This window comes from Martes martes (genome assembly GCF_963455335.1).
Source record: "Martes martes genome assembly, contig: SUPER_18_unloc_1, whole genome shotgun sequence".
NCBI lineage: Eukaryota > Metazoa > Chordata > Mammalia > Carnivora > Mustelidae > Martes > Martes martes.
Genome location: NW_027666704.1, coordinates 1 through 52,475, shown reverse-complemented (window position 1 = coordinate 52,475; position 52,475 = coordinate 1). Strand labels below are relative to the sequence as shown.

The 52,475-nt window shown below is 49.7% G+C and overlaps 1 protein-coding gene and 1 long non-coding RNA gene across 4 annotated transcripts; both read left to right on the top strand.

Annotated features, from left to right (window-relative positions):
• The first annotated feature begins 21,110 nt into the window (after positions 1 to 21,110).
• Positions 21,111 to 34,039, top strand: LOC308359848 (katanin-interacting protein-like). Of its 3 annotated transcripts, XR_013968464.1 has the most exons (7): positions 21,111 to 21,207; positions 21,925 to 22,102; positions 26,438 to 26,603; positions 29,350 to 29,507; positions 30,818 to 30,882; positions 32,145 to 32,255; positions 33,942 to 34,039. XR_013968464.1 is itself a non-coding variant. In XM_080831700.1 (4 exons), the coding sequence occupies exons 1-3, from the start codon at positions 21,136 to 21,138 to the stop codon at positions 26,481 to 26,483; spliced, it is 315 nt and encodes a 104-aa protein (XP_080687826.1). In that variant the 5' UTR covers positions 21,130 to 21,135; the 3' UTR covers positions 26,484 to 26,603; positions 29,350 to 29,879. The 3 variants fall into 3 exon arrangements, 1 of the variants encoding a protein (XP_080687826.1); XR_013968465.1 differs by having other exon boundaries at positions 30,818 to 32,255; XM_080831700.1 differs by lacking the exons at positions 30,818 to 30,882; positions 32,145 to 32,255; positions 33,942 to 34,039 and having other exon boundaries at positions 21,130 to 21,226; positions 29,350 to 29,879.
• A 4,445-nt stretch (positions 34,040 to 38,484) lies between these two features.
• LOC308359849 lies at positions 38,485 to 41,365 on the top strand. The gene is made up of 3 exons (XR_013968466.1): positions 38,485 to 38,611; positions 40,426 to 40,597; positions 41,084 to 41,365. It is a non-coding gene; the product is annotated as an uncharacterized lncRNA (long non-coding RNA).
• Positions 41,366 to 52,475: the final 11,110 nt, after the last annotated feature.

Genomic DNA, 52,475 nt, shown 5'->3' with positions numbered 1-52,475 from the left:
TGGCTCCTTGTCCACTGGTGTGGGGAACCCAATGCACTGAGAGGATGAGAGTGGCACCTAGGAGGTGTTGAATTCAATAGTACATAGCCTGTTGTTTAAGGGACTTGGAGGTGGAGTGTCTGCAGCAGTGACCTAGAAAGACAGAGAATGCCTCCCCCAGAGCACAGCACCCTCCAGGCCTCGGGCACACTTGTTACAGAGTTTTGCCCAGGGCAAAAGGTGGGGGTGGGGGAGGGCAGGGAAAGGCTCAGGTCCACTCCCCCAAGGGCGATGCTCTGCAGGGCCCACAGGATGGGCTTGAGTTGGGGGGTGGGGGAAACACCTGGGGCATCCCAGGAGGATGAACCATCCCGCTGCTCTCCTGGGGCTCAGGCCCAGGCCTGGGGGTTCTGGGGGAAAGGTTGAGGGGACAAGCAGGCACAGCTTCATCGTTTCCAACCTAGGCGGCAGCTTTTGGCCTGCGCCCCACCCTCACAGGGTCCCTTCCAGTGCTTCCACCCACCCCTCTCCTGGGGCCATGCGGGGTCAGGCTGCTCAATGAGCTCCAGGCCTGGGACCTGGTCCATGGTTGGGCCTCTGCCGCCCGAACCCTGGGGCTGTCCTGTGCAGAGCGGGGAGGCCCCAGACCCAGCACCGCTATCACAGCTGCAGCCCCCTGCCCAGGCTAGGCTGCACACTGGCGGTAGGCAGGGGGCGCGCAGGGTGCATATGGCGGGCAACGGGTGAACTGCGAAACCCAGCATAGGAGGTGCTTTCCCTGCAGGTCTGATGAGCAGGGAGGGGACAGGGCAGGCTGGAACCTCTGGAGGCTAGAAATGTCCAGTGTCTCCTTAAGCGCTGTCCTCTGCGCTAGTGGAGACATTTGTCAGATGCACCTAGAATTTGCTCTCTTGGATGGATGTGTGTGACTGTACATTTCACCTCAGTTTAAAACAATATTGGTACATGGAAACCACAAGTGACAGGACTTCGTGTACTGTGATACCACTTAGGGGAAAGTGGAGGGCCAGCTGCATTTTCTGTCAGCAGGCAGGCATGTGGGCAGGCAGGAGCATGCACTCAGTGCCCACTGGGGACAGCCACCAAAGCAGGGGGAGAATGGGAAGGGGCCCAGGCCTGGCGTGGGAAGTCATGGGGATGAGCGGTTGGGACCAGGACCAATGGCTGGAGCCAGGCTTCCAAAGGCTTGAGGGTTTGGCCTTTCCCCACAGCCTAAGCCGCCATTCCTGGGGCAGCTGGGCTTCAGCTGGGGTTGCCTACAAACTCCTATTGTGTTGTTTTTTTGTTTTGTTTTTTTTTTTTTTTAACTCCTATTGTCTTCTGATTCTTAGCCTCCCCCTGGGCAGCAGTTCTGGGGACACTTGGTGAGATAGTCCAACTGCACTGGATTCATTCCCATAGCGAACCAGGTCAGTTCCAGGACCCGCAGAGATGTTGTCTTGGGCTTGTGGCCTGGGCTCTGCCTGAGCCACTGCGTGGGTGGAGTGGATGGCAGTGAGACTTCCTTCACAGGCCACATCTTCAATTTCAGCAGAGATGTGCTGAGGAGGGGAATTTTCCATGGTGATGACATGGGCGTTGCTGATGTCATCTCGGCACAGCAAGAAATCAACAGACTCTCAGATGAAATATTAACGCTGGAGGCTAAAGTCAGACATTGGAAGCATTTGTCCCAATCTTCCTCCCAGGGAGCAAATAGCTTAGAGCCAAATGAAATCGGCAAAGGGCAGAGTACCATCAAGGAACTTGAACAAAATCGAATGAGGGAAATTGATGGCCATCAATTTGCAGTGGCGGTATTACAGAGTGTCCACGAACAGGAAACGGCAGAAATTACTCACAGGCACCAAAAAAATGAAATGGCTGTGAAAAAAAGATTAAAGAACTGCAAAACCTGTTACAGAACGATGGTTCTGGAATCAGAGTCACTCGTAACTCTACAATTCAGGATCTGCCCCAAACCGTTAAGTTCCACAAGTGAAAAAGCAGAGTCCACCACGAAAACTGAAGAACTCGAGGACAGCGTTTAACACCTAAAAGACAAACTTTTGTAGACGTCTTGAGGAGAGAATAGGCGTTAACATGGGCGCCCCGCCCCGCCCCGCCCCGCCCCGCCCCGCCCCGGAGTGAGAAAGCTCCCGGGCGTGTGGGCGGGGCTAAAAGGGCTCCAATGAATCCTTCCGCAGGCCGAGGTGGCGGGGAAATTGTCCAATCAGCGACTGGGCAGACGCGCCAATGAGCGGGAAGGTTGTTGGCGCAGCCGACGGGAGCCGTGTCACTGAGCCGTAGTCTCAGAGGCTGGCGCTTCCCCTCAGCACCTGTGGACCCCGCTTCCATCTCTCCGCGGGGCACTGCATCCCGGAATCCCCGCGCCCAAGGACGGCGGCCTGAGGACGCCCTCTTTCACCTCCTGCTTTTCCTCCTCGACACAGAGGACGAGGGAGTGCGCGGCGCTTGTGAAGATGCTTCTATGCGCAGAGGTACCTGCGGGGCGCGGGCTCAGGGGCCGGCGTGCCCGGGGGGCTGGGGCCTCGGTGGGAGGCGGGCCTGTGTCTCAGGGATACGCTCGTTCGCCAAAAGGTAGCCGTCACCTCGTGCGCCCCTTCTTTCGCAGCCGTGAAGAGCCCGGAGCGGGGCTTCGTTTATGCGGCGGCTAATTATCTCGCCTGTGCTGTGCGCCGGGCCTGGGGATAGCGGGCCTGGGGATGCGGCCCGAACCAGGCAGACGGGGTGTTGGCTTTCTTGGTGCTAAAGTCCTGCTGGAAGACTAACGTGAACCGAGTAAGTGTCGTGTTGACGGGGGAGAAGTTCGGGTTCTCCCTCTTGAATAGGTTACATCCAGAGCTTTTGCGTGGAGGCCACCGGAGTCTACATTCTCAGGGGTGTAGTGGGGGCAGCGTTGCGAGCACAGATGTGTGTCGCATATTGGCAAGCACGAGGCTGGAGTGTAGTTCGTTCAGCAGAAATTGTTGAGAGTGTACTTTGTGGTGGGCCCTTCCTTTTGGGTGGGTGGTGGGTGGTGATTGGGAACACATGATAAATAGGTCTGACAGGTATCTGAGGTACTCACCACCTGTTTGGACAAGACAGGAAGCAAATAATTACCCGTGAGATACATAATTACAGTTTTTCCTTGAGTGCTGAGAAATACAGGGTGCATTAGAGTTTGTAATTAAGTTGAGACCAGAAGGCTAAGAAATCAAGGCTGATGTGGGAGGGTGTTCCGTTAGAGCAGGGAAGGAGTGTGAACTGTTGAAGGAATTGAGAGAATGTCCTTGAAGCTGGGGCCACATGGGGGCCACTATAGGGTCGGGAAAACCAAGGTTTGGGGTTAAGACTTGCGCTTTCTGTAGGTTCTTGGAGACTAAGCATAGTGATGTAAAACATGGAGTCCAGATCCAAGCTGATCCCTAGCTCTGCCTCTTATGAGCCACGTTCCTAATCCATTGTATGTCTCAGTTTCCTGATGTGAGAAATGGGGATGATAATAATCCCACTTCATAGATGATATTTAACATTAATGAAACACTTAGTGCCATGTCTGTCATGTAGTAGGTGTTAGTGGTTGTTGATTCAATGAGTAGATAAATACAGAAGTTTTGAAGACTTGGAGGCAGTCTGTGGTGACATTTGTGAACGTAAATGGACTCCACCCAACTTCATTTGTTCTCCAGCTTTCAGGTGCTGCTGACCACATGTGTGGCACTGTTGAATTAGAAATAATTTTTCTCATATGAACTGCTATTTGCTAAGAGACTCTGAAGTGCCACTGAAACTATCGGAGAGAAAGGAAATAGTTTTTAGTAGCACATTACGATTTCGTTTACTTAAAATTGTTGTTGGTATTGATTTATTTAATATTCGTTGGTAACAGTTTGTGCAAACCTGCTTACTTAAAAAAAATAAATTAACTATAGAGTAACGCAGATACAACAAAAGGACAGAGAACTAGTATAACTAGAGCTTCCCTTTGCGTGACTCTCTATTGGATAGTTTTTATGATTCTCTGTTCTTCTCTGCCTGAGTTTCCACTACCCCGCTGTGTCTGCAGCCATCTCAACATCGTAGGGGAAGTTTGGGTTTGGAATTGCGGAGACTCGAAGGCCGTTGTACCGAGCCCAAAGAGCACATCAGCAGAGCCTATGGGGCTTTTAAAACACAGCACAGATGCTCACATCCTCCTCTAGACTCACTGAGTCAGAATCTTCTGGGATAGGTTCTGGGCTATAGAGACCAGGTATGTTTGCCATGTGGACGCATTTCATGACAGCTTTTTTTGCGCTGGACTTTCCTTCATCTGAACAACATGCAAAAGGATTAGGAAAATCCATAGGTTAATGTTTGGAGATATTTTACAGGGCTCTGTCCTTCAAGTTCTGTGATATCATGATCGGCCACTTCACTGTGGTGTGTTAAACCCTTAAATCTTGTCAGAAAGTCATGTTGTTAATACCATAGGGATTCCTTGTATGAATCATGGTCAAATCCCTTTCTGCCCCAGTCCTCTCTTTGGAATGGGGATAAGAATGGGAACCGGCCTTTGGGATGTAAGGATTAAATGAGAAATAGATCCAAGGCAGTCAGCACAGGATCTAGCCCAGAGGGAAGCCTTCCACAAGTTATTATTACTGCTTTTGATTTCCTTCCATTCTTTTTTTAAAATTCATTTTACTCATTTTTATTCATTTATTTTACAGTGTGTGCACACCACTGGAGCAGGGGAGGGGAGAGAGGAGGAGGAGGGAAAGGGGGGGGGTGAAGAATCTCAAGCAGAATCCACAGTGTGTGTGGAGCCTGATGTGAGATTGGATCTCACGACCCTCAGAATATGACCTGAGCCAAATCAAAGAGTCCGATGCTTAACCGACTGGGCCACCCATGTGCCCCATGATTTCCCTCCCTCTGAATATTATTTGGTTGAAGTTACTGACTGTGTCCTAGCTGTGGGTCAGACTGGTTCCTGCTGCCTTAGGTTACAGTCATAAAGCCCCAAAATCCATTAAGAAAGCCAGTTGGCCTCCCAGGAGTCCTAGGATTTTGCTGTTTTGGTATGTTCCCTCCTTCAGGGCGGAGCCCTCATGGAGCTAGCCATGCAAAGAATTGTCTGAGAGGACTGCTGGAAGGACTAGATATGGAGTGTTCCCCCCCAGTGCCGGGCACACAGCAGGTGTTCAAGACTGGTAGTTCGTGTCAGCACCATGTCACCATCATCAGTGTCCTGACCTTCATCATGGACTGGTGTTCTCACTCCTACCATCCTACAGTTAGAACTCTTCTATGGGACATATCGGGCTTATATGTTGTTATATTCTAATAATTGCGTTTGGTTCGATAGGAATCTTTCGAGCACGTACCATGACCACTAACTCTCGTGATTTCTGATCCCTCTCCTTATCTTCCCATTCTGCTGTTCCCCTAAGGCAGTTCCCTCTTTTTTTTTTTTTTTTTTTTTAAGCTTGTAACCGCCATCCCTATCCCCTCCCCACGAATGACCTGGGAAATTTGGTGTCCATAATCGCCAGCCTCCTCTCTTTCCTCAGCCTCTCCTTAGCCATTACCTCCCTCTTTTTGCTTTGACCCTGTCCCATCTGGCATAAGGCGGGGGGACATCTGTTCCTTAAGCCCCCAAAGGAGCCACCTGTGTTCTCATACCCTGCATTATTCAGGATCTGGGGATTCAAGGTTGGTGTCCTCCCTCTTCTTTGCCCCCATGCCAGGTCTTTGTGATCCATGGTCCCCAGGTGGAGCACGCTGGCCTCCACGTCATTACTGTTTTCTCCCTGTCCCCTGTGGCTATTCACCTGATTTGTGGAAGACTTGGGTGCCGGACCCACAGCCTTCCTCTCTGTCTCGACTCTTGACATTGGCCTGGTGGCCTCAGTGTGCACATGGAGGACCCAGCTTCCACACAGGGCACTCATTTTCTCAAACTCATTTTCTTGAATGCCTCCTCTGCAGTGATCACCTCTGTCACCACTCCCAGCGTGGTGCTCTGGATTTCCACCCTGGTGCTGCACCACCTCGCACGTGAGCAGTGCGGCTCCTTTCACCCCCGATCTCTTCTTTCCCATGTGTTCCATCTGTCATTTCTGCTCTGCTGGTAGTGTGCTCTTCCCGAGGACCTCCTTGGATTTTTCTGTCCTTTATTCTCCCTCGAGGCTCTCATCTCTCAGCTGAGCTTAGAGTTCCCAGCCCATGATTCAGTGGTTGTCCTGGCAATGCTTCTAGCACCCTTGCCTTTCGTCTGAGTAAACCCCAAACCCTGGGTGAAACAAAGCATCCATGTTCGCCTTGAATCCTGGTGGTGGGAATCACACAGCAGGGCAGCTCGGAACGACTGTGAGTTCTTGCCAACCAGCCTCCCCTGTGTCCTCATGGAGCTCCCCCATTCTGTGGTTCTCTGGGAAGCTCCCTTTCCCACTCTCCAGAATCCTTCCAGCAGACTTTTCCCACTCTCCTCAACCCTGTGATTGATGCCGCCCTCCTCCTTCATTGTCTGCGTAACATGGGTGATGGGATGGGTCCTGCTTCACAGAGAAGTTGGGAACCTTCCGACTGGAACTCCATGAATGTCCCTCGAAGAAAGGGAACCGTCCTTTCCTCCCATGACAGTGGTCAGTGTCCTCCCCAGAGGCCACTGGGAGCACACCTGTCCTTAAACACAGTGGCTTCCTTACACATCATGCGGTGAGCTGTGAGGCTGATCAGTAAGAAAGAGGCTGTTAGAAAGAACTTACAGGATTTGGGATTTGAGCGGATGTTTTTGGGAGTGTTCAAGGAAGCAGGGGTGTGCTCTGGACTGGGTGCTGACAGGAAGTGAGACAGTTCTGGGACTGGGTACCTCAGTCTTTTCTAGAAGGAGGTGTGAGTAGTGAGATGAATGGTGTCATTCAGAAGGAAGGCACTCGCTTGATTGAGCCGGGAGGGAAGATGATTGGTATCTTGTGGTGGGCACGACAACCTGGCTTTGTGATTTGGACAAGAGAGGAAGTGGGCCTATTTTGTCTCCCTTTGTCACCGCGGCCAGGTCGCCTTGTGCTGCCATTCTGCGAGATCATTTGTGTCTGATAGGGGAACCACATGCCTCTGTGTGCACCAGGCCCCCTTCTACCAGCCGTGCAGCCTTGCTCATGGTGCCAGGCCGCCTCCTCGATGTCAGCACTGCTCTTCCTTCTTGCCCAGTGGAGGAGGGAAGTCTTCAAAAGACAGGTGTTTGCCAGACAGGGGAAACTAGCCTGGACACTGAAGCTCAGGGCTGTGTCAGTGGCACCCGATGTTGTGTCGGGGAGTGGGTAGCAAGAGAGCATTCTGGAGAGGCTGTTAAAGAGTGAAATGCAGGAGGACCAAGGGGTTTCATGTCGGGGAGGTGACGTGCTCTGCGTTTTCGACCATCCCCAAGAGCCGTGTGGGAGCTGCATTGGTGACAAAGGGCAAGTCTGTTCCCTTTTCCTTCTCTGTGGCCAGACCCCCTGGCTCAGGTCCCTTCTCCTGCCTGCTCTGTTGCAACTCGTCCTCCTCGTCCTACCTGCTTCTCGTCCAGCTCCCTCTCCCAACCACGTGCTCCTGCCCTGGCCAGGGTGGTCTTTTTGGAATCCCACATCTTCTCCTGTTAGCATGTTACTGGAACCTTTTGACTCCCCATGAGCACAAGGTGAGAATCTGTACTGCGTGGTGTGACTCCCTTTGCTTTTTGTGATCCTTGCACAGTACCCTGGGTCTCCTGCTGCCAACTGGAAATCTGCATTTGGATGTCTCAGAGTTATCTCAAATCCAGTCTTTCCAAAACTGTGCTCAAGATCCCCTTCCTGTAATTTCCTTCTTGCCAGCCCCACACCCTGAGCTCCATGAATGGGACCACTGTGTCCTTCAGCTCCCCTGTGCAAAAGGGAGGAGTCATCTTGGAACTCTGCTTTGACTTTCTTCCCCCTTCTGCAATCACTCACCCAGACCTGTGATTTAATCTGCTAAATATTTCTGGAATCTACCAAGTTTTCTCTACGTTGGCTTCTGCCCTCGCAGTCTGAGTTATGATCATTTGTCTTTTGAGCCATGGCTAGTCTGCTCAGTTAGCTTCCAGGCTCTCCTACATCCCCCAGATCCCCGTGTCCCCCCAGGGCCACAGGTGTGTAGAAGGCCCATTCTATCATGTCACTGACCAGCTTCATGGCTTCTTGTTGCTGTTGGAGATGAACCCAAATGTTCCTTCTGTGTCTGCATGGCTGCTCCATCCTCATTTTCCAGTCTTGCTTCTGGCTCACCTTCCCTGCCCTATAGGATCCAGTCAGTCCTTCCAAGTGCCCTGTGCCCGCTGGCCTTGGGGCAGCTCGGCCGCTCCCTCTGCCCGAGGTGCTCTCTCCCCGAACCCCCTCACCTCATGAGCTCTCATCTCCCCTCAGATGAATGCAGTCACTCCACATTTTTTGTCGAATGCCTACTCAGTTGCTTGGTTCTCCTTCGGTTCCAGATGTGACCCAAACAGACTGGGGTGGAGCACTTAACGAGCCTTTCTTCCAGTGAGAGAAGCAGCTGGGAAACAGAGAGGCAAGGAATCCGGTGTGTCAGCTGGATGGTGTAGGAGGGTTGGGAGGGGCTGTCATCTGAGCTGGGATGGCCAGGGAAGGCCCCCTGAGGACAACGGTGGGGAGAACCTTGCAAGAGGTGAGGGAGTGAGCCCTGTGCTTGTCTGTGGGCACAGTGTCCCTGGCAGAGAGAGAGGGAGTAGGAAGGCCTCTGTGGAGAGAGCTGGGCTGACTTGTTCAGGAATGACAAGGCCAGAGTGAGGGAGAAGGGGGTGTTAGGGACCTGGGGTGGGAGCCACTGACAGGGGGGATTTTGAAGCAAAGAATGAGGTGACCTGACTTGTTTTTTTTTTTTTTAAGATTTTTATTTATTTATTTGACAGACAGAGATCACAAGTAGGCAGAGAGGCAGGCAGAGGGAGAGGAAGGGAAGCAGGCTTCCCGCTGAGCAGAGGCTTTAACCCACTGAGCCACCCAGGTGCCCCCTGACTTGGGTTTTAATGGGATCACTTCAGCTTCTCTGTTGAGAACAGTGTGTGTGGAAGCAGGGAGAGCACTTAGGAGGCTACTGGAATATTCCAAGAGAAGAGATGGTACCGGCTTGGATCAGGGTGGTAGGGGTGGAAGTGCTGCTAATCGACCCGAGTCTGGCTACATGTTGAAGGAGGAGCTGATGGGATGTACTGACAGATTGGATGTGGGTGAGGCCCATGAGGCAAGAAGGTGCCCAGCCTCTGGCTCTTCCAGCTCATGTCAGATGCGGCTCCCTGCGGAGGCCCCTGACACCTGCAGGCAAGGTCTAGCCCACTATCTCTTCTCTGTGCATGTCCTTTATGGCAGTCATTCCCGTTGCAACACAGACATCTTGTTTAATAACTATCTACCCCATGGGAATAATGGTGCCCAGAGGGACCATGTGTGTCTCAGTGCCTCGTGCCCTGTAGACCCCAGTAAGTACTTCTCAGCCAGCAGAGTGAGAGGAACTGAATGTAGATGCTCAAGGTTCTATTCCCTGACGAGGTCTCCAAATTGCCATGTTCTATTTCACTGGTTTTTAGTGGTCTGTGTGTTTTAGAAAGCAGGCCAGGGGCTGTAAGACTTCTGAAATTCTACTGTGAGAATTCCCATTAATGTGATTTCAACCTCATTAAAAAATGTCCTCCTGGACATGCAAATAGGTCACAGGATCATCTCTTGGGATAGGCAGCATTTTCTGGACAGCTTGGGCCTTCCCAGCACAGTGTTGGCATCTAGACAGCTCAGCCCAGAGAGCAGGGTTGAGATTTTGATCTGAGATATTCTGAAGGTGGGGGCGGCTGTTTTCCCTCCCCAGAGAAGATACGTCACTTGAGAATGAGGATACTCTCATTCTATGGAGGATAAATCAGCTGCCAAACTTGCCCATCAAAAAAGTTGAATAAATCATGGCTTTTCTGGGGCGCCTGGGTGGCTCAGTGGGTTAAAGCCTCTGCCTTCGGCTCAGGTCATGATCCCAGGGTCCTGGGATCGAGCCCCGCATAGGTCTCTCTGCTCAGCAGGGAGCCTGTTTCCTCCTCTCTCTCTCTCTCTCTCTGCCTGCCTCTCTGCCTACTTGTGATCTCTGTCTGTCAAATAAATAAATAAAATCTTAAAAAAAAAATCATGGCTTTTCTGGATTTTCGCCACCCCCCCTCACCCCCACATTTTTTCCAAAAGGGAACAAATTAAACTTTGGAAAATATTTATGGAAAATGGGGCTTCTGGGTGGCTCAGTGGGTTAAAACCTCTGCCGTCGGCTCAGGTCATGATCCCAGGGTCCTGGGATTGAGCCCCACATCGGGCTCTCTGCTCCGTGGAGAGCCTGCTTCCTCCTCTCTGCCTGCCTCCCTGCCTACTTGTGATCTCGCTCTCTCTGTCAAATAAATAAATAAAATCCTTAAAAAAATATTTATGGAAAACAATGGTCTCAGATCTAGAATGCTAATTCTTTTTCTTTTACACTTAATTTTAATTTTTAAGATTTTATTTTCAGAGAATCTGTGTCCCTAACTTGGGGATGGATTCATAACCGCCAGATCAAGAATCCCCTGTTCTTCCAACTAGCCAGCAAGGTGCCCCTTTAGGATGAACTTTTTAAATGACAAAAGTGAATACATTTCCCCCACCCAGTATCCTAATTTAAATTAAGTGGGCATAAAAGTTCTTGTCTCCTTTTTTTCTTTTTTTTTTTTTTTTTTAGTTGGCTGAATGGTATTCCACAGTGCGGTTGTACTTATGTGACGATACTTCTGTTCATCATTTGGGTGACTATTAGGGCTGTGATGAACATTTTTGCATGTGTGTTTGAATTTCCCAGTGAGATGGATTTCAGGGGAGAAGCTTCTATGAAATGGTCCTCAAAAGAGGTTATGTCAATTTCTGTTCTCACCCATGGTAAATGAGATGTTCTCACAGAATAGTCTCAGTCTCTTAAACTGTCAGCTGGCAGGCAGAAAAAAGATTTCCTTGTATTTTGAGAGAAAGAGAGAGAGAATGGGGAAGGGGCAAAAGGAGAGGGAGAGAGAGAATCTGAAGCATGTTTCCCTCTGAGTGCAGAGCCTGAGTGGGGCCGGATCCCACAACCCTGAGACCATGACCTGGGCCAAAATTAAGAGTCAGATGCTCAACCCATCGAGCCACCCAAGTGCCCCTAAGTTTATATGTTTATAATCAGTAGGAAGACTGAGTATTTTTAGTTTGGCACTGTCACTGATAGTTTTTTGCCTGAACCGTTTCTCCTTTTCATTTCCTACTGGGTTGTCTCTTTGGTTATTTATGTTTTTATTATTGATTTTTTTTTATTTTGGGGTTTTTATTTCCTTAAGATACTATTTATTTATTTGACAGAAAGAGCACAGAAGCACAGGCAAGGGGAGCAACAGAGAGAGAGAGAGAGAACACAAGTAGGCAGAGTGACAGGCAGAGGGAGAGGGAGAAGCAGACAGAGGAGGGAGCCCGAGGCAAAGCTGGATCCCAGGACCCGGAGATCATGACCTGAGCCAAAGCCGAGCCACCAGGTGCCCCGTCATGTTGATTTTTAAGAACTTTTTATATGCAGAACAGTAGTCCTTGGCCTTTGTACTTGCTGCAGTATTTTGTCCCAAACTCTTCTTGTCTTTGAGTTTAGCTTGTACCATACATTTCATGATACATTTCATTCTGAATCTTTATGGTGCCAAATTTGACAGTCTAACTTCATGGCTTGTGGCTTTGAGATGATGCTTTAAAAGACCTTTTCAATCAGTACCACATTCTTTTTTAGCACTTTTATGGTTTTGGCTTCTATTGTCTAGACCATTTATCTATCTGTATTATTTTGTATGTTATAAGGTGGCCCTTTTTGACCCTACACCATCTAGCAATGGTCTATATCCCCCATGGATTTGAAACGTCACTTAGATACCAAATTCTTACATATGCTTTAACACAGCCATGTGTCTATCCTTCCTCACTTCCAGTTGGACTTGCTTTTTTCATTTTAATGCCTACACGTTTTGACTTGCGATGTAACTTACTTGTGAATTGATTGAGAGGTCCCATAGCTTGCTTCTCAGAGTAATAGGTTTGTGCCAGGGAACAGCATGGTTGGTTTTCTTAGTTCATTTGAGCCGCTGTACTCCAGCAAGGAAGAAAAGAAAGGGACACTGACAAAAGGCTGTGAGAGCAATAGCTTTTCAGGAAACCCTACCATGTAGGTTTCAACAGACGTGTCATTGGCCAGAACTAGGCATGTGGTCCTACCCCTAGCTGCAGGAACATGTGGGAGGGGAGAATTTCTCACAGGGAAGATTCGTACCTTGTAAAAAGTGGGCTCCTCTTAGGAAGGGGTAGGTGCATATTGAAAGGGGAAATTGGAGGGTCACCCACATCTCTCATCTCCCCCCCCACCCTGTTTTGAATTTCCCCAGGTAGGTGTCTTAATCGGGTTGAGCGTGTGAGTCTTGATCTCAGGTCTCAATTGCAGGGTTGTGAGTTGAGCCCCATGTTGGGTTCCATGCTGGGTGTGGAGCATACTTTAAAAAAAAAAAGAAAGAAAGAAAAGAATTTCTCCAGGTATTCCTAAGAGACAGAGGGGGAGGGGCAGGAAGAAAATGAAGGTGGGAGGGCAGGAGTGAGAAGGAGATAACTTATAAAATAAAATGCTCAGGTGTTCAGTGTTCAGTTTGTTGAGCATTAAGAAATGTACACAGTTGACTCTTGAACAACATGGGTTTGAATTGCATGGGTCCACTTGTATGCGGATTTTTCGATAAATATAGTACAGTAATGCAAATGTCTTTTCTTCATGATTTTCTGAATATTTTCTTTAGCATACTTTAGTGAGGGAATACAATCTATAATACATTTACCATACAAAATATGTGTTAATCAACTGTTTCTATTATCAGTAAGGCTTCTGGTCAACAGTAAGCAATTATTAGTGAAGTTTCGGGGGAGGAAAAATTTAATATGCAAATTTTTGACTGCACAGGAATGGGGAACCCCAGCCTCTGCATTGTTGAAGGGTCAACTGTGTATCTGTGTACCAGCCCCAAACACAAGACATGAAGTGTATCTGTAACTCCAGAAGTTACCCTTGTATCTCTTTCTAGTTAGTCTCCTTTCCCCCGCTGGTCATTTTCTGATTTCAGGATCTGTAGTAGATTAGATTTGCCTGTTCTTGAACATTGTAAAGTGGAGTCATGCAGCATGTATTCTTTTGTCTTTTACTCAGCATGTTCTTTGAGGTTTATCCCCGTTGTGTGCATGTATCAAAGATAAACAGCGCCAGATCTTAGTGCAAGTGGTGAGGACAGATTTCAATCTAATAACTACTACAATCAGGAAAAGGGTCCTGCATGCATGAAACTCAACCTGGATTTGTCCAGAGGGCTTTTTAAGGAGAGAATGAGGGAGTAAGGCTGGGGTTGAATAAAGTCAGGGAAGGAAAAGATGACAAAAAGTGGGAAAGGTCTTTGTCCCTGTGAAACCACTGGGATTTGCTCACTGGGAGGCAGGGGCCTGATTTTTCAGTGTTGGCTGAAGAAACAGCAGCTACCTTGAGTTTTCTCAGGCAGGCACTAAGGGGGACTGGCGCCATCCTCGGTGAGGGGCCTTGAGCTGTTAGAAACTATGTTAGTGTTTGGTGAAGTTTGTGTATGGTAAGTCAAGGTTGAGGTCTAGTTGAGAAGAGGGCTCAGAGGACCCTGGGTAGAGTTTGGTCAAGGAGAAAGTCTTTGTCAGTGTAAAGATAGTTTGCTCCTTTGTAAGTAGTTTGCATGTACCACGATTTATTCATCTGTTCATCTGATGATTAGACTTTCATTGTATCCAAGTTTTTGGTCACTGTGAATAGGCTACAATAAACTTTCTTACAGAAGTCTTAAATTTCTCCTGAACTTGCTTAGTGGGATTGCTTAGTCACAGGGTGGGGATATATCGAAGTGCTGGCCTAGTTTCCAAAGTGGTTGATCAGTTTACCCTTCCCACCAGCAATATAGTGACACTGCAGTTGCTCAGCGTCCTCGTTACCATTCTGTGTTGCCAGTGAGGGTGAAATAGCGTCTCATTATGGTTTCACATTGCATTTCCCTGGTGACGAATGATCTGAGTTAGGCACCTTTTCGTGTGTTTAGTGGGCATTCCTACATCTTTTGGGGACTGTCTGTTCAAGTCTTTTGCCCATTGTTGTTGTCAGTGTTGTTTTTGCTTTTGACTTTTTGGAGTTTACTATGTATTCTGGATAGGAATTCTTTGTCAGACAGGTGCATGATAAACGTACATGGATAGGAGAATGAAAATTTAAAATATTTTACAGTAGCATCTAAGACATAAACTGGTTGGGGTGACTGGGGGGCTCAGTTGATGACTCATCTGGCTTTTGATCTCAGCTCAGGTCTTGAACTCAGGGTTGTGAGTTCAGGCCCTGCTGTGGGCTCCATGCTGGGTGTGGAGCCTACTTACAAAACAAAAACAACAAAAAGGCAAACTGGCTGTGAATAAATCTCATGGAAGATATGAAACAGCCTTACACAGAAAACTATAAGACATTGTCGAGAGGAATTCAAGAAGACCGAAATAATTGGGAGATATGCTTTGTTCATGCATTGAAGATTTGATGTCGTTGAGATTTCTGTTTTCCATGACTTGATTCATGCAAACAAATGCAATCCCAGTCAAAATCCTAGCCATCTTTTAAAATTTTTATTTTTATTATTTTGTAAAGATTCCATTTCAGAGAGAGAGAAAGAGATAGGGACAGAGAGCAGAAGCAGGAGGTAAGGGAGAAGCAGGCTCCCCCCCCTCACCCCCCCCAACCCGGAGCAGGAAGCCCCATGTAAAGCTTGATCTGAGGGCCTCAGGATCATGACCAAGCTGAAGGCAGACGCTTAACTGACTTAGCCACCTAGGCACCCCTAGCCATCTTTTTTTTTTTTTTTTTTCCCTAGAAGAAATGAACACGTTGATTCTAAAAATCATATGGGAATGCAAAGGGTCTAGGATGGCCAAAAAAGTCTTTAATAGAAGAACACAGTTGAAGAACTTACACTGCTTATTCCCGCTTACTTTCGAGACTTACAGTAAAGCCACAGTAATCAAAGTCTTTGGTATAAAGATACATCAGTGAAACAAAATAGAGTCCAAAAATAGAACAATCACAACAAATAGTGTCACTTGATTTTTGCCAAGAGTGTCATGTCAAGTCTGTTTAGTGGGGGAAAGGGAAGTCTTCTTAGTGAATAATTCTGGGTAAACTGGGTATTCAAGGGGAAGCAAAATGGATCTTGACCCCGACCTCATTCTGTACACAGGCACTAATTTGGGATGGATCACAAACCTAAATACAAAACTTTGCACCAGGGGCACCTGGTTTGTTCAGTCCCTTAGGGATCCGACTCTTGATTTTGGCTCAGATCATGGTCTCAGGGTTATGAGATTGAGCCCCATGTGAAGCCCCATGTGGAGCCCCATCTGGAGTCAAGCGCTGTGTCAGACACTCAGTGGGGAGTCTGCTTGAAATTCTTTCCCTCTGCCCCTCCTCCTTCACGCTCTCTCTCAGGTCAATAAGTAAACAAAAAAAAAAAAAAAGAAGAAGAAGAAGAAAGAAAAAAAAAGCTAGAACCATAAAACTTTCATATGAAAACATGGAAAAATAACTTGACAACCTTGGGGTATGCAAATGTTTTGTATAGAGAACACAAAAAGTACTAATTGGAAAGGAAAAATGGATATACTAAGAAAATGAATGGGCGAGACTGTGAGAAAATATTCAGAACACGTGTTCTTAAATTTTTTTTTTTTATCCAAAAGTACTTCAGCATTATTCAGATCCATGGTATCCTATTATTCTATTCTGTATTAAATTTTTTAAATTGTTTGTTTAAGTCAGATATGAGACATTGTACCAGGGGAAGTTTCTGATAGGCTTCTCTTCCTTAGTCACCCTCTGGTGAATGTTGGTTCCTTTCCCATGAAGATCCTGCCCAGCGTTCAGGGACTACTTGCAACAGAGACAGCGGATTTTAGATCCTGTTAATCCTTGTGAAGTAGTTGGCTGTTAGGTGAAGCCAGAAGGCAATGCCAGTAGCTTCCTTTGGGAGGAAATCAATAGCCTACGAGTCTTAGTTAATTGAGGCCCGGTGTTGTTTTTTGTTTTTTTAAAAATATTTTGTTTGTTTGTTTGTTTGTTTCAGGCAAGAAAGAGATCAGCAGGGCGGGGGGCACCAGGGTGGCTCAGTGGGTTAAGCCTCTGCCTTCGGCTCATGCCATTATCTCAGGGTCCTGGGATCGAGCGCCGCATCAGGCTCTCTGCTCAGCAGGGAGCGTGCATCTCCCCCCACCACCCTTCTCTCCACCTGCCTCTCTGCCTACTTGTGATCTCTGTCAAATAAATAAATAAATAAATAAAATATTTCTTAAAAAGGAAGAAAGATTGGGGTGGGGGGGCGGGGGGAGGGCAGAAGGAGAGTAAGCCGCAGAGTGTGCACTGAGGGTGGAGCCCGACCGGGGTGTTCCATCTCACCACCCTGAGATCATCACCTGAGCCGAAACCAAGAGGCGGACACTTAATCACCTGAGCCGCACAGTCGCCCCCGTTTCTCAAGGGGTTTTCTTTTTGTTTGTTTTAGATAAATAAACACTTAATACCTTGCGGATGTGCTGAGGAAAGCAACAGAGCTCATAAGAAGGGAAACAAACTCAAAGTCTGTGCAGGTGCAAAGTCTACTGCCCTTAAGACTTTGCTTTCTGCCTCCCATTTATAACAAAGAATAAAACCGACGGGAAATAGAAACGAAAAAGTGAGACTAAACAGTGCAAAAGAACAAAGATAAAATTGAAAATACTAGGTAGAGCAATAACTTAAAGGCCAGTATGCAGCATGCAGTTAAAATGCCAGACTTGAAAACTGAAGCAAAGAGTATTGGATTGACTTTTGCAATTGCACATACATACACTATAGGTGCATGTATGCGTACATACTCACTGTGCATACTCACTGTGTATACGTCCGGAAGTGGACTCACATACAGATACCATCTGAGCAACTGAAGTGTTGGGGGAGGGATCACAGTCCAAGTGGGTAAATAGGTTTGAAAGGCAATAGAATTAAGTTTCATCCAAGGCTGCACAACTTGAGGAAACAATCTTGACCTCTGTCTGTAAAGCGGTGCCTTCTACATAGGGGGCTTCTGAGGGTGGTACGTGTTCCTATTTGTCCAGCATGTGGAATAATGCCTGCATTGTAGCCAGCACTCATGAGTGCTGATTAGAAGTGAGATGAAGGAGGCCTCGCCTCGACCCTCACTGGCTGGGAGAGCGAGGAGGGCCCCTTCTCCTTCTCTCAGAGGAAGAAATACCGGTGGAGGGCGGGTCACAGGCTTCCTGGCAAGTTCCCACTGTTGCAGGTGACAGTCCTGCCAATAGGGGAACGTCAGGCAGCGCCGCTTGAATGGACAGGTGGCTGGAGCGGATCCGTGCTTCCCATGGGAGGAATATGAGATGACTTTAGGTGGCACCCAGATAGATGTTGTACGTTTTAGAAGGTATTTATTACAGGGTGTGTTAGAAGAAAATAGTACGTAGAGAGTGAGTTGACTTAAAGGAATGTTAAATGGAGCGGGTGGTTTGTGAACGTCATGAACATTTTAAAAGCAATAGTTGATTCAAATAAGACTGAGAAAGGTCTTTAGATCTGAGATTTTTGGCTCTTTGGGAGTTATTTATTTATTTATTTAAACTTCTTGAGAGAGAGAGAGAACCTGTGAGAGGTCATAGGGAGGGGAGGGGGGAGAGAAGGCATGGAGCAGGCTCCATGCCCAGTGTGGAGCCAGACGGGGGACTCAATGTCAAGACTCTGCGATCACAACCAGGAGTTGGTGGGCCAACGGTCTGTGCCACCCAGGTACCCCTAATTCATTCTTCTTGTGTCCTACAGTCACTGGCACATCGTGTTAGAGTTGTCATTATCTTTGCATGTGCATGTGGTCAGTCTTCCTTGTGGTATGGCTGGACCACTGCACCTGCAGCCCCTGGCTGGTTCAGTCCACGTACCACTTATGGGCCATTTGAAGAAGGAGCACAAATCCTGATTGCTATTCGAAAACCATCCATTGATACCTTCTGATGAGATCCAGAAAGACTCAGGAACACAGCCTACATCTGGTGGCTCCGGATCGAGGAAAGAAATCTCAGAGGTGATGATAGCCATGTCTTGAGAAAGGCAGCCTTGCCAGTGCCCTTGGCAGCATGAAGGTCGATGTTGTGTGGAAAGGGAAGGCTTAACCAACTCTTACCAATCATGTTGAAAGGGAAAGACTTAAACCAACTGAAAGGGAGGATTTAACCAGCTCTTACCAATCATCTGAAGCCTTTCATTCTTTCGAAATAAGTCTAAAACAGCTTGTTCATAAGCAGAAAATTAAAATTCTAAGCAATAAGAAAAACATTAACAAACTAGTAGGGTTTCTTTTTTCAGTCTTACAACTGATGTCTTAGAATGAAATGTGTCTTAGAATGAAATGTAGCATATGGGTAGTGTAGAAAAATTTTTAAACAAATTTAAACACACACACACACACACACACACACACACACACGAGATATCTCTGAGGCTTCTCCTGTTCCTCTGCTGTTCTTCAGACTCCCTGCCTACCTTCTGCTACTGGAACATTCCAAGGCACTTCCTGCCCAGAGCATTTCTATCTGCTACTCGTCCCGTCCAGAGTGCCTTCTGCACAGCTTTCTCCAATTCTGTGGGACTCCACGCAGCCCCCCCCCCCTTTTCAGAGAGGCCTGCCCTTTGACCTTGTCTGATGCAGGTCCTTCATCCCCCATGCTGTTGTCCTTCATCTGGCAGAAGCTCTTACTTTGTCTCTGTCTCTTCCCGGGTTCCCTGCTGTATCCCCAATGCCTGGTACTTTGCAGACACTCAACAAGTATTGCTTGTCTGGATCAGTAGTGTTAGCTGAGGGCGAATACAGAAGCTGCTCCGTGTCATCCAGGAGAGGGCAGTAGGAAGTCCAGGGAGGAGCTCCTAGAGGAAGGCAGCTTGGTCAGCTTTTCAGCAGGTAGAGCTGCTCAGCGGTGGAGCGAGTGCTTTCTTTGTAGGGCGTGCGCAGGCGGCGGCTTGGTGTTGTTGAAGGGTTCTTGCCCTGGATGTCGGGGTAGACCAGGTCATTGGGAAGGCCCCTTCCTTCCTAACATCCATGTTTGAGGACTATTTTCCTCACTGTCTGCGGTTCTTTCTGAATTGCAGATCTGGCTCTTACCACTAGAGGGCACTAGATGATGCCTTTGAGGACAGTGCTCTTGAAACCACCAACAGTGAGATAACAATTTTTTCTCTTTTAATTATTGAAGTATGGTTGACCTGTACAACATTATGTCAGTTTCAGGTGTGCAGCATAGTGATTTGACACATCTCTACGTTACTCAGCACTCACTACGATTACAAATAGTCACCGTCTGTCACAGTACAGTGTTAATACAATATTACTGATGATATTCCTAACATACTTTTCATCTTTGTGAGTTATTTATATAAGCGGAAATATGTACCTCTTATTCCCCATCACCAGTTTTGCTCCCCCCACTTTCCCTCTAGCAATCTCCAGTTTTCTTTGGGTGTTGAAGAGCCTATTTTGTTTGGTTTGGTTGGAGAACAGACTTTTCATGGCACTTATGCCGCGAACACATATTTCAACGACAGCTTCACAAAACAGTCTTTAACTCTTAATGCATACTGATATTTTCTGTTTACCTCTTGTCGTCTGCGTTTTCTAAGCCGGGGATTCACAGACTATTACATTGATTTTATGACCAACCCAAACCTGAGCAGCTTCAGCACACTGCTATTTAAGCCACGATGGGCTCATAATTCCCTGGCTTGACGTGGCCTCTTCCGGGCCTGTGCACGGGTCTGGTCTGCTGGCAGATGGGCTGGCGACCGAATGACCTCAGGTGTCTTCTCTCCCACGCCCAGTGTTCGGGAGGCTGTCGGCCGGGGTGGTGGGGAGACCAGGCGCCCCTGGCTCCTTCATGCGGTGGGACCCCCAAGTGTGGTGATGTGCACCTGCGTGCTTTCCATCCTCTGCCCTCACCACCTCTGCTGCTCTCCCATTCGCCAAAGCATGTCACGTGGTCCAGACTGAGGGCGTCTTCTCAGTGGCCTCAGTGAGGGCGTGGACATATGGACTCCGCTTCTGGATGGGAGAAGTGACAGAGTCACGTTGCAAAGAATTTGTGGTCGTTTTGCATGCCGTTGTTGTGGTGAGAAGCTAGGATGTGGCCCAGTACCATGCTGGTCCCACATCTTTCCCTCCTGCCCCCGGGATGCGCTCCATGCCGCCTCAGCACCATGGAGAGCAGAAGGATCAGAGGCTGAGTTACAAAACGTATGTTGGAAATGACAGGCATATAGCAGAGGAAGCCGAGCTCCAGGAAGACTGGGTGGCTTGGCCTCCCTGGGCTTTTGCCTCCGCTCCTGAGCTCAAGGAGGTAGGGCCACGTGACTTCCAGGTGGCCTTCTGTGAAAGTTGCCAAGGATGCGAATCTTCTGCACACAACCCCCCAGGAGGGTGCTAAAAGAGGCTCCAAATTCTCCCAGGGTGGAGAGTTTAGTGGGCTTGGTCCTGCTCTGATGGGACACCAGTAAGGAAAGGCAAGTTCTAGCCAAGTATTGGAGAGGCCCTGACCAAGGGCTTCATTTGGTTTCAGCTCTCTTGGCAAATAGATGACTCGCCTGGACCGTATTGCCTCAGGACCACAGAGGGTCACTCTAGATGGACTCGGATGGAACAGGGGTGAGGCAAGGGCAAAAAGATGGGGTTATCATTGTAAAACACTTCCTTACTCTGAATCCCGGGAAGTCTCGCAGTAGTGCCCAGTGTATAAAATGTCCATTTCTGACGTCCTGTATCGACATAGCTGCCTGCGTGCAGTTACTTATTTAAACATTCCGCCTGGACTGAGCTCCTGCTGTGCATCAGGCACTGTGCCAGGCTTTGGGGACACAGAGGTCTAGCAGATCAGATGGAGTTTCTGTCCTCAGGGAGTTCACCTCTGGCGGGGCAAACGGATATTTACCAAATGGTCACAAGATCACGCTGGTGACCAGGGCATGGAAGTTGATGGCAGGCTGTGGACGGAGGTTTGCTGTGGTCAGAGAAGTCAGAAGGGCTTCCCTAAGGAAGTGAGTTGGGATCTGAAGGGTGAGCATAATGAGGCCATGTGAGTTCCGGAGGGAATACATGGGCAAAGGCCCTGTGACAGGAGAGAGGGTTGGAAATAGGAATGACTGAAAGATTGTCTGGGTGGAGCCGTGCTCCCTGGTGTAAGAGGAGGTTAGACAAGTAGGTAGAAGCCGGATGGACAAGGCCTGCTGGCCAAGCAGCACGGGGAGCCATGCTAGGGTGTTAAGCAGCGGCTTGGGGCAATGTGATAGATGCGGGAGAAAGGATCCAGTGCCATGTGCAGGTTCATTTTTTTTAAAAGGCTGTATTTATCTGAGATAAACAGAGGGAAAAAGAATGAGCAGGGGGAGGGGCAGAGGGAGAGGGAGAAGCTGACTCCCCACTGAGCAGGGAGCTCAATGCAGGGCTCGATCCCAGGACCCTGAGATCATGACCTGAGATGAAAACTGGCGCTTCATGGACTAAGACACCCAGGCAACCCCCCCACCCATGGGCAGGCTTAAACAACATTGGCCCATTCGTCCTGCAGACATTTCCAGAACATCAGCAGTGTCCAGAGCCCAGGGGTCACTAAGAGAAAAGGTAGAGAGCCCGCCCCAAAGGCACTTTCATCTGAGTCAGGGTTTTCAAGTTGGTAGAAAGCAGAGGCCGAAGGTAACTCCTTTCCCGTCTCCACAACCTCTGGTGTTCAGGGGCCACTCTTCTTCCTGTTACAGGCCTCCAGCTGAATTTCACTGCCTCTTGGGGAGACCCGCACTACCTGGGGCTCACGGGCCTGGAAGTGGTGGGCAAGGATGGCCAGGCACTGCCCATCAGCCTGCACCAGATCTCTGCCTCTCCCAGAGACCTAAATGACCTCCCTGAGTACACCGATGACTCCCGGACCCTGGACAAGTAAGTGTCTGTAAGAAGCCACCTGCAGAGAGCCTCAGAGCCATCCCCTCCCAGCGTGAGCAGCAGGACGCTTCAGCCCCTGACACGCGGGGTCGCTCAGGCTCTGTGACTCCAGATTCAAACCTCAAATAGTGATCCCCATCCCGCCCTCCCCAGCCACCCCGTGAGGTCTGTGGTCTTCCCATTTTATTCACTGATATGTTTTGAAGTAGGCTCCACCCACAGCGTGAAGCCCAACTCGGGGCTTGAACTCACAACCCTGAGACCAACCCCTGAGCTGAGCTCAAGAGTCAGACGCTTTAGTGACTGTGCCCCCTGAGGTGTCCCTTGTGGCTTCTCATTTTAGAATCAAGGGAAACCAAGGCTTGGGAAAGGGAGGTGACCCCCCACCCCCAAGGGCCCCACGCCCAGAGGTGGGCAGTGTTCTCCTGCTCCCAGACACAGCCGTGCTTTGTGTGTTCTCCACCATGCTGTGTAGGGCCTGGAACGCCAGCTCTGCACCGGACCATGAGCAGCCCCGCTCTCGGGGGCTGAAAGCGTGCCATTGCTCGAGGTCGGAAGGGATGGCTCCGGAAGTGTCTGTGGGTGCTGCGGGCGCTTTCCTCCGCTTCTGTCTGATTGCATCAGCCCAGACTGGGGCCAGTCAATAAGAAGACAAACCTGGGACAGGCACTGGCCCCCTGCTCAGGACAGCTGCCGGGCCTGCGCTCTGCCTGGAGTTGTAAACAGGAGGAGCCTGGAGGGGTCAGAAGGATGAGAGTTCCAATCCTGGCTCTGCCCCTTGCCAGCTAGTAAGTTTCTTAATCTCTCCAGGTACGATAGTAATGATAATAAAATTATAGCGGCTACTCCTGGAGCCCCGAATAAATGCCAGACACTGGGGCTACACTAAGCAGGTTACAGATCCTCATCCATTTATGCCTTAAACAGCCCTAAGAGGCCACCCCCTTTACAACTGAAAGTGAGCTACAGAAAGATTAACAACTGGCCAGAAGTCACCCAGACTAGTTTTGAGGGTCAGAGTCATCTGAATGGATGTCTGTGGGAGACCTGTGCACGTAACCACTGACTTCCACTGTCTTCCCCTGCCTCACTTGCCTTATCAGGAAGAGGGGATAGTAAGTCCCCTGGCGGGAGGGCAGGGAGGGAATCGCCACACCACAGCTGCACCCCCAGCCTGGCCCAGAGCGCCTGCCATCAATGGTAGACTCCTTCCTGCTTTCCCATCACGGGCCCCTTCACCGTGGCCCTCACGCCTGCTGTCCATGTCTGCTCATGAACCACTCGACACCCCAGAAGCAGATCACCCATATACTTAGGCGTGGAGCCCGCTGGGTCAGCTCCCGCTACAAAAGTGATCAGCTCACAGCCGGCCCAACTTGTTCAACCACACCCACCCACTTCCCAAACCCCTCCACCCAGATGATGTGAGCACAGCAACTCCCAAGCCTGATAGCCCTTCACCTCTACACAGTTCGGTGTGTAGCTCTAAACAATAAGGACTTTAAAGAGAACATGTCAGTACTGTTGTTACACTCAAAAAAATTAATGGTGATTCCCTAAATTAGTAGACACCCAGCATGTTCCTATTTCCCTGAAAGCCTTCTTCTCATCTGCCTTTTTTATGTTTTTTTTTTTTAAAGATTTTATTTATTTATTTGACAGGGACAGAGGGAGACCCCAAGTAGTGAGGAGCAGCAGCAGGAGAAGCAGGCTCCCTGAGGATCAGGGAGCCTGATGCGGGGCTCGATCCCAGGACTCCGGGATCATGACCTGAGCTGAAGGCAGAGGCTTAACCAACTGAGCCACCCAGGCGCCCCTACGTTTGTTTCTTATATTGAGATCCAGAAAAGGCCATATGTTGTGATTGGTTGGTTTGAGGTCCAGATAAGGTCCATACGTTGTGACTGGTTGGCTTGAGATCTAGATAAGGTCCATATGCCATGATTCTTTGATAGATCTCTTAAGCTTTTTATAACCTCCAGGTTCCCTTCCATCTTTTTTCATTTTTTTCTTACGAATTACCTCTTAAATATTTGTTTGCCCTATAGAGTCTGGATTTTCCTGCTTGCATCTCCATGGTATTATTTAACCTGTTCCTCAGGCCCCTGTATGTCTTGTAAATTGCTCATTAGATCTAGGCATCTGATCAGATTGAGGTTTGACCATTGGGGCAAGACATGACATGGTGTGGGTGTCACTGCAACTTCCCTTCAGAACATATAGAGTGTCTGGTCATGAAGCTTTTTGTGACATTGGTGGTCAGTGCTCAGTGGCTAGATCCACTTGGTTGCAAGACGGTGGGGCGCTGAGCCTGTCATTCTTTTTTTCACCAATAAAGAGAAATTTTTGTTCAATTATTTGGTTACTCTGCAGTACAATGCAAATAGGAAAGGCAGTCTACATGCTTGGTTCTTTCCCTTTATTTTTCAGTTTGCAAAAGTCAAAAAATTGCTTCCCTAGCATACTTTAAAACGTTTGTGTTTGGTTACCATAAATCATGGATTTAAACAGACTGTGAAGGGTCTCAATTTATTGTAATTGTTATCTTATAGTTGCTTTTAGATACTGAGAGTGCTCGGATCCTTTTTTGAAAACAGTAGTCTGGGACAGCTCTCCTGCTTTCTGATGTCACAAGACATTCCAGGCTCCCTTTGTGTATTTCTTGTCCCAGATGTGGAATCAGCCAGTTTCCCCAAGAAGCCTTGGTTCCTTTTAGTGTGAAATGGTATTTAGAGACCATAATCTAGCCCCTAGAGATGCTCATTGTTACCATAATCTAGCCCCTAGAGATGCTCATTGTTACTGGATTGGTCACAGTTTCTAGGCTTTTCTGTGGACAGACCTGGGAAGTATTATGTAGATATTCTTAGCGCTGTCTGTTCCTTTCACTATCGATTATAAACACTTCGACAACTCTCTCTACTTTCAGAATTGGGTAGCATTTTTGATATGGAGACAGCCCCATGTTTAGGACACAGGGGTAATTGCTTTTAGAAGGAAATGGAAGGTTCTCCAATGGACTTAATTCCACAAACACCTCCGTTTTAAATTGCTGAATTTCCTCAGTTTTAAGATGCCAGCAATTGTAAGACACACCATCCATCAATTTAATAACGGCCTTTTAGAGAAAAAGAAGAAACATTACCTCCAAGAATGAACATTTAGATTGTAAGATTTATTCCAAATCCTGAACTTTAAGATGTAAAAGGAAAAAATAAAGTTTATTTTTAAATCTAGGAATTCCTCCTGGCACGGCAGCCTTAAAGTCACCAGGAAATTAGGAGGGAGTCGGGGGAAGGGTTACCCAAGAGGCTGAGACCTGGGTCCCTCTGTTCCTGGGGTCTGGGCTGCGGTGTGCTGAGCAATTCAGGGCAGTCCGTGGCGGGACAGTCTTTGGGACAGACACAGGCCAAGTTGAGAAGGATGAGGCAGGCTGTTCAGAACAGTGGCTAAGAACACAAGGGTGCTAGGGGCTCCCTCCTAAGGACGGGGAGGGTGCTTCCCTGGGCTGTCGAGGCTGCATGATTATGGCCAGACCAGCTCCCCACAGACACACCTCCCCCTTCTCGTGCTTTTCCCACACCAAGAGCTGCCAAGTTCGCTCTAGTGCCTTAGCATCTCTCTCACAGGGCACCAGAAGGAAGGAATCGAATTCTTCCACAATGTACCATAGAGCCAATAGAACACTTTACAGAAAGTTTGGAAAGTAGAGAAAAGCATCCACCTCCCATCCCCTCTGACACAAATGTGTTGTTCACTTCTTCATCGTCTCTCCTGGCCCCCATCCTCATCTTCCAGCAGTAAAATCGTTTTCCACTTCACTGCATCGTCCTTATGGTTATCATATTAACAACTGTGCAGATTTACTTAACTCTTTGTTTTACTTAACCGCTTAGGGGTTTTTTTCGTTGTTGGGTTTTTTTTTTCCTTTTATGCTAATCTAAATAAACAACACTGTAATGAATATTTTTGTGCAGAGAGCCTTTCCCACAGGTTGAACAAATACTCCTTAAAGGAAAACAATTCCAGAAATGAGATCGCCAGGTTAGAAGGTCCTGAAAGATGACACAGGTCCCCCCTTTATTTTAAACCTGATGATCGCTTTGCCGCAATTTTAACAGCACCGACTGTCTTTTGTCTGATTTTACAGATGTGACATGGTCCCTCAGGGTGACTGTAATGAGTCCCACCTCCGCTTAACAAGCCCAATGTGTCCAGGCTCATGCCAGGCAGGGTGCAGGGGGCCATAAGCAGGTATAGACCCCTCGCTCTGGTTTCTCCCACAGGTCGTGGCTGAGCCCCACCTCACCGCTCCCTCCCCACTATTTGCAGGTTAATCGATGGAGCCAACATCACCATGGAGGATGAGCATATGTAGCTGATCCCTTTCTCGCCTGGCCTGGACCACGGGGTCACGATCTGCTTCGACAGAGCCGAAAGCATCGCTGGCCTGCGCTTCTGGAACTACAATAAATCTCCCGAGGACACCTATCGCGGGGTAAGCCGGGGAATAGCAGCCGCGCTCAGTCCACTGTCAGGGAAACGGCGCCTTGATGAATGGCTGGCATGGCTGCGGGAGAGGCGCATAAATCTTCCAGAACTTTCTAAATGGAGCTGGGGGGTTATAGCCAGGGAGAGAGCGCCTTGCTCTTTGCTCCTACTGCAAACAGCAAATGTGGGCTCAAGAGCCCAAGGCAGACTTGGGACATGGAAGCACTTTGTCTCTTCTGGGGGTTGGCGGGTCCTCCGCAGGCCCAGCCCCCGAACCGTAGTGGTGGGTTGGGGCCCTGTTGTTCATTGAGCGCTTTGGGGGCCAGGCCCTGAGCTGCGGGCTCTGCACCCATTCATTTCAGGGGACCCTCACCCCAGCTTCCGGGAAGCAGATGTATACTCTCTTTCAGAGGATTAAAAACTGGGGTTCAGAACAGTACGTTCACCCATCCCAAGGTCACACAGCAAGAGCCCCAGTGCACATCTGCTGGGCTGGGAGCCCAGACTCCAGTTCCATACCATGTTCTCCCACTCCGGGGTGTATCAAAGCAGGGGTCTTGCCACACTGTGGAAAGAGAACACCAGAAGTGCCCTTTGCACGGGACCTTCTGTCCTTGTGTGACTATGGACTATGATATGTTCGTCCCCTCCCCACTACAACCCAGAAGTGATGGTGACAATGTCTGCTAAGATAGAGCCATGCTGTTGGGGCCCTAAAGTCATAAGGCCCTGGTCTGAATCCCCGCTCTGACCCCAGCCAGCCATGTGATCTTTGGCGAGTGGCCTGCTTTCCCTGCATCTCCGTTTCCCCATCTGTAAAGTGAGGAGGAAGAGGATGATAACCTGGCTCGGGAAGGTGGTCGTCATCCTCTGCCACACAGACGTTAACAGAGCCAGGCCTCCATCCCGGGAGTCCCGGTGTGGTTCCCCACCATGCCTATGCCACGACATTTCTCCCGTGGGCCCTGTAGAACCATGGGGGGTTGCCAGCGTGGAGTCGGTGGCCCCAGGCATTCACCTTCTGGGGCGACAGCCCCTCCAACAGTACAGATCCTCCTGGGCCGCACTGGCATCTCCCGGAGTGTGCTGTCAGATCAGCACGTTTGGAAAGGCAGACAGATTGGCATCAAGAAGACATTCTCCGGGCTCAGCTTGTGCCTCTGGGCCCATATCTTCCCTTGAGCAAATCGGTCCTTCCAGATAAGGCTCCGTGACCTGGATTTGCTGCCTGGCAATCTTGGGCCCAGAGCCCTGCTTCCAAGGCCTGGCTGCCATCCGTGTGGGCGAGCAGGTGACACGTGGCCACAGTGGGAAGAAGGAGGCAGGGAGATGGGCAGAGTCTGGCGGGGGGTGGGGAGGATCCCAGAGTACAGGGGATGGAAACTCTGCGTCTCCCCAGGAAAATGCCTCGGGCACCTGTGTCCCCCAAGGCCCTGTGGGTGCCCTGGGGACGGGTCCCTGGCGTGTGGTTAGAGCCGGGCCCTGCACGTTGGAGATGGGCTGCAGATCCCCGCAGCAGGTCCTTGGGCAAATTGCTTAGCGTCTTTGGACTCCTGGTTTCCATGGCTGCAAGATGGAGGCGGTAGTAGAAACTCTGTCCAAGGGAATAAACAGGCGTGGGGAAGTGGGGCCCTTCATAGAGGTGGGGGTCGTCCTGGACGGGGCCCTTCCCGGGCCTCCGCCGTGATGCCCAGCTTCCGGCTAGCTCCACACCCAGCTGCAGAAGGACCTCCTCTTTGGAGGCGAGCCCACGAAACCGCAGGAGTCGCGCTCATTGGTCTGGTCCGGTTCCATGTCCCTGGTCCAATCATATGACCAGCGGGTGACAGTTCTGTTTGTCCGGGTCAAGCCCTCGGGCCGGGGTCTGAACCCACCTGAGCAAAGCCTAGTGGAGAGATGTAGGAACAGCCTTTCGGTCCCCATATCCAGCCATGCCTGAAGCCGCTTACCCTACACTTTTCAGGCTTACGTGCCCTGTGACCAGCTGCCATGAGGGGGGTCCCCGAAATGCTGAAGGAATGAAGTGGGACCCAGGGCAGGGCTCTTCTCTACACAGAGGAGCCCTTCTGTGTCTCCCAAAGGTGAAAATCGACCAGTTTGGTCAGCAGTCGGGCCCACGTTGCTCACTGTGAAGATGTGGGGAGTCCCGATTCCAAAATGCGTTGTCAGAGGGAGAGTGCTGACCTCCTGCCCCCTCTGCTCACCCACCACCACCACCCCCGCCTCAGGGAAGCCACTCCAGACCCTGCCATTCAAGCTTTGAGATTGACTGGTAGATCCTGGCCTCTGGTTGGTGATATCCGTCCCAAGCCAGTGGAACACCTTGGCCCAGATTGAACCCATTCGGCAGGCTCTTGGTAAGCGCCTGTGACTCACCAGGCCCTGAGGCAGATCTAGATGGCCCGGCCAGGGTCTCTGCGGAGGGAGGCCCGAAACATTGTACCACCTCAGGCCGCTGAGCCAGGCCACCATGGCAGGGGCCACACCTGCCTGTTCCCCTGCTATCCCTCCAGCACACAGCTCAGTGCATGGCACGTGGCCAGCATGAGAAAGGGGCCCAGCACGTGGCCAGCACGAGAAAGGTGGTCCTGGTCTGAGAAGAAGGCCAGACCAAGGGCTGTCCCAGGCCTGGGGGCTCCGTGAGGGCTCCCCATCACACTCGGACATCCACGACAGCCCCGTCGGCCCACGCCACTGGCCTGCATGCTGGCTGGCTGCCTTTCTTCAAGCGTGTTTCTCCTTTTGTTTGCCAGGCCAAAATCGTCCACATCTCCCTGGATGGCCTGTGTGTCTCCCCTCCAGAGGGCTTCCTCATCCGGAAGGGGCCGGGCAACTGCCACTTTGATTTCACTCGAGACATTCTCTTTGTGGACTACCTGCATGTTCGCCAGCTGCCCCCGCCGGCCCAGAGGTGAGGGCTAGCAGCATCAGGAATGTCTCCTCCCCGTGCTCCGGCTGCTGGCTTCACACGTAGCTCTGAAGTCGCTACCTAAAGGTTTTGAAATGATGATCAAACGCGTCGCTTTTCAACCTGGTGGTTTTCTAATGCACTGCCAGGCGTCCGCGGAAGCCCGTGGGATAAGCCCACCTTGTCTGGGGATGTTTGGGTTCCCCACGGTCTGGAGGGCTTCAGCTCTTTTAATGCTTCGTTGCACCTCCTGCTGGGAAGAGGCTCCAGCCTGCGTCCTGTTCCAGAAATGCCCACTGGCCAATTTGGGGAAGGGCCTTCTCTCTTGTTCCCGAGTTCCTGGTTTAGAAAGATTCAAAGAGGAAATGAGAGCCTAACATTTCGTGGGTGTGCTGATATTTCTTGGCCCCGTCTCAGCTGCATTAAGGTTATAACGATTTGTAAATGCCACGTTCAGTTTACTCCTTTAAACCCCTCCCCCGCCCCCCATGTCCAAATGCCAGAGGCCAAGCTCACAAAACAAAATGAGTTTCCCTCCACCATGGCTGGGATCGCTTCTTGGACCGGTCACTGGGAACAGCCACTTCATTATAACAGTGCCCTTGAAATAGAAGAAAACTCAGCAAGGCCTGGAAGGTACTGGCCCACGGACCAGGGAGAGAGGTGCCAAGGGAGGAGTGTGCAGAGGTTGAGAACTCTTCCTCGCAAGTGCTAGATCCGTTCAGATGCTTTGCGTTCATCCTTCAGGGAATCCTTCCTGAAGGGGTTATTATGCCCATTTTACAGATGTGGGCATTGAGGTCCCCGCTACTGAAGGCCCTTGCTCAGGCTCCCAAAGCAAAGACTGCAGGGTACGCCCCACCTTCCTGCCTCCTCTTCCTGCCAGCCTCCCATCCTGCCCCACGATCCAGCCCCTCTGGTGCTTTCCTACCACAGGGCCTTTGCTCTGGCTGCTCCTCTGCTTGGAAGGTTCAGCTCTGATGCTTTGTGTGGCTGCCTCCTTCTTAGCTCAGGTGCTGGCTCCCTGACCACCCCCTGGGGTAGTCTGCCCCAGCCCCGCACTCCCTCCCATCCGTCACCCCTGCACGGGTCTCGCTCAGCCGTGGGCACAGCGTGCGCTTGCCCTCTTCATGAAAGGGCCAGAGAGCTGGGTGGTAAAGAGCAGACTCCAGAACAGACAAGGTCAGTCCCCGCTGCCAGGGAACCTCCCCACCCGCCGTGTCCTTATATAGTGTGTGGCCGGGAGAATGACTGACCAGCCATCAAGGCCATTGAGATCTTCTGCTTCCTGGTGATGTTTTGTGTCTTTTTAGGCTTGACTCGCAAAGCCTGGAGCGGGCGACCATGGACTACGAGGCGCCCCTGATGCCCTGAGGCTGTATCCTCCTCCCACCTGTCTGTGCATCCTGGGCCCTCGGGGTCCGTGCCCGGAACCCCAGGAGAGGGCTCAGCCCTTGTGGTGGTGTTGGGGTTCGGGCAGGCCACAGCCGAGGTGCTGGGGCACCGTGCTGGGAAACCCAGGGGAGGATGGGAAGCTCCCCGGGGCCTCGGGCTCACTGAGCACTGCTGGGGCGGGGGGCGGTGACATGGTTCCAGACCCCGCCCCCTGGTCAGCCAGCTGGCTGAGGTTTGGACTGAGGTTTCCAGAGGCAGCACCTAGGACTCCAGCTGGGAGAGACCAGAGAAGCTGGAGCTCTCCCCAGGGACTGAACTGGGGGCTGTCCTTGGAAGCAGGCCAGGGAGGAGATGAACACAGAAGTAAGGATAGCCCCAGTTTGCTGGATCCTTTCCTGGGCCTGGCACTGTCACAGTGCATTTGTAACTCAGTCCTCCCCCCAGCCCAGTGCGGTGGTGCTGTGAGCATCCCCATTTCACAGCTGAGAACACAGGCCCAGAGAGGTTAAGGAACTTGTCCAAGGCCACAGAGCTGGGAAGGGGCCAGGCAGGTGAGTGAACACGAGCATCCTGATTCTCCTAGCAGCCTGTTCTCCTGGACAGAGTGCCCATGGCTGTGATAGGGCCTAGAAGCCACCTTTCCTACCCTACCCGCCCCTGGAATGCTGGGAGCTGGCAGGGGGACAGGGCTGAGGACTGTGGGAAGCAGTCAGCCATGGTGGCTCATGCAGCCACGGCCCATCCCTCCTGGTGCTCCAGAGCTCCTGTATTTTCCCCCCTTCGCCCCCCCACCCCAGCCCTGCACACTTGAAACGGACGGAGAAGGCAATGGGCGCTCTGTTCTTGTCATTTTACAACCAGGGAAACTGAGGCAGGAGACAATTTGAGTCCTGGACACTTTGTTCAGTGTCACCACACAACGAGTTTGTGACACAAATGGTTCACTTCCTGCGAGCTCCCTGGAGAGCATCACCCTCCCCCGCGCCCTCCTGTCTCCCGGCTTGGAGGACAGCTTTTAAGTCTTAAAACACGCACATACGTAGTTTAAATTCAAGACAGTTTGATGCCACGTATATTCTGTTGGGCTTCAGTCTCCATGAGAGTAAAAAAAAAAAAAAAAAAAAAGATGTTTTCCTTTTATTCATCTGTAGAAGCCCCCGAAAGTACAGCCCTATATTATCTTTGTCGCTGTTTTGCTTTGTTCTTGGAAAATTAAGCCTGTTTTTCCTTAATAACGTCCCTTAGTCATTTTCCAGTTGCAACTCCTGACCAGCTGCGGCGATCCCTATTATATTGGTCTCACGGGCCTGGAGCTGTATGATGAGCGGGGGGAAAAGATCCCTCTGTCGGAAAATAGTATCCTTTTGAGGCAAAAGGAGGGGCATGGGAGGGTGCAGAGAAGGACAGGAAATGTCCCTGTAGGAGCCAAACCCTGGGATAAAAACACCAGTGGGCTCTGCTACAGGTCAGATGCTGACCCCTGGGAAGGTGGGCAGAGCCATGGGCAGCTCCTACCCCCTACCAAGGTGTCCATGGCAGGAGTCCCATGTGACAGAGAGTCCTGCGGCCCAGGGATTTGGGAGAAGATAACCAGATGCACCCCGTCCCTGACAACTACAAGTACTTTGGAGTTCTAAAGGCTCTGGCAAGGCCTGCAGGGAGCCTCCTGTGGCACTGTATTCAACCCAGAGTGTCCTGCATTTCTTGACTATGGACCCATTTGTTCATGGAACACCCCCACCAGATTTTGCAAACTGCTAGCTCACTGAGTTTTTCAATATTTTAGCTTAGTTGCTAATATTTTTTTAAAAATCAGGGAGTTTCACGGGAAAACCTTCAGTCTTCGGCTACTCTTGAGAAATTAGCAATAGCCATGTACAGTGATCATGGCTAGACCTGAGTATCCACCGCCCTTCTGCCCCAACATGTCCTTACTGTCTTCTACCAGGCCCCCAAAACAAATTGCTAATATTTACTGAGGGCTCACTCTGTGAGGGCTTGTCCCATGGTGCCTCATTTGCTTGTGAAGGTGAGTGCTGTTATCCCCATTTTACACGTGAGGAACTAAGACAGAGATGTTAAGTAACCTGCCCAAGGTCACACAGCATGTGAGCATAGAGCTGGGAGTTTAGCTCTACAGACCATTGTCTGACCACTGAACTGCCAGGCTGCTTCTTTTGATGTCACCTGCCTGAGCCCTCTGGGCCCTTGCCCTGTGATCCCCAACCCAGCAGGATCACAGGGTCCCACCAGAGCAGATCTAACCCCAAAGCCTGTCTTGTACCTATTGGGGTCCCTGGGTTCCCTCTGGATCCTTTTCTGCCTTCCCCTGGTGACACCATCCTCCTGGCCTGGGATGAATGATTCCTGGTGGTTTTGATGGTTATTAGTGACTCCTCAGATGTACAAGGCTTGTTCAATTTCACCGAGCCTGCTCACATCCATTCTGGGACGTGGAGGTTTTTATACCCATTTTCCAGATGAGGAAGCAGGTCCTGAGTTGTTCTGTGACTTGCCCCAGACCTCACAGGTGGGAAGGCAGAGCCAGAGCTGGAAGTGGTTGGTCCAGATCCACGATGATGCCAGCCCTCGAGTAGCCATCACTGGGGTCAGGCTCCCCCAGTGTGTTCAGTCCCCGTCTGGTCCCCCCCATGCCAAGGCCATATCCAGCCATCCCTCAGCCCCTTCGCCAAAGAAAAAAACCTTCGACGTTTGCCCTCCACTCCCCAGAGTGTCAGCCACAAATTTGTTCCTACCTCGAGACTGTTCTCTTTCCAGCCGACTGTCTGCCTGGCCGCCCCTCAACCCCTCCCTGATGCTGGCCACCCGCCCCCCGCCGACCAGTCTCGGTGCTCATTTTCCCCAGAATGGCTCATGTGGCTGTCACTCTTCCGGCGGCCCCGAGCAGCAGATGGCCATTCTGCCCACCAGCCCCCAAGTCCTTTGAGCCATGCCATCAGCGCGAGGAGGCTGGTGGCTGGGAGAGTGACATGCGGCGCCCAACACACTGCTTTGGGTTATGACAGCTTAGAGGCTCCCCAGATATTGCCGCCTTCCCCGACAGCGTGAACTCCCTGAAGGGTGTGTGCGGGGACGTCCGGACCCCCGACAAGCTCGTCGACCAAGTGAATGACACCAGCGATGGCAGGCACATGTGGCTGGCCCCCATCCTGCCTGGCCTGGTGAGTTCATGGGGAGCCTTTGTGTCCATGGTCTCGGGGACATGTCTGTCTTCCAGGGCAGGTTAATCTCCAACGAATCAGAATGCCTTCGGGCTATCAGGAAGACGCAGGTCTTCGCTGACACATCTGAGGGGCACTCTCTGGGCCCCAGAGAGAGAAGGGCCTGCATGGGACCCCGGAGACCCCGAGCGGCAGGCGTCCGTAGGTCATCACGGGCAGCCCCGTCCCCTGGCCGCATCCCATGTCCCTGCCCCTCCTTGAGGTCACCAGTCACTGGAGCCCGTCCTGGCCCTGTCTCTGGCCTGTCAGCTCTTCAGGTGACTCAGTTTCCCAGATCTCAGACCCTCCAGCTGCTACTTGTCACTTGGGGGCCTGGGGGGCGCTTCGTCCCCCCAGGCCTGGCGATGTTGGTCAAGAGAGAGGAGACAGGCCGGGTGGAGATGGGGTTCTAGCCCCGCGCCAGCCAGATGCTGGGTAGAGGAGTGCAGCAGACCCTAGGGCATGTGTGTGACCGGCAGAGTGTCCCCTTTCCCTCCGTGTGACTGCACAGGAGGACAGGGAGGATATTTTCCTCTCAAAACATGGAAAGGAGCAGCGTTAGCAGCTCTGTGTGGGAGGTTTTCCAGTGTCTCTGTCCCTGAGCCCCGAGGGTCCAACAGCTCCCCAGAGACCGGGGCCCCGCCTGTCTATGGCCATCTTGAGCTCGGCCAGCAGGTGGTTACCGGCATCTGTCACGTGACTCGGTGAGAGGCAGTTTCTGTAGCTGTCACTCTCCCAGCTGGACTCAGACATTTGTACCTGCTTGAGCCCCGTGGGCAGCTATTCTCGAGGGCCTTTACTATTTCCTCGGTACAGCCGGAAGGCTGACCCCAACTGCAGCACCCCACCCCTGCGATCCCTGACATCCTCCGGGGCCTGGGGCAGAACTGAGCCCACAGCCTGTGGCCGACACTGAAAGCTCATTGCTTTCTTCCGTCTTGCCAGGAGCCCCCTAATATGGGGGAGTCTGTTGGGGCGGTGGTGGGGACAGGGTGGGGGACGGAGAAGCCACCAGTCTCACCTTACCAGCTGATTCTGCCACTGATCTGGACAACCCCCTCCCCGCTCCCCCTGCAGAGGTTCAAAGACACAGGCTGGAAATTACCCAGCAGCGCCTTTGGGGCCTATCTGCTGTGCTTCTCATTTACAACCCAAGAAAGGACAGATCGGGGTCAAGGCGGTGCTGACCGCCGGGACAGCGCTCCTTGACTCTGCAGGGGGCCCTCGGCCCAGGGAAGCCCCACGCTGGGTGTCTGGCTGGACCCCGGGGAGAGGGAGGGGGGCACCAATGCTCTGTGGGGATTTAAATCAGGGCCACGCTAGGCCCAAGGAAACAGGCCTCCCAGAGCCAGTTGGCGATTTGTTGTGAATGCAGCCACACGTGACCAGACTCAAGATGGGCTTCCAGGAGAGGGAAGGCAGCGGGAACCCCACGCGCTGTGGCCCCCCCCCCAGCCACCCGGGTACCGCCTCTGGCGCCCATCGGGCTCACCTCTGCCTGCACCCTGCGCCCCCCTCCCGGCGCCTCTGTTTCCAAACATGCCTGTTCTCATGAGTTCTCGTCTCCGACAGATGAACCGGGTTTATGGGATTTTCGATCTGCCCACCACCGTGTCCATGATCAAACTGTGGAATTATGCGAAAATGCCCCATCGAGGGGTGAAAGAGTGTGGTGTGAGAACTTATCAGCTGGGTTTTTCGAGATAATTGTGCTCGTTGGTAATTAGGCTGCTGGCAATTATCATTTGTCGCAGTTGGATTTGCTTCTCTCTGTTGCCACCTTAGACACAGATCCTGGGGCTCCGAGGCAGGGAAATTCGCCACCCCACCGTGAATCCCAAACCTGCCCCCAGTGATTTGAATCATCCTCCTGAAAACCAGAAAGTGGCCTTTCTTTCATCTTTTCTTTTCCAAGCATCTTGGTCTAGGGCAGTCCTTCCCCCCCGGGAGGCGACTCTAGGGTGGGGTGCAGAAGGCCCCCAGGGGCCAATCCCAGGCTCTGAGGGCCTGAGATCCCCGCACACGCCAGGCTAGCTGGTGAGGCTCCCAGTGGTAACACGCTTTGCCCGAGGCCGCAGGCTGTTGAATATGTACTTTCTGGCTTCTTTAGACTTCATTCCTGTCTCTACCTCATGCTCTTCTAGTGTCTGTAATCTCCAACCAGAATGAGAAATATCTCTTCCTCTGCAAAAAAATCTTGTGGATTTCGTGCCCGCATTTAACAACTGTTCTCCCGGTAAACCTTGAGTCTGAGAAATATATCGGATCTGGTCATACTCCAAGGCTCCTGGGTAGGGCGGCCATCCAAGGAATAACTCTGCAGTCACACATCCCAATGACCACATGTCTATGGCTTCACAAAATGGCAACCCCAACATAATCTCTGGAGCTCTGTAGGACCGAGACTGGAGGTATGTTGAACAAACAGCCTTTGATACATGACTGGCCGACCCAAAGTCTGTCACCTTAACCCGGTATGGCTGCCAAACAGGATCCACCAACATAATATTCTCTGGTTTGAGGTCAGCATGAAGTAAACCAAGACTTTTCAATTTTTTCAGTGCAGTGGGCACTTGCTGAAGAATGGGTCGAATTACTTTTCGTGGCAGGGGACTGAACTTGTTTTGTTTCATAAAGTCATATAAGTTTTGTTCCAGCATCTCAAAGATGAAACAAGTATGGTTACGGTGCTGAAAGCATTCATAAGCTCGTACAAATTCATCAGCATTTTCAGTACTGAGCCTTGCTAATATGCTCACTTCTATTTGACCTTGACGTGCATAAGAAGGGTGATTCTTCAAAATTTTGATTGCTACGATTTCATTTGTCCCTCTTTTCCAGCATTTGACTACGTGGCCCAAAGTGCCTTGACCAAGAAAATCAAGAACTTCCTAAGTATTTTTCATGGAGCGTAAGACTTCACGCTGTACTAACCAATAGTCACCTTCTCCAGAGGTACAATTTTGTTTGGTTCTTGTGGTAGCTGTCACAACTGTCACCGGATTTCCCATGTTGGTTGGCAACATTGCGGGAAGTATGGACAATTCATAGCCAATCTGCATTGCACTGCTGTGATTATCCAACTGCTCACTCTTGTGCTTCAATCCACATCGCTGGGAGCCTTCGAGGAAGTTCAACCTGTGTCGCCAGGCCCCAGTCAGAGGTGCCTCCACTTGAGCCTGCTGCGCCTGAGCTGCTATGACCTTTGTAGCACCCGCAGTGTTTTTTTTTTTTTTAATTTTATTTATTTATTTGAAAGACAGAGATCACAAGTAGGCAGAGACAGGCAGAGGGAGAGGAAGGGAAACAGGCTCCCTGCTGAGCAGAGAGCCTGATGCGGGGCTCCATCCCAGGACCCTGGGATCATGACCTGAGCCGAAGGCAGAGGCTTGAACCCCCTGAGCCACCCAAGCGCCCCACCCGCAGTGTTTTTTAAAACAGCACTTTTCTGCAATGAAAAGTTGTGTCCTCGAGGTCTGTTAAATGGTATCTCTGTCTGAAAAACACCACCCTTCGTGGGAGGTTGAGCATTTCCAACGTTTTTACCGCTCACACAGGTCCGTGGATAGTTTCTTTCCTGGAATACACAACTGCTTGGCTCTACTTTGAGTCTCTTCCCACCACAAAAGGCACTTGGCCGAGTTTGGTGAACGTCCGGGGGGTAGACCGAGACTCGTGAGGCCATACCTTCCCGGAGGCCTGAGCTCTCCCCTCTTCGCGGCCGCGGCCCTGAGCGTGTCCGGAGTGGGGTGCGGGCCGTGCGGGGCACACGGAGCCGGGCGCTCCGGCGGCGGCACCACCCAGCCCGGGCGCAGCCCCTCCCCGCGGCCGCTGCCGTCTCGTCCAGGCGGCTGAGGGGAAACGGCGAAACACCCTCCCCGACGGCGGCGGCGGCGGCTGCTCTGGCTGCTGAGCCCGGCCCGTCTCCCTCGTCTTCCTTCCCGGGGGTGCAGGGTGCGGAGGGCAGGGCTGGGGCGAGGGGGCGCCAGAGGCGGGCCGGCCTCCCACGGCTGGAGCCTACGGCCGGCGCAGGGGGCGGGGCCGCGGCCGCTGGGGCCCTTTCCTGACTGCAAGAGATTATGCGGAGTGAAATAAGTCAAGCAGAGAGAGTCAAGTATCATATGGTTTCACTTATTTGTGGAGCATAACAAATAACATGGAGGACATGGGGAGATGGAGAGGAGAAGGGAGTTGAGGGAAATTGGAAGGGGAGGTGAACCATGAGAGACTATGGACTCTGAAAAACAACCTGAGGGTTTTGAAGGGGCGGGGGGGAGGGGGGGTTGGGGGAACCAGGTGGTGGGTATTGGGGAGGGCACGGATTGCATGGAGCACTGGGTGTGGTGCAAAAACAATGAATACTGTTATGCTGAAAATTTAAAAAAAAAGAAAAAAAAAGAAATTCCTAAAAATACAATTGTTCTTTCTTTTTCTAGACTACTAAAGGAGCTTCGTCTTTCAAGATAACCTGTGGAATCGAAGCAGTTGGTGGTAAGTTAAGGTTTGTTAAAAATAAGTAACAGTAAATGAATAGTGAAAACACTGGAAAATATTCGATTATAAGGGAACTTTCCTGTCTTATCAAGGCAATTAAGGATTTGTTAAAGAGATACAAGAAGAAGGCTACTGGGGGCACCTGGGTGGCTCTGTAGGTTAAAGCCTCTGCCTTCGGCTCAGGTCATGATCCCAGCGTCGTGGGATCAAGCCCCGCATCTGGCTCTCTATGAAGCAGGGAGCCTGCTTCCCTTCCTCTCTCTCTGGCTGCCTCTCTTCCTATTTGTGATCTCTGTCTGTCAAATAAATAAATAAAATCTTTTAAAAAGAAAAGAAGAAGAAGGCGGCTACTGAATTTAACTACATCAAAATGTAAAACATCTTTATGCCTTAAAGTGAAAATTCAAGTAACTGGCAGTACGTTTTGCAACATACATAACATAGAAAAGGTTATTTGGAAAAAAATAAAGAACTACAAATTAGAAGACAAGCAAATAGAAAATGGATGGACAAAGGATAGGAACAGTCTATTCCCAGAGGCAGAAGCCAGAAACACTGATCTTTACTTGTAATCACAATGTGATGCCATTACCCTTCAGACTTATGTATCGTGTTGGCGGTGTTAAGAGGGAGAATCTTTTCTATGATTAGTGGAATAAATTGATACAACTACGTAGAAAAGAATCAAGGAAAATCTAGTAATATTGAAAAGGAGCATATCTTGCAAATTAAGTTTTGAATCCACCTGGGCAAAGATATTGTTTATTTTTGTAAAGCCTGGAAATAATTTAAATGCCATCTTCAGGGAAATGGGATAAGTAAAGTGTGATCTAGTGATGTGATGAGACTAGTACATAGCAGTTAAGGGATGGACTAGATTATTCCAGTTAAATGTTTTGTGGAAAAACAAGATGTTTTATAAGGTACGAGTTAAAAAAAAAAAATGTAGTGCTAACTTTAAAAAAAGCAGGGGGTGGGGGTGCCTGGGAGCCTCAGTCGGTTAAGCGGCTGCTTTTGGCTCAGGTCGTGATCCTAGGGTCCTGGGATCAAGCCCCACATCGGGCTCCTTGCTTGGCCCGAAACCTGCTTCTCCTTCATCCCTCTCCCCCTGCTTGTGTTCCCTCTCTTACTATCTCTCTCTCTCAAATAAGTGAATAAAATCTTAAAAAAAAAAAAAAAAGGTAGTGCTTACAATTATGCTTGTCTCTAGAGTGGGAAGGAGAGAGTGAGTTCAACTGGAGAAGAGTACAAAGACATCTTCAGCTTTAATTGCCATTTTTTAAAGTTGCAAAATGTACATGAAATTTACTGCTTTAAGTGTACAGGCCTTTGATGCGAAGTGGCATTAAGAAGCCATCACTACCATCCATCTGCACAATGTATTTTATGTTCCTCAACTGAAACTCTAGGTATTAAACAGAAACTCCCCCCTCTCTTCCTGCAACCCCCTACACTGACCATTCTAGGTTTTATGATTTTGACTTCTCTGGGTTCATCCTGAAAGTGGAATCACGTTATTTGTTCTTCCAAGTCTGATTGACTTCACTTCACTCTATTTAATTTAATTTTAATTTAATTGATTTAAAATTTAATTTAATTTAAATTTAAATTAATTTATTTTAAGTTAGCAGGTTTGCACAAACTGTTACCAACGAATATTAAATAAATCAATACCAACAACAATTTTAAGTAAACGAAATCGTAATGTGCTACTAAAAAATATTTCCTTTCTCTCCGATAGTTTCAGTGGCACTTCAGAGTCTCTTAGCAAATAGCAGTTCATATGAGAAAAATTATTTCTAATTCAACAGTGCCACACATGAGGTCAGCGGCACCTGAAAGCTGGAGAACAGATGAAGTTGGGTGGAGTCCATTTACGTTCACAAATGTCACCACAGACTGCCTCCAAGTCTTCGAAACTTCTGTATTTATCTACTCATTGAATCCATGACCACTAACACCTACTACATGACAGACATGGCCGTAAGTGTTTCATTAATATTAAGTATCATTTCATCTTTCCGATCATCTCTGAAGTGGGATTATTATCATCGCCATCTCTCCCATCAGGAAACTGAGATGTGCAGTGGATTAGGAATGTGGCTCATAAGAGGCAAAGCTACGATCAGCTTGGATCTGGACCCCGTGTTTTAAATCACTATGCTTAGTCACCAAGAACCTATGAGAAGTGCAAGTCTTCACCCCAAACGTTCTTTTTCCTGACCCTATAGTGGCCCCCATGTGGCCCAGCTTCAAGGACATTCTCTCAATTCCTTTAATGGTTCGCACTCCTGCCCTGCTCTAACGGAACACCCTCCCACACCCTAAGACCATTTGTCTTAGCCTTCTGTCCTCAGCATAAATTTACTGCCTAAATTACAAACTCTAATGCACACTGTATCTAGGCACTCAACGCAGAACTGCAATTACGTAATTCATGGGTCATTACCTGCTTCCTGTCTTTTCCAGCCAGGTGGTGAGTACCTCAGACATCCTGTCAATCCTACTCATCATGTGTTCCCGATCACTGAACACCCACCACCCTCCCAAAAGGAAGGGCCCACCACAAAGGACACTCTCAACAATTTCTGCTGAATGAATGAATGAACGAACGAACTGCACTCCAGCCTCCTGCTTTCCGATATGGGATACATGTCTGTGCTCACTACGCTGCCCCCACTACATCCCTGAGAATGTAGACTCGGTGGCCTCCACGCAAGAGCTCTGGAACGAACTGGCTCTGCGCGTCAATATGACACGGTGCCGGGCCCGCAGTCCCTCCAACACCCGGCCTTGATTGGCCTGATGTCAGGGGCACAATGGGGATCCTGACAAACCCCAATGGAATGTAACCTATACAAGAGGGAGAACCTGAACCCCCCAGCTTGGGTACCCTCCACCCATTGTGCCCGGCCCAGAGCATCACCCTTGGGGGAGTGGACCGGAGCCTTTCCCTGCCCTCCCCCCACCTTTTGCCCTGGGCAAAACTCTGTAACAGGTGTGCCCGAGGCCCGGAGGGTGCTGTGCTCTGCGGGAGACGTTCTTGGCCTTTCCCGGTCACCGCTGCGGACACTCCATCTCCAAGTCCCTTAAACAACAGGCTGTGTACTATTGAATTCAACACCTCCTAGGTGTCACCCTCATCCTCTCAGTGTGTTGGGTTCCTCATGCCAGTGGGCAAGGAGCCAGAGAAACGAGGGACAAGTGCAAGTGAGCTTCCCTGGTTCTGAGGACATGAGGCACTAGGGGTGCAAACAGATGGGGGCAGGGAGAAGCCCCTGAAGCATCCTGTGCTGCCCCCATGGCCCACGTGAACAGAAGACCGGCAGTGTCAGGAACCGCGGTCCAACAAGGGCGAGGGCTCGAGAAATCTCGCAGGGGAGCGGAGGGCGAGGGTGAGGCGTAGGAACGAGGAGCCCCGCACCAACTGCGAGAGCAGGGATCATAGTTTCACAAACTCTCCTGCCTTGAGACTCGTCCGAGAATTTAGCTGGCTCCCAGCTGGATGCGGACTCTGTGACTAATCAGACTTTTACATTTTCTCTCCGGGAAGAAGGAAGGACATCGTGTTTGGAAAAGCGGAGGTCAACAGGGCGCTCTTGTTGATGCAAGGGGCGGACCACATGAGACGCTGCTTCACCCGACTCCTACCCACCCCTGAGATGCCATGAGAAGTAGGTGCCCTCGGGCTGCACCTCAACTCACCCCTTCACCTGGACCCCACATTTCTCATCTCCCCAAGGCTTCCCTGTTAGTGCCAAGCTGTGGGCGCTGTGGGACTTGAGCTCATACCCTTAAATGCAAAACTCAGAAGTCCGAGGCAATCAACACACCGCAGGAGAACCTGTGACTGCTGGAAGATGAGAGCTGGTGGGGAAAGCATCCCCCCACGCCACCCCTCTAGAGGCACTGGCCTGACATGCAGTTTACAGGGCTTCTTAGGGGACAGTCACACTTCGTGGCAGCCCACTTGATAATGCTTTCTCATATGGGCTCTTCCTCCTCCCTGTCCCCCACACGTGTTCTCTGATATCGCACCACCCAACGAGGGGCGTATCAGCCCTCTGCCCCCAGAATTCTGCTTTTACGAGCAAACCAAAGATATCACACAGAAGAAAAAGTATAGAGGTAGGGAGTTCCAGAGTTCAGATGGATATGTGCCCTTTTGATCACTCTAATCTTCCATTTTCGATGTGTTGCGTTTTTGTCTTCACACTTCATCTTTCCCTGGTTTAAAATCACTGCAGTAACTCCAAGTGCCAGAACATCAAACAAAATGGTTTAAATTCTGAAAGAGCAGAGGGCATTTCCCTTTCCCTCCTAACACAGGGGTTCAGTCTCCTAGAAGCTCCTCAGAGTTCTGCGAGACAACTTCTCACACCTCGTCGGCCAGAACTCCATCCCCTATCCTTTCCTAACAGCAGGAGGAACTGACTCTCTTAACCCAGTCATCACTGGGGACTGGAGAGGACCCATCCTCTCCACAAATCACACTCCTGAGCAAATCCAGAAAGGAACGGATAGCACCCGGCCCAGCTGGTGACTAGGCCAGACAATAGCGAACCCAAGAGTCCTTTTCAGCACCCCACCTTCGTCCACCTTGCATTATAAAGGCCAAACAAGCAAGATACTCACTGTCCAGTTTCCCCTCCAGCTAGGGAGCCATGTGCTCTGTTTCCAGACGTTTGTATGGAAGGGGAAGTCCTCTAAGGGGCTTCCTCCTGGCCCTCCTTGATAAAAGTATAATGACATGAAATGAGCTCGCTCTCTCCCTCCCTCCCTCTGTGGTTACCCTTCTGATTCATGTCTTTAGACTTGATCGTGAGAGGACATGATTCTCGGAGCTTTGGCAGCCACCTTGCAACCATGGGGCAATAAGCCTAAGTATGAAAAACTAATAAGCTGATACGGGTGGAGTAGGATGATGAAAAGCACCTGGCTCCCGAATTACATCCTTGAACCACTAACGTAGTTCCGTGATGGCTACTCTCCGAAGTTTTCAGTTATATCAGTTAATTATCTTTCTTACTCAGCCGTTATTAAAGTACTATATTACATGCAGCTAAAAGCCATTCTAACTGATAGAGCGACCAACAGTGTCAGCCATTTCTAGGAAGTATTGCTGCACCTACAGACCACAGCAGCCATCCCATCCCCCTGACCCTGCTATCACAGTTATTACTGCACTGTGCTTTCACTGTTTGGTTGAACAGAGAGTCCTTGGAAGCACCTACGGTGCACGAGCCAAAGCTGAGCCACAGCCATGGAGACTGTGGGCCGGACCAAGGGCCCCGCAAAGTCTCCTACAACTTGGAAATCTATTATCCATGTATAAAAGTTTTTTTACTCACATCATGACATAACAAGTTGCCAGTTTGTCTTCCAAAAGGAGGAAAATACAGCAGTGCGAGTTGTAGAAATGTTCCCATTCTGTTTGGGATGTGGGGAATTTCCCAGTTAAATTTCCACTTTGCAGATGATGTGGGGTTATTTGTTATTCTGAACAGGCCTGGCCCCATTCTCCTTCAGCAGTACGGAGAAGGAATGTGGGGAAAAAATGACCGTGTACAAACATTCGCTCGGAAATGGTATGAATAAAGTAGCTCCTGTGGTTATGGCTAACAAGTCACTTGTTTCCTAAATTGTCTGTGTGCAGGAAAGGCACATGGAAAAACTCTCATCGATATGCTTTTCATGGAAGCTAAGAACCCCAAACCTCTTCACATTGTGTGGTATTTGTAGAGTTCATTATCAACTATAATTAACAGAGGAACTGTCTTTCCGGAAGAACAGAAAATAGAAGACTAAAAAATTGGGGCGCCTGGGTGGCTCAGTGGGTAAAAGCCTCTGCCTTCAGCTCCGGTCATGATCCCAGGGTCCTGGGATTAAGCCCGGCATAGGGCTCTCTGCTCAGCAGGGAGCCTGCTTCCTCCTCTCTCTCTGCCTGCCTCTCTGCCTACTTGTGATCTCTGCCTGTCAAATAAATAAATCCTTTAAAAATAAATAAAATAAAAAATTGACCAAATATCTATCTGCAAACAGAAACCTTTTGTAAGTTGCAATAGCATCTTAAATTTATAATACACCTTTTGTTCAGAAAACATTCCCAATATTTTGTCTCTCTTAAGTGCACAAATTTCTTGCTGCATGACCAGATAGGAGAAAGAGAATAAAATCATTTCTCCTCCAATTTTGTGCCACATACTTTATAGGTATTATCTAATTAAGTAGTTTTTTTTCCTTTAAAATATAGTATTTGAAATTACATAAGTAAAAAAATAAAATTCCATAAGTAATACACACTCATTGTAAAGTTTTTCAACAACTCAGTGGCATAAAGATTAAAAAGCGACAGTTCTGTTTCACCCCGTTCTCTCAATTTCACTCACATTCCTGGGGACAGATCATCTCTATATCCTTGAATGTGTATCCATAAAGACTTTATTCTGTGCATTTTCATAAATACACGTACTCTTACAGGAATACATGAAGAAATCATATTTCATCTATTCTAGGATACAGATGGGGGTTTTTTTGCTCAAATTAAAAAATCTCTGAAATAAGGATGCATCTTACAATTAAAGGCATTGTATGGTGGCCAATTCCTCTCCTTCTTAGTGGCACCTAAAATCGTGGTGCATCTTGAAATAAGTGGCATTTTAAAGTAACAAAATACAGTGGCTGCAGCACTTACACAGTTATAGAGATGTATGGTTGTGTGAATTGCTAGGGACAGATTTCAGTACACATGGGTCTGTGTGATCTGTCATTGCATAAATGCACTGCCTTTATTTAGACATATCTCTTACAGATGGATTTTCAGATTATTTCTGAAATAATCTTCGTGGTAGGAAACAGTGCCTCCATGACCATCCCTGTCCCGAGTCTTTGGGCCCAGGGTAAATAGTTGTGAAAGAAGATTCCTATCTCCTATGTTCTCATAGTTACCCCGCATGGCAGGAAGAACTGATTTGTTCCGAGCTCCGCTGGACTCATAGTCCTGGCTCCAGGGCTGCCACATTGAACAACTCAAGGGTGTTTAAACTGTCCTCTGGGAGAGTGGTCAGCAAAGTGTTTCTGTAAGCAAAGTGTCGCTGTAACACTTTAGACTTTGTGGGCTATACTGAGTTGCAGCTACTCAACTCTGCCAACGTAGCTTGAAAGCCACCACAGATGATAGTTAATAAATGAACATGTCATTCCGTGTTCCAATAAAGCCTTATTTACAAAAACAGATGTCAGGCTAGATTTGTCCCAAGGGTCACGGTTTGCTGATCCCTGGTCTAAGTGAATGGTCCTTCCTGGAGTTGTGCAGTGCCCAACTTGAAGGGCCCTACGTAACAGCCCTGTCTGACCCCCGCCCCTCAAGGGATCTGACTCAGCATAAACGTTATATAGCCTTTCCAACCTTGAGTTTTTAACATTTAATTGTGAAATGTAATCATAAAACATGTCAAAAGTATGTGTTCTTGAATCAAAGTGACTACCTGACAGTGTGTCTATGACTCAGTTTCTTCATAAAGAAAATAAATCTCTTATAGTGATTGTGAAAATAGATGGATTGCTCCATGTGAAATGTTTACAGGTGCTTAATGCATAGCATAACCATATTAGAACTTTTCTTTCCCTCATCAGCAACTTCATAGCTATTAATGCAGAGGCAGGACACAAATCAGATGACTCTGACCCCAAAACTTCTGTCTCTCCTACGGCACCTACAAGCTCAAAAGGAAGGACCTCCTACTGCATAGAGAATCTGAACCCAGAGAGCCTAAAAGGCTTTTATAAATCCCCACCAGGTCAGCATTGGACATAGTGGCTCTGGATCTCAGAGTATCCGGCAAATACACACACACGACCCACCGCAGGAGGAAGCTTCAGTAAGAGCCAGCCTTCTGGGCTTGCAGACATCCCCAGCCAGTGGATTTTCCTGTCATTTATGCCAAATTAATCTGACTGCAGTTCTATTAGCTGGCTGGAAACGCAGCCACAAAAGGGCTGATAAAGCTGTCACAGCAAGTTGGAGATAGTAAGTCTCGTTAATATAAGAAAAGAACGAGCTCATCAATAAGAGATGATCAAGTGAAATAAGATAGTCTCACTCTCAGGAGCAAAACCATGTCATTTCCCCAGGCGTACTCCCTGCAATCCAGATGCACAGAAAATGAGTTGTGCGGGAGGGAAACCGACATGCAGAACAACGAGCTGACAAAAGCATTCCAGGCCACGAGGCCCCCTCAGTCTTGCCGTTTATTTGAGAAGTCACCAAGTAGAATCACAGGTCCGGACCACACTGATGATGGAACACACCTGTCCTTGAATATAGCCTGGAGGTGAGGGAGAGGTGATGGGACTGTCCCCTTGAAGGTGAAGACGCAGCCAAGCCCCACTCACTGAACAGCTAAGGGCCAGGTTCCCAGGGGGCGAAGAGCGGGTGCTGCCCCCTTGGTGGCACGACCCTGCCTCCCAGTCACATGCCCCCCGCCCACTCTGCCCACTGAGGGTCCAGCCTCCCGCCTCCCTCTCACTCTGTGGCTCAGTCATCCGGACTGAGGTGGGCACTGGGATTCCCCTACAGGGGGCCACACCCAAAGCCACAGGCAGATGGAAGTTACATACGAAATAAAAGCTTTATTAAGTTGCTGAACTGTGATTCTTTCACTAAGAGCCCCCTGCACACACGGACTGGTTGGATCTGTATCTTCAGGGGTCCCCAGATGAATGGCTGGTGTGTGTGTAGGGGTCTAGGGATCTTTACTGCTTGAAATTGAGTAAAGCCACCAACAAACTATTCCCAGTGGATGAGAGAGAGAGGGAGAGACAGAGAGAGAGAGAGAGGAAGGAGAGAGGACAGGCACAGGAGTGAGGAGGAGGAGGAGGGCAGAGAAAGTGGCAAAGACGCTTGAATGTGCGTTGAGCAGAGGAGGTGGAGGAGGAGTGGAGATGGAGAAGGGAAGAGACAGGTGGCGGCCAGAGACAAGATGCCAAGAGGGGAGGCGGATGTGAACTGGGCAGATGGGGCAGAGACAGGGACAGAGAGAAGAAGCGGGTGCGGGGTGGGCAGAGGGCTGGCAGCAAGGTGGGCGAAGTGTAACCGTCTCTCAGAATAACATACTGCTTAGAACATAACTAATGAGGGGCACCTGGGTGGCTCAGTGGGTTAAAGCCTCTGCCTTTGGCTCGGGTCATGATCCCAGGGTCCTGGGTTCAAGCCCCGCATTGGGATCCCTGCTCAGCAGGGAGCCTGCTTCCTCCTCTCTCTCTCTGCCTGCCTCTGCCTACTTCTGATCTGTTTGTCAAATAAATAAATAAAATCTTTTAAAAAAAACTTATTTAACATATGTAACAGACAAGTAACATATATGAATTTATTCCTACTCTCTAAAGAGAGTAGACAAAACTGTCACATTTATCTTCCCTAAATCAAATTTGATTCCCAGCCTCACTCCATCAGCCAGGCAGGAATACTCGATTCCTGCCATTATCAGACCTTCCTCTCACTCTCCAGGACTAGCAAAAGGCCTCAAAGTTAGAAAGAACAGAACGGTCTGGGAGCCGTTTTGCTTTCTGAAATCAGGCAGCTCTACTCTGATGGGTCCTGCTTGGCCATGGGAGCCCCAAAGAATGCGAAGCCCAGTGTCTAAGATCACCTCTGTGGCTGCACCTTGACCGTCCACGCTGAGGTCCAGACGGCCCAAAGTTTGGGAGGGAGCCAGTCTCACATCCCAGTGTCTCACAGAACCTGCCCACCTTCCTAGACTTGGGATCCCCTCTACTCTCTGCCCTTCTCAATTCTGCCCCACGCCCAGCACGAACTTGCCGCCCTCCATCCTCACGCTGTTTAGGAGCCATCTAGGATTCTCTCCCCGATAAACTCCCAAAAAGGTCCAGGAAAGGATTCACCTCCCACAAAGACTTACAGTGGACTGTCTCCCTTCTGGGAAAACTTCTTTCATCTACTCAAGATGTGTATCCCCCTTCTCCCCTGTAGTTTCTTCACCTAAAATTAAAGTGGGAATGGGAATGACAGTACCTACCACATAGTGTGGTAATGAATCTTCAGGAAAACCTGGAATGAACATACGGTGAATATGTGAGAAGATATGGGATATATCCTTGCTCCCCTTATGCCTTTCCTCCTTCTCAACCCCATCATATATCCCAGCAGGTCAATGTTTGTTATGATTTGGGGGGCAGATGGGCTGCAAGGAAGCAAGGGCTGAGTTTTAGAGGTCAGGGAAGTTGGAAGCTAATCCATGGTCTATGTCTAACCATGACCTACTCCATGGAAAAGGGGGAGTCTGCTTCTCCTTCTCCCCCTAGTGGACCGAAACCAAGAATCATAAGCAAGAGTCGTAATTGTCCTGGAGGCCTGGCAAAGAGCTCAGCTCCGTCCTTTGCAGGATCAGTGGCTGCTGTGATTAATGATCCCTGCTGGGAAATTCAGCTGTGCCATTATCACAGCGAGAAGGGTCACCAAGTCCCAGAAAGCCCCCGAGCGAGTTCCACGTGGCCTATGTCCCCAGGGGGACCCTTGAACCATTCCTGGAAATCGGAGGCTCCCGACCACTGAGGACAGTTCAAGTCTGCGCGGTCATGTATTCAGACTCTTGTAGTCACTGAAATCCGTACAGAAAACAAAATGACTCTCACGACTTGAAGTCAGGATGGGAACCAAACTATCCGACCTGGGAATCAGGCCACAAATGACAAGGCGAGAAACAACGCTTGATGTTCGATTTGCACGTCACGCTATGTTCTGAGATAACGTGTACACATGCACTATCTCATCTTTACAGCAACTCTAGGAAGAAGACAGCATAATAACCCCCATTGTCTATATAAGGAAACCAAGGACACAGAAATGAGGTGAGCTTCTCAAGGTCCTACAGAGACGTGGCAGGGTGTGTCCATGAAGTCACATCTACCTGATGACAAAAAATGCTGCACTCTTTTTTGAGGGCTGGAGGCAGGTAACATCTCACACATGAAAATAAATTTTCTCTCCTGGATCAGTGACTAAGATGTTGGTCCCTTGTTCCAACACACACACAGACGCCCTGGGAAGAGAGAGCAGCCATAATAAAGCAGGACTTTAGGAAGCTAATTCCTGAGTTCTGTTGACCAAGGCAGAACTGGGAGAATCTATTGCTCCGATCCCATCTGATCTGAATACACTGCTCCGTGCATATGGGCCCTGGCACCTTATACCTGGGTGACTCGCGGTTCCAGGCCGGATGCTCTTGGCATGTGTCTTGGACACTGTACTACGTCATTTCCCCTCCCATGCAGGCCCCTTCTTCCCCAGTGGGCTGTGCCTTTCTTAAGGACCCAGACCTTCTCATGTCCTGCTTCCAACCCTCTGCACTGCCTGCCCTGATCCCTCAGAGAAGATCCTCCTCCTGACTCACTCTGTCTCTACTGGCTCCTCCTCCAACCTCCCCTCTGGAATGCTCTGAAGATGCTCTGAAAATTAAACGAGGTCACTCTGACTTAAAAATTCCACAGAGATCAACTGTCCTTCAGCACAGAGCATCCAAAGTCCTTCCTAAACTCATCCTGCGCCCTGCCCTCACCACATCTGGCTCTCTAGCCATGCCCGGGTACCTGCAGCTTCACAGTGGGTTCTCACTTCCCTCCTTTTACTCATGCGCTATCCTACACCTGCAAGGTCTTTTTCTGAACTTACTCGCCTAACAGTATGCCCTGCAGCGAATCACCTCACCTCTCTGAAACAGAAACAGGCAGAAATGGGTTGTTCTGGGAGCTAGTAAAAAAAAATAAGAAAATGCAATGAGGTGAAACATTTCTTGACATGTGCCAGGCATTTTATATGTGTCATTCCATCTAATCGTCACCAACAACCCTATGGGATAGCCCCAATTGCTTTCCTGTCACGGGGTGATTAGGTCCCGAGTGTCACACAGGTAGAAGGTGGTGGAGTTCAGGTAGCCAGGACCCAAGAGCTCAAACACACAAACCCTCCCCACCAGACCAGGCCCCTGCGAGCTACCAAGGCTGCATAATTAGTGTGCTGGCCCAGAAGGGGTCACCCAAGCATGAGATCACTGAGCTGATGAGTAAATGGCATCATGGCAACCGCAGGGCCTGGAAGGGGCCAAAAGGTTGACCATCGTCTACATGGAGCATCTCCTGCTTCATGCTCTTTACACCGGAAGAACGTCCCTATGATAACATTAACCATAATGTTGAGTAATAATAAAAATAACACTTCTAGAGTGTTCCCCATGTGCCATCTTCTCTGTGAATTTACGTATGTATACATTCTTTTTTCATTTAATCCTTAAAACAGTCCATTTTACAGACGAGGAAACCGAGGCGTAGAGAGGTTAGGTAACATGCCTAAGGGAGCACAGAAGCACGGGGTAGAGTTAGGGTGATAGTCTAAGGCTATTTGACTCAAAGCCTGTGCTCGGAAAACCCAGGCTACCCTGCCTGAAATCTCTCCCACCTTATATGCCACCTTCCTCGATGAAGTTGGAATGGCCTGTGTCCATCGGTATAGGACCCACCAGGACAGTCCAGCAGGCGTCTCTCAAGGGGCCCCACTGGATTCATTCATTCCTTGTGCCTCACAAACCCAAAGACTGAGGACCCTACAGTCAGTGGTGTTCAGAGAGACTGAAGGTTGCTGGCAAAACTTACAAAAGACAGGCACGTACAACAGAAAGAACTCTCCATAACTATGTCCACTTACAATGATTATGTGAAAGGCCAAGAAGACCAGAGTGCCTCTGCTGCATTGAACAGCACATGTGCTCCTCGTCTGGAGCCAAATGACAATCATGTGCCCATTAAACAGATGTTTGTGGAACCTCTGCACAGCGGTGAGCAAAAGCAGGTGTAGCAAAAAGGTGGTTAGGTGAGCACGTCATCCTCTAAACTATGCTGAGCTTCTCTGGGTTGTAGGTGACAGAAGACCACTTGCACTGATTTAAGTAGAAAGGAGAGTTTCTTATTTAAAGAAATATGGGGCGGTGGGCGCCTGGGTGACTCAGTGAGTTAAGCCTTTGCCTTCGGCTCAGGTCACGGTCTCAGGGTCCTGGGTCGAGCCCCATATTGGGCTCTTTGCTTGGCGGGAATCCTGCTTCCCCTTCTCTCTCTGCCTGCCTCTCTGCCTACTTGGGAGTTCTCTGTGTGAAATAATAAATAAAACCTTAATAAATAAATAAATAAATAAATAAATAAGGGGCTATCTCATAATATCCCTGGGCAAGAATTAAACTGTGGTCTCAAGAGGGATAGAAGTTAAGAACAAGAAAAACAGAAGCCATGAGATTCTCTTGCTCTCAAAAATATATACATATATACATGCATATAAAAATATATATTATACACAGTCTGTAAATTTTAGTTGTTAGATATATAAATGTCATATATGTTTTTATTTATTTTTTTTTAAAGATTTTATTTATTTATTTGACAGACAGATCACAAGTAGGCAGAGAGGCAGGCGGAGAGAGAAGGGAGGAAGCAGGCTCCCTGCTGAGCAGAAAGCCTGATGCGGGGCTCGATCCCAGAACGCTGGGATCATGACCTGAGCCGAAGGCAGCGGCTTTAACCCACTGAGCCACCCAGGCGCCCCCATATATGTTTTTATATATCTGTGTCTCCTAATTCCTCTGTCTCCTGCCACACTCTGTCAAACCACCTTTTCTCTAGACATCGGCTTCAGCTTTTTCTTGTGTAAGGCAGAATTCCTGCTTCACAGAAACTGATTCTGACTGAACTTAACAGAAAAAGAATTTATTGAAAGGCTATCAGGAAGGCAAAAGAACAAGACAAAACATGAAAAAAACCAACAGGCATAAAGAGAAGCTCGACAGCCAGACACCACCAA

Excerpts from the sequence above, each read along its gene's own strand:
- LOC308359848 (XM_080831700.1), top strand. The coding sequence starts at position 21,136 with ATGGAAGTTGATGGCAGGCTGTGGACGGAGGTTTGCTGTGGTCAGAGA. Across the intron at positions 21,227-21,924 it reads AGTGAGTTGGGATCTGAAGG|GCCTCCAGCTGAATTTCACT; the intron begins GTGAGCATAATG and ends TTCCTGTTACAG. Across the intron at positions 22,103-26,437 it reads GACTCCCGGACCCTGGACAA|GTTAATCGATGGAGCCAACA; the intron begins GTAAGTGTCTGT and ends CACTATTTGCAG.